Source organism: Talpa occidentalis, unplaced genomic scaffold, assembly GCF_014898055.3.
Source record: "Talpa occidentalis isolate TD23 unplaced genomic scaffold, MPIMG_talOcc4v2.1 talOcc4.2, whole genome shotgun sequence".
Classification (NCBI taxonomy): Eukaryota; Metazoa; Chordata; class Mammalia; order Eulipotyphla; family Talpidae; genus Talpa; species Talpa occidentalis.
In genome coordinates, this window is record NW_023602073.1 from 44,408,157 (window position 1) to 44,478,996 (window position 70,840).

At 47.2% G+C, this 70,840-nt stretch overlaps 2 protein-coding genes and 1 pseudogene across 6 annotated transcripts in view; all 3 read right to left on the reverse strand.

Annotated features, from left to right (window-relative positions):
* Positions 1-6,177: 6,177 nt before the first annotated feature.
* On the reverse strand, positions 6,178-10,697 carry LOC119251302 (HLA class I histocompatibility antigen, alpha chain F-like; annotated as a pseudogene).
* Positions 10,698-17,537: 6,840 nt separating this feature from the next.
* On the reverse strand, positions 17,538-28,892 carry LOC119252156 (patr class I histocompatibility antigen, A-126 alpha chain-like). Of its 5 annotated transcripts, XR_008553166.1 has the most exons (8): positions 28,804-28,892; positions 28,249-28,518; positions 27,731-28,006; positions 26,901-27,176; positions 26,665-26,784; positions 26,361-26,462; positions 25,131-25,311; positions 21,478-21,622 (listed from the first exon to the last, which is right to left on the reverse strand). XR_008553166.1 is itself a non-coding variant. In XM_054698593.1 (7 exons), the coding sequence occupies exons 1-7, from the start codon at positions 28,865-28,867 to the stop codon at positions 18,120-18,122; spliced, it is 1,170 nt and encodes a 389-aa protein (XP_054554568.1). In that variant the 5' UTR covers positions 28,868-28,892; the 3' UTR covers positions 17,538-18,119. The 5 variants fall into 5 exon arrangements, 4 of the variants coding, with proteins under 4 accessions (XP_054554568.1, XP_054554567.1, XP_054554566.1 ...); XM_054698593.1 differs by lacking the exons at positions 21,478-21,622; positions 25,131-25,311 and adding an exon at positions 17,538-18,181; XM_054698592.1 differs by lacking the exon at positions 21,478-21,622 and having other exon boundaries at positions 23,050-25,311.
* A 40,420-nt stretch (positions 28,893-69,312) lies between these two features.
* LOC119252157 (popy Class I histocompatibility antigen, A-1 alpha chain-like) overlaps positions 69,313-70,840 on the reverse strand; it is a 3,539-nt gene continuing 2,011 nt past the window's right edge. The window contains exons 4-8 of the mRNA XM_037519372.2: positions 70,649-70,840; positions 70,422-70,541; positions 69,972-70,004; positions 69,785-69,832; positions 69,313-69,628 (exon numbers count right to left, since the gene is read on the reverse strand). The exon at positions 70,649-70,840 is cut by the window's right edge and continues 84 nt beyond it. Of these exons, the coding sequence (XP_037375269.1) occupies positions 69,624-69,628; positions 69,785-69,832; positions 69,972-70,004; positions 70,422-70,541; positions 70,649-70,840 (398 nt within the window). The 3' untranslated portion in view covers positions 69,313-69,623. The remainder of the gene's footprint in view (positions 69,629-69,784; positions 69,833-69,971; positions 70,005-70,421; positions 70,542-70,648) is intronic.

Sequence of the window (70,840 nt, forward strand, 5' to 3'; positions counted from 1 at the left end):
TGGGACAGTGTGTTGTTGGGACTTGCCGGCATCTTGGGTGGGCTTCTCTGTTCCCCTCTGGTTCTTCCAGGAGTCATCTGTCAGTTTCAAGCAGCCTTTACTGGAGAAAGGTCCCTGTTCTAAAATGCCGATGTGGGGACACACTCCCCTGTGCGCCTGGTCTGCCCCGGCGGTGGGTTCCTGCTCCCCTCTGGGCTTGGACTGCAGGCCAGAGGGGGTTTGGCGTGGGCGAACCTCCCCTGCTCACCTCTGGCTCCTGAGGAAGCCTTCTGCAGGTAGTCTTTACTAAAGAAATGTCCCTGTTCTAAAATGGTGATGTGGGACACACTCCCTGCGCTTCTGGTCTCAGGCACACTCTTCTGCACGCCTGGTCTGCCCCGGCTGTGGGTGCTCGCTCTCCCTGTGGGCTCAGACTACTTGTTCAGAAGGGGCCCGGTGTGGGCTAACTCCCCAGCTGGCCACTAGCTCCTTCAGTAGCCTGTGCTGGGGTCAAGTCGCTAGGTGGCACCAGAGATCTCTCCTAGAGCCCTTGGGGAGCTGATTTTCCACCCCGTGGGACAGGGAGCAGAGCGGGGATGGTAGGGTACACCTCAACGGCTTTGGGGTGCTGTGTCTGCCTTGTGCCCCACCGTCGTGGGGAACCCACGCCCCTAATTTCGTGCCCCGGGTCTCAGTTCTAAAGCCCTCAGTTCCAGGACGCGGGCTGTAGCCCAGATCAGTGGCGCGGGAATGGCGCCTTTTGAATCCCGCTCCCCTGCCTGGGCGCCTTGTTCCTGCTCACTCAGGGAGGGCCTCCGCCCGGGTCTCAGTTCCAAAGCCCTCAGTTCCAGGACGCGGGCTGTAGCCCAGATCAGTGGCGCGGGAATGGCGCCTTTTGAATCCCGCTCCCCTGCCTGGGCACCTTGTTCCTGCTCACTCAGGGAGGGCCTCCGCCGTCTCCCCGCAAGCCTAGGTCGCAGGCGCAGGGGCCTGGGCAGCTGCAATCCGAGCGCCGCTTTCGCGCAAGCTTACCGGGCGGCCGGGGCTGTGTGCTGGTGCTGGTCTCCTCCTGGTGGGCGGGGCCCTCTTTAATGGCGTCTGGAGCTCACCTCCGCGGCGGATCCTGCAGGGTTCGCCTCAGCTCCCGTTCACGGGGTGTGGTGGCTGAAATAGTTCCTTTCCACTCACAGTCCCACTTGCTGCATCCGTTTTTCTTGTTGGGCGTTTTGGTTTGTTGTTTCCCTCCTCTCTGCCGGTCGGAGAGTGCCGCCTCTGTGGGCGGGGGAGGGGAGCAGGGTTCTGCGCTTCCCTCCCTTCTCGTCCTCTTTTATGGCAACTTTCTTCTTCGGGCAGTTTGCTGGAGTCACCCGTTTATCTTCCGTGTCCCAGTTCTCACTGGGACCTGCCACTTTTCCTCCCTATTAACTTTTTTTTAATGGGAGATCTTACTCGCAGCGTCTCCTCGCCGCCATGTTGCTGCCTTTTATTTTTTAATTTTAAAAATTGTAACCTCATTTATTCATAGAGAATTGTAATTTAAAGCTATTATTTTGATTAATCCCTTTAAAAACTGTGTGTGGTAAACAAATTAGACTCTATTGGCCCCATTTTATAAGTGAGAGTGGAAACATCCCCATGGTTAGCATAAGACAGATCTGGGACACTAACCCTGGGCTTCCACACTGCTAATGGTTCTTTCCCATGACTTTTTGATACATCACCTTAAAGTCATATGATTTCACAAGATTTACAACATAAGAGTACCATCTGTTACATCACTGCTGGCAGGATATGAGATGGCACAGTCACTAGGGAAGATATTTGAAAGTTTCTTTTAAAGTCAAACACTGACGGGCCATACAGTCCAGTGATGACTGTCCAAGCTCTTTACCCAAATCATTTTAAAACTTTTTTTTCCAAAAAAAAAAAGAAAAACCCTGCATGGAAGTAAATGTTTATAGCAAAATGCCCACTAAGTGTGATCTGCTCATGGTGACTTCCTTCCAAAGACAACAGTACTACTAAATAAAAGAAAATAAAATGGTGCATATTTGCACACTTGATGTGTTGATGGAGAACAGTACTTCGTCTCTGTGGTCTCTTTCCCCAAACCCATTGCCCCAATCAAAGGAACTCAAACTGAGGCTATTACTCCTGAGCAGCTCGCCCCACAGATGTGAGTGGCATCAAAATTAACGCAAGTTTGAGAAACTGTGAGCCAGAGGCGCCTTAAAGACACCAGGTGGGGACTTCCTGTGGCGTCCTGGATGGGCTGTCAGAGCATCAAAAGGACAATAAGAAAATTAATGAAACCTAAATAAAGTGTGGAGTTTATTGAAACTGCATCAGTATCGTTTCCTTAGCTTCACAAATCACTTAGTAGTCATGTGAGATGTTAACAATTTGGAAGCGATGTGGGTTATATAGGGACTCTACTACCTTTGCAACTTTTCTGTAAATCTAGCAGTATCTTTTAAAATACTGTTAACGAAGTTACAGGTTGTAGAAGGAAAAAAATGATCTACTTTTCAGATTTCCCAGGTTTTTCCATGAAGGGACTGGAGAGAGGGTCCCGGGAAAAGCTGGAAACCTCACACCCAGCGCAGGCTCTGGTCTCCTCTAAGCCCTGCCTTCTCTGACTCCTCACAGAGCATCTCACCCCAGACGCCGCCCTCCAGGACCCCCAACTCTGCCCACGTCAGCCCCAGCCCCGTCCTGGTGGCGCCACCAGAATCCGGAGCAGCGCGGCAGCGCCCCCGTGTGGCCACAGGGCTGAGCGCAGGAGCCCAGAGCTGCCCTTTCTCCTGCTCAGCCAAGGCCTCCCCAGGCTCCCTGGGCTCCCAGTGGCAGGAAAAGGTCCACTGTCAGGCTCCTTCAAGCTTCCTCCCTAGGGAGTGACTATGGACACAGGCCTCAAGGAAGAGCCACGTCTCCAGGTCATAATAGCTGGTTTCCAGGTTCTGGTAAATCCCTCATGTGTACAGTTTCCTTCAGTCTCTTTGGATGAAGCTTTGGACTCCAGGGTCCGATATTTGTTCCTGCTTCCAGGGATGAAGTGTCTTCTCCTGGGAATCAACCCTAATTTCTGCATCCCTAGGGCGAGGAGAGATGTTGAATAATAGAATCTCAGACTCGTTCTAGATGTTCTAATATCCAGGTGACTCTCCTGCTCACTGAAGTGAGAGCTCCCTGGTCTCTGTGCAGTTTCCACATGGTGTCGGACAGTGCAGCAGGCTCTAGGGATTTCTGCTGAGATTTCTCATCACTGGGGAGTCTGGGATTTAACCTGCTTCTTTCTTTTCCTTAGTCATCACTCCCTGAGGGAACTTTCCAAGCTCAAGACTTCAAACATCATTCCCATCCTATCACCTCCCAAGTCTGTTTCTTAGCTCAGATATTTCATCTCTACTCCAGACTTCTCTGTTCAATTGCCAACCTCACTTTCATTTCTACTATATCTCACCTTCAGCTTTCCTAAAGTGAGTGCCTGGGATGCCCACATATGGGTCTTCTTGGGTCTCCCCATGTCACTGAGGCTCTGCCTCTCTGCCAGCACAGTTTGAGACACTGAGTATCATCCTTGACCCCTTTGTCACAGTCCAGCAGTAGGAAACACTGTAAAGTCCATGTCTAAATACACGCAGATCCTATCACTGCCTATTATTTTCCTGCTCTCTCCTACCCCCCAACAAAGCCACCAACCTCTCTGTCCTGGAACCTGCACTGGTTTCCTGCATTTCTCTTCCCACTTCTCACCCCTCAATTGGCGCGGGCCATGCTACTCATGTCGTCTAACAAAGGTCCGGGCATGGGGCAGATTCCTGAAAAGTCAGGAATCTCGTTAGCTGACTCCTGCTAGATTCTTCTCATTTGTTTATGGCTGATTCTTCTGAATATGGCAATTGTTAATACACGTATTTGAAAAGTAAAACTGCAGGGCCTCCCCGGTGGCGCAGCGGTTGAGCGCTGGGTTGCGAAGCCGCCCGCGGCCTCTGCGGCGCCGGTTCATCTCCGGCCACCGGAGGAGGTTCCCACATGGCGCGCAGACCTCTCCTGCCACCCGCTGCTCCCCTCAGCAGTGTACTTCGGTCCTTCTGCCTGCTCTGCTCCCCGCTCTGGCTCTGGTGAATTCTCTCACCCTCCCGTGCTTCTAACTATACTCAGTGCATCTATAAACAAACAAATAAATAAATAATTTTTAAAAAAAAGTAAAACTGCAAATGTTGCATGACCAAATACTAAATAACTAATTTGACAACAACAGCACTGCATGATATAAACAGTACATTTTGAAATAATTAGTATTTTCTGCTTGGAAGCAGGGATTTAAATTTTGGTTTTACAACAACAAGTGATATGTCACACTTAAAAACTTCTGGGAACTTAAGGCTGTGAACAGTCCCGGCCAAGTCTTTGACATAGATTTGTGGTCTTTTAAGGCAGAGACCGTATGGGGAGGTTAGAGATACCAGTTAAAGACAGCAGTTAATTGATAGTTGAAGTCAGAGATAGCTGAAGCTAATAGATAGTTGAAGTTAGAATAACAATTAGTTGACAAGATAAAGAAGCATTTTATGGAGAGGAGCCTTGAAGTTAGAGATAGCAGTTGGGTGACTGGCGTGAGCCATGCTCCAAGTATGGGGAAATTCCTGAAAAGTCAGGAAGCTTCATAGCTGGCTCCTGCTGGGTTTTTCTTATTTGTTTACAGCTGATTCCCTGGATATGACAATTGTCATGGCAGTTGTTAAAGTATGCATTCAATAATAAGTCAATAACAATTTTGTGACTGATTGAGCTGAAAGCCATGGCAGCACAAATAGTGCACTTGGAAATAGTCAATGTTACAACAACTGATATGTCACATATTAACTATTCTGGGGACCCAAAGCTATAATCATCTCTGGCCCTGCCTCCGATGAAGTATTTGTAGTTCCTTGAAACAACAATCAGCAATCTTATAGGAAAAGGAATTTTCCCTTGATCTTAAAATTAGATACGGAGGGCCTCCCCGGTGGCGCAGCGGTTGAGCGCTGGGTTGCGAAGCTGCCCGCAGCCTCTGCCACGCAGATTCGATCCCGTGCTGCTCCCCGGCCACCAGAGGAGGGTCCCATATGGCGCGCAGACCTCTCCTGCCACCCGCTGCTCCCCTCAGCAGTGTACTTCGGTCCTTCTGCCTGCTCTGCTCCCGGCTCTGGCTCTCGTGAATTCTCTCACCCTCCTGCGCTTCTGACTGTACCCAGTGCTTGTATAAACAAACAAACAAACAAATAAATAAATAAATAAAACATGCCTCTATTTAAAAAAAAAAAAATCAGATACGGAAACTAGGCTGACAAGATAAGTATAGGGGTAATAGGGAGAAAAACTCTTTTGTTAGATTAGGAGAATTCCTCCCTTAAGTGAGAGCTTGGGTTTAGGGAAAAGTCAGTGCGGCTTGCCCAGCATTAACGTCCTCCAGGCCCTTGGTTCCTTAATATTGAATCAATATTTTATTAAAACAATATATTATTAGATGATGATTTCTATATGAAAGTCTTTTGTTTTTGCTTTGATCATATGGTTATATGTTAGTCTTAAGTTTATAGGTTAGAAAAAACCCCTTTGTCTTCCTTCCCCCAGATAACTTCCCATCCCTTGATTCCCCTGGCCCTTAGTTAATCCTTCAGTATGGTAAATATAGGGATGTTAGCCTCAGTCACGTAAGGTTTTTTTTTTTTTTTGCTAGCAATAAGATTATTGGTTGTTTAAGGTAAATGACTACTGTAAGAACACTTTTGTTCAGCAACTGTGCCTTCTTCAAAACAAATAATAATAAATGTCACAACCTGCAAATAGACCCCTGGCTGTTCTTGAGAAAGATGTGGTGATTGTTATCTCCCTGCTTTAATGCATATACTTATGTACTCCCACGGTATTCTTGTAATGTATAAATAAGGAGCTGCTGAGACCCTTGGCAGGATGATATTTGCACCGCTGATCAAGTGTCAGTGTCTCCTCATTCCCCCGTTCCTTTTCCCTCAAGTCGCCAGCGCAGTCTTTTCCTACAGGGACCCTGACACAACAATTTGCTGGAGCTGGCTTCCAGCATTTTGTCTAAGATTTTCTTGTCAACATGGATTTGGTTTTCCCAAGTCTCTATAAATTTTTTTTAAGATAGATTTATTTATTTATTTATTTATTTATTTATTTATACAAGCACTGGGTACAGTCAGAAGTGCCAGAGGGTGAGAGAATTCACCAGAGCCAGAGCAGGGAACAGAACAGGCAGACCGACGAAACACACTGCTGAGGGGAGCAGAGGGCGCGGTGGGAGAGATCTGAGCGCCATGTGGGACCCTCGCCAGTGGTTGGGGATCAAGGCTGCAGAGGCTGCGGGCGGCTTCGCAACCCAGCGCTCAACCGCTGTGCCACCAGGGGAAGCCCTCTGTAAATTTTTTTTGAAAGTTTTGCAGGTACTCAGAGGTGTGTACCTGCTCGTGCGGGGCAACAGCAGCAGTAGCTGCAGCAGTGATGATGCTGGCAAGGCTAGCAATGCCTGCAGTCACCCACCCTATGCAGCTTTGGTGGCGTGTGATGCAGCAACTCCTGCATGAATGCCATAGAAGAGGCTTCTTGCCACGGTTCCTGGAGTTCAACTGGAACTCCAGTGACTACTGGCCTTTGTTTTAACTACTTCACAACTGCCCACAGGATGACTTACACAATTCACCCTGGTTTGGCAATTCTTGAATGGGTTCATTTGAATAGCCAACCACTCCTGGAACACCTTAAGCAGAGCAAACAGGTGCTCTCAGAAAACTCCAGCTCCTCTAGGGCAGCAGGCTCCCAACCCACATGACAAGGTAAGAAAAATAATTTCATATCTGATTATTTTCAATAGGCAAGTACACATTATCCTTCAGGAAATACAAAGTACAGGCAGGGGTGGAGCCAGCCCCACCTCTGCTGGAGCAGGAAAGTCATCAGGGAGAGATCACAGGTCAGTGTGGGGAGGGTCCTGGTGGGCAGGGCTGGGCCAGTCTCCCCACCACTTCACATTATCAATTAAAAGATAGAATCATCCATATGCCTTTTGTAACAAGAAAAAACAGTGGATGTTGAAGTCACAAAATCACAACGAAGAAATCCTCCATCACTCAGTCCTCAAAAAGCAGCTGGCTCACACTGTGAAGGAAAAGGATCATGAACAAAGTCAGGGAAGTGTCGACATTCTCCATAGTCCACCGCATCCTCAGAATGTCCCCCTTACAGCTTCCCCATAACCTGGTCCCATCCTCTCTGCCCCAGCCCTTCCCACCGCAGGTCCCAGGGTCTCACCTTTAGGGGCTATCAGAGAATCATCAGAATCCAGGGAACTGTCGCTGCCTGGGGGAGAACAAAACAGAACTTGGTCAGAGCCACAGAGAGATGAGACCACACGAGGGACTGATGGGGATGACTCCTGCATGGGCTCCATCCACACTGTCCCCGGGGCTCAGGGACCAAACCCCTGATGCACACTTATCTGTAGCCTGAGTGTAGCTTCCTCCTTTTCCACCTGTGGGAAGAAACATCCTGTAAGACCACAAAGGAATAGGGTCATGAAGTCTTAAATGAATCCCCTAGTCTGGGCCATAAGGATGTTTACAAAACTGTGCCTGAGGACCCAGGACAGGATCAGGAAATATGAAGAAAGGCGGTAAAGGGTGACTGGAGTAACCACCTCCTTGAGTCGGTCCTCAGCAGGGACCTTCCCCTCTGACATTTGCTGGAATTAGGGTCCCATCAACAAAATTATCAGGTAAACAGGTGGTGATTCATTTTCATAAGTGCTTTACAAAAGAGTGAGTGTTAGCAATCAGCTCCAGACTAGACAACACAGTGTGTAGATGGTACTTCCCATTACCAGGCAGGCCAAGTTTTCCCTGGCACTTGAAAGCCCCCAGTGGACAAGATCCCCCACTCCCTTCCCTACCTGAGCGCTTCTTTCTCCATATCACAGCTGCAGCCACCACAGCTCCAGAGAGCACAGCTCCAAGGAGAACTAGGCCAGCAATGATGCCGAGGGTGGGGATGGAGGACTGAGGGGGCACTGGAAAGGAAGGGAAGGGAAGATCAGATCCTGTCACCCAGGCCTCCATCCAGAGCCAGGTGAGGTTCTCCAGAAGGCCTCCTGATTCCTCTGTACCCACGTTCCCTCCTTACCCCATCTCAGAACTTGGGGCTCCAATAGCCCCTCATGCTGTACATCGCATGTGCATCTCTGCTCCTCTCCAGAAGGCACCTCCACAGTCGCCCACTTCTGGAAGGTTCCATCCCCCCCAGGCCTGGTGTCCACCAGCTCCATGTCCTGGGTCAGGTTTTCCCCATCTCGCTGCCAGGTGAGGGTGATGTCCGCAGGGTAGAAGTCCAGGGCCCAGCACCTCAAGGTGACCTTCTGGACAGAGGTGGGGTGGTGGGTGACGTGTGTCTTTGGGGCATCTGAGGAGAAGGGTGAGAACATTCACATTTTGGGTTTTTCCTTCACGGAGACTGAAAAGCCTCATGTCACCATCCTCAGAATGGACAGGGTTTGAAAAGGAAGCACAAAACCTATAAACCAGCCTGATCTGGGGAGTCTGGATAGGAAGAAGCAAGATAGGAAGAAGCAGGTCTCTAAGGAGGAGAACACAGACTTATGCTTCTGACCTGGGGACTCAAAAAAGCAAGAGTCAGATCTGAAAAATGTTAATTAGACCAAAAACAAGACATAGTGAAAAGTTGGTGGTCCCCAAGATGGTCACCAGGTCAAAAGGATCCAATGAAGGGTGATTTCAGGGACGGCTCCCCTCCAGCTCAGGAGAGACTGGATTCCTTAACTGTCCTTCAGAAAAAGTAGGGCCCTGTGGGCGAGTCTTTCTAGCACAGAAGAAGAAACCCATGAGGCCTCCCTCTCTGACCAGAAAAGGTTTGTTTGTTTGTTTGTTGTTTTTTAAAGATTTATGTATTTATGCACACAAGACCCTGGGTACAGGCCAGAGGTGGGGAGGGGGGTGGTGGTGGTGAGAGGACTCACCAGAGACAGAGCAGGGAACAGAACAGGCTGATTGACTGCTTTACACTGTTGACAGGAACAGTGGGCATGACAGGAGAGGTCTGCTGGGCCATGTGGGTCACCTCCCTGGGGGGCCCAGTGCTGTGCTTAACCCCTTAGGCCGCCAGGGAGGCCCCAGAAAGAGGTCTGTGTTCTGACCATTACTCCACTTTCCCCTGGGGTGTCAGCCTGAGGGAGAGCTGAAGCCTTGGAGGCTTTGCAAGGTCCCTCTTACTTGAAAGCTGCAGCTTCTCTCTTCCGTTTTCCAGGTATCTGAGCAGCAAGGCCACGCACTCCTGGCATAGGAAGCACCTGCAGCACGCAGCCTCTCTGTCCGCCTCCCACTTGCGCCAGGTAATCTGAGAGGCCATGTCCGCCGCGGTCCAGGAGCGCAGGTCCATGTTCAGCGCTATGTAATCTGCGCCGTCGTAGGCGACCTGATGGTACCCGCGGAGGAGGCGCCCGTCGGGCCCCACGTCACAGCCGTACATCTCCTGGAGGGTGTGAGAGTCTGTCCCCGCCCGCGTCAGCCTCACCGTGGCCGTCGCCGCGCCCGCCCCCCGCGGGGAATAACCTCAACTGAAAACGACCTCAGGGAGCCACGTCCCGCGGGCTCGTCCCCGGTCGAGGGTCGGGCGGGTCCACCAGCCTCACGGCGTCGCTCCGACACGGGGTCTGGGGTTACTCCCCAGTACTTGGGGGTGTGGGTGTCCCCTCGGGCCGCGCCGCTCACCCGCCTCGCTCAAGTTGTAGTGGCCGCTCAGGTGGATCAAGCTCGCTGGCAAAGTCTGTGCGTTGCCTTCACTCTCCGCGTCTCCCACGCCCAGTAACCCGGCCCCACCTGCCCCGCCCAGGGCGCCCGCGGCTCCATCCTTGGCCCCGGGGAGTCGCTGTCGAACCGCGCGAACTGGGTGTCGTCCACGGAGCCCACGGCGATGAAGCGGGGTTCCTCGAGGCCGGGCCGGGACATCCCGGTGGAGAAATACCTCAGGGAGTGGGAGCCTGGGGGCGGGAGGGAGACCCGGGCTGGGGAGACGGGGCGGCAGGGGAGGGGCGAGGGGGCTCCCCAGAGAGTTAAGTGGCGGCGGGACTAGAAGGGCCGGGAATCAGGGAGCCAGAGGAGGAGGGGGCTGGAAGGGACTGAAAGGGGCCAGGAGGCCTCCCTGGTGGCGCAAGGGGTTAAGCACTGCACTATGAAGCAATCGCAGCCTCTGCAGTTTGATCCCCCGCCGACCAGAGAGAAACCCCCATGGCCAAGCCGACCTCTCCTGCCTCCCCCGCTGCTCCCCTCAGCAGCTTATTTCAGTCAGTCTGCCTGTTCTGTTCCCCTCTCTGTCTCTGGTGGATCCGCTCACCCTCCCGCATCTCTGGCCTGTACCCCAACTCTTGTATGCATAAAAAAAAATAATCTTTAAAAAAAAGAAAAGAAAGGGGCCAGGGCGGGATTGAGGGGGGACAAGGGGCGGCGATGGCGGAAACGAGCCTCTACCGGGTCCAGCGGTGCCGCTGCTGTCACCCGGGGCCCCTCGCTCCTCAGCGGCGGTTTCCCTCCTGACCCGCACTCACCTGCCCAGGTCTCCCCGGGGCCAGGGCCCCCAAGAGCAGCAGCAGGAGGGGTGGGGACCCCATGGCCCTCACCTACCCTACCCGGCCAGAGACGCCAGGAGTCCAGCAGGTGGTGCAGACCGTGGAGCCGCGGGGCTGCTGATTGGCTGCTCTGGAGACCCCCAGGCAATGGGGAGAGAGAATTCGGGTGAGTCACCAGTATCCAGGCTGGAGCGCTCGACACAGATTTTTGAGAAGGGAGAAGTCAGACTTTGGAGAAAAGGGAAGTGCCCGACTGTAACCTTCTGACCCGAGACACCACCAGCTGACCGAGAGTGGAAAGAGTTGAAAGCCTTACCCGGGACCTGAGAATTTGCTTCGCCCCCCTCCCCGTCCTCTTCCTCTTCCTTCTCAGTCCCCGGGTCTGGGTCACTGATTCTCATTTTCGTTTCAGGATCTCTGCGCGCACAGTCTTACAAATTCCCAGGGACCGCCAAGTATAATTTTGTGCGGCTAAAACTTAATCTTTACCATACAAGGAATAACATATTTTAAACATGGTTTATTTCATTTAGAATATTAATAATCCATTGCATAAAAACTGTTTTAGAGAAAAACAGCTTTCTGAAAATAATCATGGTAGTGAGAAGTGGACTTTTTACAGTCCATGGTTTTGCAAGAGTCCTCTCTGTCTCATTAGAAGTTGAATTTTCATAGTTTCTTCTGTATTTAGTCTGTTGTTTTGGTTGGTCAAAGAAAAAAAAATACAGCCTTAAAGAAATATATAGGAATAGCATCGTATATTTGTTTAGGATAATTGTGAGTATTCAACTTTGTCACAACTTTGATAATAAATTGAAACTATACAAGTGGTAGTTTTTCACATGTTCTTTGCAAGAGACACCTCATACACTCACTGAATGTTTCCTGTTCTGTTACATTAATTCCATAGGCCTTTCTTGGATATTAATAAATTTTGAACTAATATATGATTTTTGAAAGTAAAGTATTGTTTCACTAGGTTATATGATCATCGTGTTTATTATTCTAGAATCACTTTTTTTAAAAATATTTTTTAAAGATTTATTTATTTATGCATACAGGAACTGGGGTGTAAGCCAGAGGTGTGGGGGTGGGTGGTGAAAGCATTCACCAGAGACAGAGTGGGGAGCAGAACAGGCAGATCTACTGAAATACACTGCTGAGGGGAGCAGCGGGCATAACAGGAGAGGTCCGCCGCGCAATGTGGGTAGCTCCCTGGGCAGAGATCCAACTCAGCCATGACGGTGTCCCTTCCAGGTGTCTCCTTCCATGTCTCTAAGTTCCAGGTTCAAGTCCAAAGCCAAGAAGCAAGGCGGCTTCTCCACACATCTCTGTCCTGTGTGTCTCCTGGTGCTCTCTGCAAAACGTCCATCAGAACAGCCCATCACAGCTGATACTCCTGGTGTCCGTCATGTTTAGCCATGGAACTTGCCGTTAGCCTCTGGATTATCCTGACCCTGGTACATCAGAGGGTGTCAGTGTTTGGCACTCTTTGGGGTATCATCGGGGCAGGAATCTCAGTTTAAATCTCTGTTCAAAGAAAACAGATCATTAGTCATGTAGCGTGTACGTGCCGTCTGTGTGTGTGCAGATTCCTGTACTAGGTATGGTCCCTTCCTCCCTGGTACCCTCTCAGAAGGACAGAGCTAAGGCAGAGGACAGGACACTGTCTGTGGGTTCTCACCCGTGTGCTCAGTTGCAACCACTCAGGCTCAGAGAACAGCAATGAGGTTTCTTTAACAAACAGGAGAGCAGGAAAATAAAGAGTTTCTAAGGCCTCAGTGGCCGGCTATGTCACCACAAATAGTGTCCGCAGTGTCCAATAGTCCCAAATTAGGGCTGCCTGTGTAAGGTGGTAAATCACATCAGGGAGGGCCTGGAGCTGGTGGCACAGGGGTCAGGATCCAACTCATAGTGGCAGTGGGAGAAGCTCCCAGGAGGTGCTCCCAGGGGGGTGCTTACCTCTGAAGAGACACCCCAGCAGGCACAGCCACAGCCTGAACACAGAGCCGGACGGGAAGGAGGCAATAGCACCAGGAGGTGGTGCTGGACAGTCAGCAGCTATGACAGGTCTCAAAGAGGACCTTGCAGCTGTAGCCCCAGTGGGCTGCATGCCCTGGGGCAGTGTGTGGGGGACAGAGAGCCTCTGCTGCCAGATTGGCTGCCACCTTTGTCCATGACACTGACGGTGGCTGCTGGTAAAGTGCCCACATACTGTCATCTACTGCCACTCCCACTGCTGGTTGCAATGGGCACAGCTGTCAGGGTTGCCTGGGCCCTGTCCTCAAGCAGCAGCCTCCTGGAGCCAGCCAGGGCAAGTGGGGGTCCATTCAAACCCAGCTGATGCCCCCCAGCTTTCATCCCTAGGCCAGCGAGGTGGCCTCAGCGAAGCTGTCCTGTGGCACCCACTGCATGGCGGCCTTGGGGCTACCCAGAAGCAGCTCTTCCGGGGGGCAAGAGAGGGAGAGCCTAAGCCCTAGGGATTCCTTTGCTTAAACCCGGCTTGCTCTGGGGGAGGGGACTTCTGAAGGCTATCTGCCCCCTGGCAGGAAACCTCCCTCTGCCAGCACCTCAAGAGCTGAGCCTACAAGCTCCCACCTGCACACGCAGGTGCCAGGGCAGGAAACCACCACTGCTGCTGCCAGTCCTTTCAGACTCCTGCTCCCACTGGCCTCTGGCTGTGCCCACTGGGGCAGCCGCACTAGCAAAGCCCACATGTCCCACCACGAAGGCGGCAGGAAAGAGCTGGGTAAGCCCTGGGGATCTGGAGTCAGTGTCACACACTATACTATTATATATAAACGTACACACATTCATATGTATCTATTAATGCCTTTAGTAAATTTTACTTGAAAAATTTGTGTTGTAAATTTGTATCAAATGAGTGAGAAATCCATCCAGGGACAGTGACAGATTTTCTTTATGCTGAACCACTTCCTCATGTCCACCTGGATATGCCTCCTGGGAGAGAAAGCAAAGCAGATGCCCCAGCACATGTCTTGTCTTTTCCTCCAACGTCCTCACAGCTCCCTGATCACTGACATCAGGGGGCCCAATCTGGCTGAGCCCCAGGATGCATGTGGGCCTATCACAAATACTCAGGTCTCTCCCAGACCCAGCAGCTCAGAGTGATGAGCAGGGAACTGGGAATCACTTCCTCAACACGCCCTGCAGGTGAGGCTGATGCACAGCCAAGAATCTGCTAAAAGTGTGGTCAGCACCAATGTTGTTATAAACACACTCTCAGACTCTGTTCTAGACCTTCTGAAGTCTTCATGAGTGTCCTGGTTACTCCAGGTGGCTCCCTGGTCTCTGTGCCTTCTCCACATGGTATCAGAATATGCAGTTGGCTCTGGGGAGTGGTCTGAACACAGGGGGTGTCAGGGTTCAGTCCTGCTCCTTTTTCTTCCTTAGTCAGCACTCCCTGGAGACCCATCATGCCCAAGAATTCAAATATCATGTACATCACATCACCTCCCAGATCTACTTCTCAGTGCACATTTTGCACCTATGCTCCTGGATTGTCTGTCTGCTGCATACAGAGGATGGGAAGTTCTCAGCTATTAACGAGGACTCAGAGTCTAAATGAATTTGCAGCAGGGGGAGGCTGGGGAGAGCAACTTTGCCTCTTAGTTTCCTAGCCGAAGCATTTATTAACAAGAGGAACAAACAGACAAGAAACTAGCATGCAGAGGCTCCCTGGTGGCGCAAGGGGCTAAGTCTTAGCACTATGAAGCTACTGGCTGCCACTGATGCCTCAGTTTGATCCCTGGCCAAGGAGCTGACCCACATGGCACAGCAGACCTCTCCTGTCTTGCATGCTGCTCGCTTCAGCAGTGTATTTCAGTTAATCCACCTGTTCTGCTCCCTTTCTCTTTCTGGTGAATCTTCTCGCCCCCCACACCTTTGGCCTACTCCCCAGCTGTTGTATGCATAATTAAAATAAATCTTTTTTTTTTTTTTAAAGAAAACAGCATGCAATTGTGTTTATGCTTATACAAATGAATAAGTTACTGCTGGAACAAGCTTTCCTGGTCAGTAGGGAACATGCCCACAAGCCAGTATATCCTCAGTGAACAGGAATCAATTGTGGGAAGTTCTGTTTGCAGCACTTCTAACCTCCTGGAACTCCATGTGCAGAGTGAACAGGTGCTCTCAGAAAGACTCCGGCTCCCTTTAGGGCGGCAGGCTGCCAACATCTGTCCAACTGCCACCATCACTGCATTTCCAATAACCCTCAGCTTCAACTCTCCTAATTGTTAGGGGGAAAGGATGTCCTGAGCTAAATCCATACAGGCTTTGTGAATTCCACCCCCACATCAGACCAAAGCCAAAAGACATTGGGAAAGACAAATCCCATCACCACCAAAGGGAAGGTTGCTGGAACCTGAGGTTAGGGTTAAGCAGCCAGGTTTGGTAATAAACTAGACACATGGGCTTTGGGGGGCCCCCTTTTCTGGCTCTCCACCAGCTCTCTGGGCTTGGCCAGCTCTTTGAGTGCTTTTGGGTTTCCAGGTCGGCGGATCGGGTAGGACACATTAAAGACCTTATTTCCCTATTTTCTCCCTGAGTTGTGCATTTTCCTTATTTCCCTTTCCCTTGTAAATAAACCTTTTATTAACCTTTTGTGTGTGCCTGTAGTGGAGTATTCATAAGTCCCTTTTAAGCACGCGGGTGAGGACCCACAGCCAGGCAACGCGTTTTATATCGGGGCTGCTCTGTAACATAATGAATACCTCGGATGTCATTTCCACAAATGTACTTCTGAAACCTGCCCATGTCACTGCAGGCTCCACATCTCTACCTCACAGTCTGAGATGTGGGGTAGCCTTCTTGTTAGGGGAAAAGTATGTCCTAAAGCTAATTCCATACAGGCTTTGTGGACTCCACCCCCACTCCAGACCAAAGCCAAAAGACACTGGGAACTCCAAATCCCATCACCACAAAAGGGAAGGTTGCTGGGACCTGAGGGTGGGGTTAAGCAGCCAGGTTTGGTATAAAGCCAGACATGTGGGCTTTGGAGAGGATCCCCCATTTTTGGCTCTCCACCAGCTCGCAACGTTCAGCCAGCTCTGAGAGTGCCTTTGAGTTTCCAGGTCGGCGGATTGGGTAGGATGCATAAAAGACTTTATTTCCATATTTTCTCCATGAGTTGTACATTTCCTTAATTCCCTTTCCCTTGTAAATAAACCTTTTATTAACCTTTTGTGTGTGCCTGTAGTGGAGTATTAATAAGTCCCTTTGAAGCGCGTGGGTGAGGACCCACAGCCAGGCAACCTGGTTTATATGGGGGCTGCTCTGTAACAAAACAATAGGTAACTTTTTTAAAAAATCATATAACTATACAAGATCCATTAATATACAAGAGAGGCCTATGGAGTTAATATAACAAAATAGGAAATATTCAATGACATTGTTTCAGGTTTTACTTTGCAAATAATCTTTGAGAAAATATTACTTAGTTATAATTTAATATTAAAGTTGTAACAAAGTCAAATATTCATAATCTGAAAAGGTTATTAAAATACTATTCCTACATATTTCCATGAGATTGCATATTTTTCATAGATTTCAAACAAAACATTAAATGTAGAAGAAACTATGAAAATTAAAAGATCTGCTAATGAGACCAAAACGACACTTACAAAAACAAAATGTAGGTCCTCCCTGGTGGCACAGGCAGTTGAGCCCCACACTGTGAAGCTATCCACAGCCTCTGCAGGGCAGGTTTGATCCTGGCCAGCGAGAGTCCCATATGGCGCAGCAGACTTCTCCTGTCTAGCCTGCTGTTCCCCCCAGCAGTGTATTTCATCAATCTGCTGCTGCAGGGGGCCTTGTTGCCCCAGCCAGGTAAGACACTGGCAAACAGCTAAGAAAAAGGGCCTCACACCGTGGGGCTGAAGATTAAACATCCCTTTGTATTTTGTTCTTGGTCATATAAGAAAAAAATTCTCAGAAAATACATTGGGCAATAAAGTATATGTATAAGAATATTATAAGCACATGGCACGGAGAAATACCTCCTGAAAAATTAAACATTGTAAATTTGGCCTGACTGACAATGGGAAAGAGTTTGTTATACATGAACATGCCTGACAAGCAACCCAGGACAACAATTATAGTAGGTCCTTCTTTTGCTTTTTTAGAAGTTTCCTTTTTTAAAAAGAAGTTTCTTAGGAAAGTTTTTAAATGAAGTTAACTGTGTTAAGAAGTTTCTAGGTAGAAAAATTCTGATAGTTGAGAAGCAGCTGTTCTCCGGCTGAAGGCCATATGAATAGAAGAGTCTTTTGATGCTTAGGCTTTAGCTGATAGGGGTGTACTGGCGGCTATCGGCTGTCTTAGGTAATTGTCTAGCTGAAATAATGAGTTTTAGTGTAAGGCTTAGTTTTTTATGTATTAACCTTGAAGGCTACCGTCTAGCCGAGACCCCAGGACCCAGTAGTCCATGGGAATAGAATACTCTGATTGTCTCTGTTTTATGTATGATGACATAATTTTTCTGCTTGCAAAAAATGAATAAATAAAGACTTGCTGAGCCCCTCAGCAGGAGATACTTGCACCAAAAAGAAGAGTGCATATCTGCCTCACTCCCTTCCTTTCAGCCCTTAACATGTCGCCTAGGCTGTCTCATCCTTTCAGGAACCCCTGACACGACATTTTGCCAAGGCTGGTCCTCGGCAATCTGCCTGTTCTGTTCCCTGGCTCTGTCTCCGGTGAATCCTCTCACCCTCCCGCATTTCTGGCCTGTACCCGGGTTCTTGTGTAAAAATAAATAAATCTTTAAAAAAAACCATAAAATGTAAAAGTTTCCCTCTTTTAATTATCCTTATATTTACAGAAAGTTATTTTCTTAAAAATGCTTTGTTAGCACACATTGTTATTATCATTCTAAAGTAAAGAAGTAATAACATCTTCTAAAAAGGTTTTATTTCAGTAAAGTAAATATTTAAAGCTATAACCCACATAACGAAATTATACATGGGATCCTTAATAATTTGTGAGAGTGTACAGACATCCTGAAAGGAAAATGTTTGAGAATTGCTGACCCAGTTCCTGGGCCTGGACTCAGGGCTGGAAAGGGGCAGCATCTGGGACACTGTGAGGGGAAAGTCTGTGTGGGTGACACAGTCTCTGGCTGGGGCTGGGGGAGTCTCTGTCTCACCTGGTGGGACTGCAGAGGGGTTGGCTCCATACATGACCAGGAAACTACTTACATTTGGGGCCTTTTTCTGTCCTTTCAGGGCTGGTATATCCCAAACACACACACACACGCTCACAGAGGATCATGGGGAGGAGAGTTGAGAGAGGTCAGGGGGTTAAGGGGCCCTTTTCCAGAGCTAGAACATCCCCTCTCAATTCCTCAATGCTGGTGTGTCAAGGAGATTCAGGGGCCTATGAGGAGGGCATAGCAAGGCCTGTGCTGCCCTGGAGGATGAGCCCTCAGGGCTGATTCCGGGGCTCCAGTTCCCACTCCCTGCAGGTGGGGCAGAGTCAGCCCCACTCACAGCTCCAGGCTGCTGGACAGACTTTGTAGCATGCCCAGCAGACACCGTTCTTGGGATACTATAAAGAAAACAAAAGAAAACAGCAAAATTAAATAGGAATCTAAAAACAGTAGAAATAATTTTTTACATCACATATTTTGAAGGACACTTCAGGGGACATGGAATCCTTGTCTGACAGCACATTGCTATCAGGACCTTGACTGTCACGTGAGTTACTCTAGTGCACCTGATTCTTGTGAGAAAACAGACACTGATCACTTTATCATCTCAATTTTTTACTGGTTTGTACCGAATCACTTCAAACTTAGCAGATAAACCACAAACTTGGCAGAGTCTCTGGGGGGAGGCTGCAGGAGGGGCCTCACTCAGAGGCTCCAGGTCTGGGTCCCACAGGGCTGCACTGGGGACGAAATGTTGGCAGATGTGAATGGCTGTGATCAGCATGGAAGGACCTGCCTCAGAGCTCATGCATGTGACTCCTGGAGAAAACCTTCAGTTCCTTGTCCTGTGGGCGTCCCCTTAGCTGAGGGTCCACCGTGTGCAGGGAGTCACCCTAGAGAGGGACCAGGAGGGGCGACTGGGCGGTAAGTCCCAGCCCCTGTGAGCCTGACTCTGTGATGTGGCACATCCCTTCTGCTTCATTCTCCTCACGAGGAAGCGCCAGCAAGTCAGACACACTCACGGGGGGGAACTGTCTCCCCTCCTGTGTATCACAGAATTTGTAGATAATTGAAAACACAGATCACCATGTGGACACTAATTATTCTCATTCTACCACCTGAAAAATAAGTTGCCTCTCTCCCAAAACCCTTAAAAGTCTCTTCCATAACAGAAGCAGCGTGATGTCAGCATCTCATCATGTGACAGAACCATGCAGAGGAAGATCCGTGAGAGCATCTGTGCAGTGAAGCCATCTGTGCTCAGCTCCTTGTGGGCTGAGGTAGTTTCCTGCCCCACAAGCCTTGGATGTGGATACAATAGAGGACAGACATAGGGCAACTTGTAGACCCATTTTTATTTTATTTTATTTTTTTAAAGATTTATTTATTTATTTATTTATTTATACAAGAACTTATGCTGTAGTAGCTGCAGATAGCTTCCAGATTGAGTCTTAACCCTTGTGCCACCAGGGAGGCCCAAATTGTGATTTTAAAATACAACTGCTGATGGGAAGAAGTAAACCCCTTTCTCCAACATGCAATCCAGTAAAGTTTATGTTGACAACGTTAAGATGAGGGGTTCACAAGGAAAGCATCTTCGATAAATGGTGACGGGGACACTGGACAGCCACATGCAAAAAAAATGAAACTAGGGCCTCCATGGTGGCACAGGCGGTTGAGCGCCCACTGTGAAGCTGTCTGTAGTCTCTGCAGCAGGGGTTCAATCCCAGCCGGCTGGCAAGAATCCCACATGGAAAGCAGAACTCTCTTGTCTCATCTGCTGCTCCCCTCAGCAGTGTATTTCGTCAGTCTGCCTGTTCTGTTCCCTGCTCTGTCTCTAGACCCACTCTGAAACTAGACCACTGTCTCACACCTCACACAAAAATCAACTCAAAATGGACAATAGGCTGGGATGTAAGGCCAGAAGCCATAAAATACATGGAAGAAAACAAGGACAGAATGTGCCATGACATACATTTCAGTGATATCTTTGTGGATCTGTCCCCTGCAGCAAGGAAAACAAAAGGGGATATAAAGTAAAAGGGACAGACAGCAAATATCTACAACTGTTGGTGGGATAGGCCTGGGTGCTGCTGCCTGTCACACCACAAAGCCATAAGCAGAGCCAGGAATTGGATCTATAAGCACTTTCACTTCTTAGATCACTGAACAATGATCTGCAAGAATAGGGGGCATCGCACACTGAAGGGCCTGTTCCCCATTTTCATCTCCATCTGGGTTTGCTGTAATCAGTTACAAACAGTCACAGCAAACATGCAAGAATAGCCCATCACATTTGCTGCTCCTGGTAGCCATCAAAGTTCAGCCCCCAGAACTTGTTATCAGCCCCTGGCCTCACCCACACACTACACCGCCACAGTCAGTTTGCATGAATTCAACAGGAACAGAAATTATTATGCAAACCTTTTAATTTTGCTTTGTTTGAATTTCATATAAGAACCCTCAGACTGAGAGCTCCTAAAAGACAGAAGTCAGGGCTCAGGACCATGCCAAGGTCTCACCATCAGACTTGGCCTATGGTACCTGTATCTTCAGAGAAAATCCTCTCAAGGCTCCCAAGACATCTGGGGTTTCTGGATCTACCAAGGGGTTTCCTTCTTTACCCTCATGACAGACCCTTGTAGTCCCAAAACAGGTGCCAAGTTATTGTTTCTTTACTGGCTTTGAGGTCAGTCTGGTTTCTGAAAACACAACATTCCAGACAAAGCCTTGGTACTCTGAAGGCTGCCTGCCCCCTATCAGGAAAGCCCCCACTGCCACCACCTCTAGAGCTGTGCCCACCAGCTCCCACCTGCACACGCAGGTGCCAGGGCAGGAAACCACCACTGCTGCTGCCAGTCCTTTCAGACTCCTGCTCCCACTGGCCTCTGGTTGTGCCCACTGGGGCAGCCGCACCAACAAAGCCTGCATGTCCCACCACTCAGGGGGCAGGAAAGAGCTGGGCAAGCCACAGGGATCTATAGTCAGTGTCACACACTATACTATTATATACAAACATACACATTCACATGTATCTATTAATACATTTGGTAAATTTTACTTGAAAAATTTGTGTTGTAAATTTGTATCAAATAAGTGAGAAATCCATCCAGGGACAGTGACAGATTTTCTTTATGCTGAACCACTTCCTCATGTCCACCTGGATATGACTCCCAGGAGAAAAAGAAAAGCAGACGCCCCAGCACATGTCTTGTCTTTTCCCCCTAGGTCCTCACAGCTCCCTGTTCACTGACATCAGGGGCCCCAATCTGGCTGAGCCCCAGGATGCATGTGGGTTTGTTACAAATACTCAGGTCTATCCCAGACCCAGCAGCTCAGATTGATGAGCAGGGACCCAGGAATCACTTCCTCAACATGCTCTGTAGGTGAGGCTGACTCACAGCCAGGAATCTGGTCTCGTTCTTCTGCTAAAAGTGTGATCAGCACAAATGTGGTTATAAACACAGACTCTCAGACTCTGTTCTAGACCTTCTGAGGTTTTTTTTTAATTAATTTATTTATTTATACAAGCATTGGGTACAGTCAAAGTGTGGGAGGGTGAGAGAATTCACAAAAGCCAGAAGCAGAACAGGCAGACTGACGAAGTACACTGCTGAGGGGAGCAGCGGGCGGCAGCAGAGGTCTGAGTGCTATGTGGGATCCTCGCCCGGCGGCCGGGATCAAACCGGTGCTGCAGAGGCCCAGCGCTCAACCGCTGCGCCACCAGGGAGGCCCACCTTCTGAGTCTTCATGAGTGTCCTGGTGACTCCTGGTGGCTCCCTGCTCTCTGTGCCTTCTCCGCATGGTGTCAGAATATGCAGTTGGCTCTGGGGGGTGGCCTTAACACAGGGGGTTTCAGGGTTCAGTCCAACTCCTTTCTTTTCCTTAGTCATCAGTCCCTGGGAGACCCATTATGCTCAACTTCAAATATCATGTACATCACATCACCTCCCAGATCTATTTCTCAGTGCACATATTGCACCTGTGCTCCTGGCTTGTCTGTCTGCTGCAGACAGACCATGAGAAGTTCTCATCTCTTAACAAAGACTCAGAGTCTAAATGAATTTGCAGCAGTCGGGAGCGACCACGGCGGGGGCCTGCAAACAGGCTCCTCATTCCGCCTTCGGGGGTGCCTGTCTGGAAGGAGCGGGTTTCTGCTGTGTCTGTAGTGATGTGCTCAGTGGTGCTGCTCACCTGTGGCCCAAGGGGTTAAGTCTCAGCACTATGAAGCTACTGGCTGCCACTGAGGCCTCAGTTCAATCCCTGGCCAGGGAGCTGACCCACATGGTGCAGCAGACCTCTCCTGTCTTGCTTGCTGCTCGCTTCAGCAGTGTATTTCAGTTAATCCACCTGTTCTGCTCCCCGTTCTCTTTCTGATGAATCTTCTCACCCCCCACACCTCTGGTGAATCTTCTCACCCCCAGCACCTCTGGCCTACTCCCCAGCTGTTGTATGCATAAATAAAATAAATCTTTTTTTAAAATAAGAAAATAGCATGCAATTGTGTTTATGCTTATACAGATTAATAAGTTACTGCTGGAACAAGCTTTCCTGGTTAGTAGGGAACATGCCCACAAGCCGGTATGTCCTCAGAGAACAGGAATCAGTTCTGGGAAATTCTGTTTGCAGCACTTCTAACCTCCTGGAACTCCATGTGCACAGTGAACAGGTGCTCTCAGAGAGCTCTGGATCCCTTTAGGACAGCAGGCTGCCAACATCTGTCCAACTGCCACCATCACTGCATTTCCAATAACTCCCAGCTTCAACTCTCCCAATGAACACCTCGGATGCCATTTCCACAAATGCGCTACTTCTGAAGCCTACCCCTGTCACACACCCCCTCCACATCTCTACTTCACAGTCTGAAATGTTGGGTGGCATCCTGACCCCTCTTTCTCACAACCCAGATGTTACATTAGGAAATGCTGTAAAGTCCATCTCTAAATATATCTTGGTCCAAACACTTCCTATTATTTTCCTGATCACACCCCATAAAGCTACTAAATTTTCCATCCTAGAATCTATTCTAGTTTCCTACATTAATCACCTTCACCTCTTGATTCTGCACAGCAGCCAGACTGAGGCTTCTAAAGGTATTGCACCATGTCACCCTCTGTCCAGAAAGGTCTGTTAATCCCACAAGAGAGCTGAGTGTCTCAGACCTCAGAGTGCGCGCAGCTGGGGGTGGGGAGTGGGGTGTGGCTTGCGCTGAGACCGCAGCCCAGAGAGGCCAACCAGATGCCCCTGCACTGGATGGCAGAGGCCGCCCAGACTGAGTGGTGGTTCCCCTGCAGGGAGCGGGGCTGTGGGGAGCAGTCGGGAGCAACCATGGCGGGGGCCTGCAAACGGGCTCCTCATTCCGCCTTCGGGGGTGCCCTGTCTGGAAGGAGCGGGTTTCTGCCGTTCACCTGTGTGGGTCACGGCTGCAGGGGTTCCGTGGCCAAGAGAAACCAGGTGGGGACTGTCCAGACACAGCAAGTGGCGGGGTGGAAGGAGGGGTAAAGGAAGATTGCTTCCTTTTGGGGTTTGCGCCAAACGACTTGTGGCAAACCTGCATTTGGGAAAACTGGGGGCCTTTGGGAGTGTGGGCTTTGCGTCCGGCTGCCTGAGGGTGAGCACCCAGGGGAAGGGGTGGGCGTGCTTACGCGGCACACCTGACCTGGGGGGCTGAGCAAATAAAGGCTGCGGTAGAGAGCAAGGAGTGAAGAGGAACAACCAGAGCATCGCCGCTGGAAATAAGGTACCGGGAAGCGCGTAGGGAGTCCAGGAGGGTATTGAGGGTCCAGGGGGTTTCTGGCGAGGGTAAGGGGTGTTCTTTCATAATGTTCTTTGATGGAATGAGTGTGGAAATTATTGCCTTGGGGTCAGAATGGGTGAGTCTCCTAAGTTTCATAATCCTCTCTGCCCCCACCTCTGGCTGATCATCTTTTCTGACCCCACCTTAGATTGCTGGAACCTTCCATAATTGGGGTAATAAAGATTTATAAATTGTCCTTATGATACCTCCCTCAGTTAAAAAAAACAATCAAGGTGACCTTGACATTAACTGATATGAGACTGCTCTGCCCACCCCTGCTTTACTATCAGGAAGGCCATATGTACACCCTTAGAAATTTTTCTGTAACTGCAACAGAATTTTTAAGGCTTTCTTTACAAAAATTCTGTAGTTACTTCTCACTTGCCAAGGAGCAGGGGGTAATTGCACCAATGATTGCACTAATTTTTAAATTTGCTTTGGTTGACTGATTCTGAAACTGAAAGGGAGTTGTGTACATTGTAGAATATTTGAACATTAGAATAAAATAAAATGAGGAACAGTGAACTGTGATTTTTTCCTCAAAAGATAAATACTTTTAGGGTCTACCTAGTGGTGCAGGAGTTAAAGTCTCAACGTTGTCAAGCTATTGCCAGCCACTGTGGCCTGAGTTTGATCCCCAGGCAGGGAGCTGACCCACATGGTGCAGCGGACCTCTCCTGTTTACCCACTGCTCCCCTCAGCAGTGGGTTTCAGTAGAGCCACCTGTTCTGCTCCCCACTCTGTCTCTGGTGAATCCTCTCACCTCCTGCACCTTTGCCCTAGACCCCAGTTCTTGTCTGCATAAAAATAAATACATCTTTTTAAAATAGATAATTTTAAGAATTAGCTTACTTTCTTCCTCATAATTTCCAGTATATTTGGAACTGTGAACTATAACACCCATGTGTAAGGGCAGAGACTATACAGGTGAAAAATTAGAATTAAAAAATGAACTCCCATAAACTGGGTGAAGAATCCTAAGACCACACTATATCATAATCTTCCTCCCCAAGTAAGCAGGAATATGTGGCTGTCATTATAATTATTTCCCTTGCTCTTCATGACAGTTCATCACCTAAGGGGATATCACTAAATGCATACATAACACATGATTTCCATTTTGTCTGGTATTTAAAATTTAAATCAATCCTATTATGTTCATTTTATATCTGGAATAATGCTATGCCTACAATCTTCTATCTTTCCTCCTTCATTTAACATCATAACACAAGTATTTTCCAAGTCATTTAAAACTATTCAGAATGATTATGCCTAATTGCTACATTTGTTTCACGTACATAGTGTACTATATTTCACTGTTTCCTGAAGTTTTGACTTAGATTGTTGCTAGTATTTGTAAGTATGAGAAAATGCTGGTTAGTATTTTTACAAATAAAGGGGTGTGTGTGTGTGTGCATGTGTGTGTGTCAAAGCGTTTCCTTAGGTCATGTCTCAAAAATTGAATTACTATTTCTTTTAATACAGACACACACACACACATATATAACATCCCAAATGCTAACAGCTGAATTCAGAAGGGCGGTACCAACTTGTTCTCTTTCCCAATGAGCGAGAATCCTTATTTCAGCAGGTTTTTGACCCCACGTCATTCTATCTCCCCATCTTCAGGGCTCTGACGTCACATAGTATACCATCTCCGTCCCCTTCTGGGCCGCCGGCGCCTCTGCCCACCAGTATCCAGCCCGGGCCGCGCAGGCCACTGCTCCGTCCCTAAAAAATAAATAAATAAATAAATAAATAAATAGTCCCACATCTGGATTGAATCATGGTAGTATGGATACTTTTTAGAAATTCCAGTTTTTTATTGATTAGTAACAAGGGTTAGTTTTCAAGTTTGGTTTAATGTGGCCCTTCATTTGCTTTCTCTACATCCATTTATAATTATTTCTCTTTTTCCTTTTGACTTATCCCTCTTCCATCCATGTTGCCACAGTGGCATGAGTTATGTTTTTGATGGTGGATGCTATTTCATTATACAGGGACATATATCACCCATACATGTACATATATGAATACGTGTAATCCCAGTTTCTACATGATGTGTCACCTGCTTGAGGCATTTAGGTGGTGTCCATAGCTTGGCTACTGTAAATAGCTGCAGTGGTGATGGGAGTGCAGGTCCTTCACAGGAGAGTATTTATCCTCTGTGAGTAGAGCCTCAGTGTAGCATTGCTGAGTCCAATGGCACAACCACATTTGATTTTTTAGAAATCAAAAAGGGCTGGCTTGGTCTATATGCAAAAACAATGTAGGACTGTCCCCTTTTTTCCATATCCTTGCCAGCACTGGCTGTTTCTGGTCTTTTTGACATGGGCCATTCTCGCAGGTCTGGAGTAGTTTAAACCAGGGGATTATAAAGCCACAAAATGTGGGCAAAAATACATCCTGTAACACCCAGGCCAACAAGGCTGTCTCTCACCATGAAAGAAAATAATCACGATGAAATTCAGGTGAATTACCTGAGTGTTAGCACTATCAACGGTCCACTGCATTCTCAAGATGCCCTTCTGAAAGCATCCCCATCACTTAGTGCCTGCCTCTCTGCCTCAACCCCCAGCCCCTTCTGAAGTCCTCCAGGGTCTCACCTTTAGGGGCTGAGATACACTTCAGAGCCCCGGGCACTGCTGCTGCCCAGGGGAGAACACAACAAACTTAGTCAGAGATAAGACCACAGGAGGGACTGATGAGGGTGACTCCCCATGGGCTCCATCTACACTGTCCCCAGGGGCTCAGGCATCAAACTCCTGATCCACACTTACCTGGAGCCTGAGTGTAGCTTCCTCCTTTTCCATCTGTGAGAAAAGACATCACGTGAGACCAGGTAGCAGTCAGGTCAGAAGTTCTAAATGAATCTTCTAATCCTGCAGAACAGGGAAGTTTCCAGAACTGTGACTAAAGACCCAGGTCAGGCCTGGGAAAAAATAAAGGAGGTGAGGGGGGACTGGACCAAATGCCCCCCTGGTAAACACATGTGTGTGGATGGTATTTCCCATTAACCAGGTAGGGCAAGTTCCCCCTGACTTGCAAGCCCCGGTGGACAAGATCCCCTACTCCCTTCCCTACCTGAGTGCTTCTTCCTCCACATCTCAGATGCAGCCACTACAGCTCCAATGAGCACAGCAACAAGGAGAACCAGGCCAGCAATGATGACAATGGTGGGGATGGAGAACTGAGGAGGGGGCACTGGAAGGGAAGGTGAGACCCTGAACCCCAGGCCTCATCTTGACCCTCTGAAGTTCTCCAGAAGGGCTCCTGATACCCCTGAGCAGAGTCTTTGTGCTCACAACGCTCCTCCTTACCCCATATCAGGACTCGGGGCTCCAGCAGCCCCTCATGCTGCACACGGCACATGTATCTCTGCTCCTCTCCAGAAGGCACCACCATAGCTGCCCACTTCTGGAAGGTTCCATCCCCCCCAGGCCTGGTGTCCACCAGCTCCACGTCCTGGTTCAGGTCCTCCCCATCTCGCTGCCAAGTCAGGGTGATATTGGCAGGGTAGAAGCCCAGGGCCCAGCACCTCAAGGTGACCTTCTGGTCAGAGGTGGGGTGGTGGGTCAAGTGTGTCTTTGGGGGATCTGAGGAGAAGGACAAAAAATTCACACTTTGGGTTTTTCCTTCCTGGACACTGAAGCAGCCTCACTGACCATCCTCAGAATGGACATGACAATTGGTTTGGAGGCAGGAAGCACAAAGCCCAGAAACCAGCCTAGTCTGGGGAATCTGGGATAATCAGGTGAGAGCCCAGGGTAGGAGGATGCAGGTCTCTAAGGAGAACACAGACTTTTGCTCCTGACCTGGGTGGAGGGTGAATGACACAGAAAGGCAGGAGTCAGATCCAGAAATGTTCTCAGACTGAAAACAAGAACTTGAAAGAGAAACTCAGGGTTCCCAGGATGGCTGTTGGGTCAAAAGCATCCAGGGAAGAGTTTTTCAGGATGGCCTCCCTCCCTCAGGAGAGACTGTCAAGAAAAGTGGTGTCTTCTGGGCAAGTCTGTCTCTAGCACAGAACATGAAACCCAGGGGGACTCTCCCTCTCTGCCCAGAAAGCAGGTGCTGTTCTGCCCAATATTCCATGTTCCCTGTGGGGCGCCAGGAGAGGGGAGGTCCGAGGCCTTGTGGCCCCTCTTACCTGTGCGCTGCAGCACCTCCTTCCCCAAAATCAGGAATCTGAGGAGCCAAGGGAAGCACCTATTGTGCAGACTGTTCCTGACAGGCTCGGCCCTCTCCTGCACCTCCCACTTGCGCTGGGTGATCTGAGCCACCGAGTCCGCGGGGGTCCAGGAGTTCAGGTCCTCGCTCAGGGAGATGAAATCTGCGCCTTCATAGGCGAACTTTTCATACCCGCCGAGGAGCCTCAGGTGTGGGCCCACTTCACAGCCAAACATCGTCTGGAGGGTGTGAGAACCTGAGACCCATCCCTCTGGTCAGCCCTGAGGTCACCCCACAGTCACCCCGCCCTCCCACCCTGAATAAACCAAAAATTGAAAATGAAGGGCTGGCAGGAAAGTCTCACAGGCTCTTCCCGGGGGAGGGTCCTGGCAGACCCACCAGCCTTGAGGGGTCAGTGGATCCTGAGACTCGGGACACCCCGGCCTTAGGGTGGGAATGGGGGGTGACCTGACCCTGGCCCCGCTCCGCGAAGCTCACCGTCCTTGCTCTGCTTGTAGTGGCCGCGCAGGTCCCTCAGGAGCATTTTGAACCACTGAGCCTTGTCCCTTTGGATCTGAGTCTCCTCGTCCAGGTCCTCCTGCCCCTCCTGCTCCATCCAGGGCGCCCGCGGCTCTGCCCTCTGACCCGGGGAGTCGCTGTCGAACAGCAGGAACTGCGTGTCGTCCACGTAGCCCACAGCGATGAAGCGGGGCTCCCCGGGGCCGGGCCGGGCCATCGCGGTGGAGAAATACCTCAGGGAGTGGGAGCCTGGGGGCGGGAGGGAGACCCGGGCTGGGGAGACGGGGCGGGAGGGGAGGGGGCGAGGGGGCTCCTGAGATTGTTAAGGGGCGGCGGGACGAGAAGGGCCAGGAATCCGGGGCCTGAGGAGGCGGGGGCGGGGAGGGGCAGAAAGGGGCAAGGGCGGGGTTGAGGGGGACACCAGGGCAGGCTACAGCGGAAACGAGCCTCTACCGGGTCCAGCGCCGCCGCTGCCCCCCACCCACGGGGCCCCCCGGGCTCCTCAGCGCGGGTTCCCTCCCGACCCGCACTCACCTGCCCAGATCTCCCCCGGGGCCAGGGCCCCCAAGAGCAGCAGCAGGAGGGGCGGGGGGCCCATGGCCCTCACCTACCCGGCTACAGAAGCTGGGTGTCGGAGCAGGCCAGTGTAGACTTTGTAACAGGAGCTGCGGGGATGCTGATTGGCTGCTCTGGAAACCCTCCAGGCAATGGGGAGAACTGGGGGTGAGTCACGAGTCCAGGCTTGAGGACCCCACTCAGGTGAGAGGGAGGCGTGGAACTGCAGGGAGCTGGGGAATCCTCAACAGTAACCTTCATGCCTGAGACACCGCCCTTGAGTCCAAGACCTGAGAGCCACACCTGGGACCTGGGACTTTGCCCTGCACCCTCCCCTCTGCACCCAGACCACTGTCCTGGTCCTGGGACTGCCTCACCCATTCTCAAACATTTTCCTTTTAGTATTACAAATTCCCAAGGACCCCCAAGTATAATTTTATGCAGATAAAACTATCATTCTTCACCATACAAGGAATAAAATCATTTAAACATCTTTTTATTTCATATTAATACATTATTAATAATCCATTGCATGTTAACTATTTTAAAGACAAATAACTTTCTGAAAATCATCATGGTAGTGAGAAGTGGATCTTTTACAGTTATGGTTTTACAAGTGTCTTCTTTGTCTCATTAGAAGTTGGATTGTCATATTTTCTTTTGCATTTAGTCTTTTGTTTTGGTTGATCAATGCAAAAATATACAGCCTGAAAGAAATATGTAGGAATAACATTTTATAATCTTTTAAGATAATTGTGGGTATTCAACTTTGTTACAACTTTGATAATAAACTGATACTGTACGAGAAGTAGTGTTCCACATGTTATTTGCAAAGAGAAACCTGATATACTATCACTGAATATTTTCTATTCTATTACATTAATTCTGTGGATCTCTCTTGCATATTAATGGCTCTTAACTAATATGATTTTTAAAAGTAATGCATTATTTTACTAGGCTATATGATCACTTTATTACTGCAGAATCAAATTTTAAAAATCAAATATTTTATATTCCAAAGATCCCAAAGGAAAAAATAGTTGGTACAGGAAGTGGTCAAGCTTATAGTGATGGGACACAATTTTCGAATACCTGGTTTTCCCTTGGGTTTGCATTTCATCAAGGCAATTAATTACTATCAATTGTCAACTGTCAGTAGATTTTCTTTTTTTAAAGATTTATTTATGCAGACAAGTACTGGGGACCAGGCCAGAGGTATGGGGGGTATGTGTGAGAGGACTCCCCAGAGACAGAGTGGGGAGCAGAACAGGTAGATTGACCGAAATACACTGCTGAGGGCAGCAGCAGGCAAGACAGGAGAGTTCTGCTGCTCCATGTGGATCACCTCCCTGGCTGGGGATCAATCTCTGGCTGCAGTAGTTGCAGACAGCTTCATAGTGTTGATGCTTAACACCTTGTGCCACCAGAGAGGCCCCTGTCAGTGGGAGACAGATTCACATTCAATTTGTAGAAAGTGCCTACAAATTAACTAAATCTATATAATGTTTTGTCATTTGCTCCTTCAAATAAAGATGTTATTGCCTAGTACTTTAGGTTGTAGCAGAAGGGATTTATATGTACAGAGCTTACTTTTTTTCTCTCAGGCAAATTCTTTCTCTCAGGCTTGAGGAGATGCTCCCTGCTTTCCTGAGCCTCCCTGTCCAGGGCCCCTGTAGGGGCAGGATGGGCACAGAGCAGGTTCTCTATGATTGGAGCAGATGGGGTAAGGAGGAGTCCTGGAGCCCTTGGTGGCTTTTGAAGACTTTTATTGGGATTTACCAGGTACACAGCAGGCAGGGGTGCCAGGAGGCTGGCAGGCCTCCTAGCCCCCGGCAAATTCACTCTTTATGGGCTCTCTGTTGTCTCTCATGGCTTTTGCTTCTCTGCTCCTTTCACTCTGCTCTTCCCTGTGACACCGCCCTTTTGAGCCCAGTCTCTGAGCCCAGGTGTACCCACCCACACATGCCCACACCCTACTCCAGGTACCCACCATCAGGCATGCATTCAGGACCGCAGGGATTCATCATCAATCCTAATGGTGGGAGGGCAGAAAAGTTTGACACTTTTTCACTTACCCTACAATCCACCCTTCAGGGTTTTCTGCCAGACAGTCTATACAAATTATGTACACGTTTCTCTTGGCGACTATGAACACTGCAGCCATGGCCCATAAAATTAATAGTATACATCACAATATAACAAAAAATATAACAGAACACAAATAAGTCAAGGCAGGGCACCAACCTAATAGCAAAAGACAAGATTATTTGCACCAGCAGTTGCTCTACCACTTCTGTTGCCAAAGGCACTGCTCATACAAGGGAGAGGAACCACTCAGTCATCTGCTGTCACACGCCAGGAACCATCAGGCTTCCTGGCCTTCTCCGGCTGTGGTCTCGCTCATCTACCCTTAGGATGCTGTAGGGTCAGGACTGGACACGGTGCATGTTTTCTGATAGCCAGCAGACTGGGTAAAGGAGGAGTCAGAGTCCTCAGTGGTTTTGCAGGTTTTTATTGGGATTACCAGGTACACGGCAGGCAGGGGTGCTGCCAGCTGGTAGGCTGGCAGGCCTCCCAGCCCCCAGCAGGTCTTCACTCTGGGCTCTCCGGCCTTCTCTCGGCTTCTGCTTCTCTTGCTTCTCTCTCAGCTTCTCTTTAGGCTTCAGCTGACGTTCCATGATGCCACCCTTAAAAGCCCAGTCTCAGCCCAGGTGAATCCCATCTACCTATGCCCACACCCTATTCCAGATGCCCACCATCAGGCATGCATTCAGGACCGCAAGGATCCATCATCTATCCTGATGGCGGGAGGGCAGAAAAGCCTGACATTTTTCCTTACCCTACAGATGCTCTCACTCTTAGATTGGTGATTCTGTACTCTTTGGGGGTAATCGCCCAATCCTCAGGTTTTCTGTCTGCGGTCACTCCAACACTCGGCTTTCATAGCCACTAATGCGACACGCAGACCCCTGCACTCAGGCCAACCCACTGCACATGCATATGGGTTGGGGATCTGTGGATACAAGCTCCACATATGGCCTCTCTTGGGTCCGCTCTTTGGCTGTGGGCTCTACCACAAGCCACGTTCCCCACCTGTCCCCCAAGGAGGGGTTCCTCAGCTCCTCACCTTCACTCAACGAAAAACAGGGCATCACCCACAGGTGATTGTAAGAGACTCACTAGCCTTCTTTAACATATTTGGGCTGCTCAACAGCCACTCATGGCTTCCCAATCTCAGCACCAGCTTTTGCCTTTCTAAGTTGGCTTTACTCTGCCTGGCTGCAGAGAACTTGCTGAGGGCTTCCTCTTTCAGCCAACTGTGGGCTCTTTTACCAAGGCCCACCGGCCATGCCTTGATTTTCATCTCCTGGGGTTTACAAATGATACCAGCACTCCCAGGGTCCCCAAAGTCATAACATCAACTTGCCAAGGTTCCTCCGCCTTCTGGCGGGATTGTCAGTCCAAGTCCATTAGTCCAAGTCCATCCATTTTTTCCTTGCCTTAACACTGGTGAGCTCCAAATTGTGGTCCTTTCTTCCCTGACAATTTTGCTGCCTCAGGGTTTGTTGGCTGGTTCTCTTGCTGTCTCCTCATCCAGGCGAGGTCTCAGTCCCACTACTCCCGGACCTTGTCCACTTCCTGTGTTCCCACGACATCTCCAGTGTTGTCACAGGCTCAGTCTGCTACTCTCCAGTCCCTCCTGAGGTCTTCTGAGGGCTCCACACACATCTGCATTGAATCATCTTGCCGACTTACGCCAATTATAGTGACAGGAAGAGCCCAGAGGAGGTTCTCTATGATTCTATGCAAACCAGTGAAGGAGGAGCGAGTCCTGGAGCCCTCAGTGGCTTTTTTAGGCTTTTATTGGGATTTGCCAGGTACACAGCAGGCAAGGGTGCCGTGTACACAGTAAATCCAAATAAAAGTCTGCAAAAGTCACCGAGGGCTTCAGGACTCCCTCCTTCACCCATCCACAAGGATCATCGAAACCTGCTCAGTGTCCCCTCCTGCTGCTATACCCACAGAGCCCAGGAAGAGTGAAGATTCACCAGGGGCCAGGAAGCCTGCCAGCCTCCTGGCCGCTGGGCACCCCTGCTTGCCATGTACATGGTAAACTCAATAAAAACCTGAAAAAGCTACCAAGGGCTCCAGGACTCTCTCCTTTACCCCGTCAGCTGGGGTCATAGACAATCTGCTCCGTCCCTTCCTGTCCTACAGGAGGTTGACAATGACTGGTCATCACCAAACTTGTGGCCACATTTTAGTCAACACTTTGCTGTTTCTCATTGTTAACAACAGCTGACAATGTTTTTACTCTCTACTGGTCTGAAAATGCTTTCCTCCTCTGGCTCCAGAGAGCTATTATTGTTGGAGTTTATAGGGTTAAAATCTCTGTCACTTTGGCACCTGGTAGACAGGGCTAAGAACTTTTAAACAGACTTGGGAGCTGAAGGGTTACCATGGGAACCAAACTGTGAAAACCCTTGGCCAACACAGAACCACTTGATGATTGCTATACAGGGCCATAAAGCCCAAGTGGCCACTGGAGACAAATCTAAAGCAAATAAGAGCTAATTAGGGCGTGACACTCTAGCAGACAGCAGCTAGCTCAGGCCTGTGTCTTAAATCTTAGAGCGAGCCTACAGACTCAGAGCATAAAAAAGAACCAAACTTTTTTTTCAGTGGCCTAAGGAAATATTTCTCCTCTCACCCCAATTGTCCGCAGTTATTCAATAAATGCACCTTTTCAGCTTTCCATGCTGTCTCTGATGAATTCTTTCACCCCCATGACCCTGGTGTCTCTTCACTGTCCTGTGCTCCTCACCCATGGGAATTATATTTTTTGTTCAAATGATGGGACATTTTTGTAGTAGAAATTAAATTACAAGATGTTAAAAAAAATGCAAACACTGCACTGAGCTAATCAACATAATGTTACTATGTTGGGAGAACAAGGTTGTGTGAAAGAGGAGTCAATTCACTAAAGATGAGACACAAAACTCAACAGAGTCCTGGTAGATGGTATTTGGAGGCAGAAAAGTAACAAGCAGAAAATCAGCTAAAAGAAGTAAAACAGCTTATCTCTCAGATACAAGAAATGGAGAACATGGAAGATTGGGGACTACTGTCTTCATAACAAGCTTTGTACAAGTATTGGACTTTTAAAATTACATATGTTTATTTGGGGGGAAAACACATTTATAGTAATATACTGTATAAAAGTTATATGAGTGTGATCTCTCTCTCTAAATATCTCATCATACATAAAAGTTTTTGATGCGGGATGTGGGAAACTGAAACTTTGGAAAGTGAGGCAGCGGATAAGGGGGGGACACTGTGCACCAGGTAGGACCAGGATTAGGAACAACAGAGACCCTATTGGGTAAATGAGATAATCAGGATTTTTTTATGCCACTAACCTCTTTGGCTACCATCTGCGGCCCATACAAGGGGCACTTGGGACTATAGGGCAATTGAGCCTGATTGTGGACACCTGGGTCCAAAGAACATGGGTGTGCATATGAGTAAGTGTGCATGCCTGAGCCTAGAGGCTGGGCTACAAGCAGACAGGAGGAGGCCCACTCAGCAGCCATGTGACTGCAGAAGAGGCAAGGCCCCAAGACTGCAGGAGACTGAGATGCCAGAGAGAGTCCAGACAAAGAGCAGAAAGGGTCATGAGGGGCTGGGAGGCTTGGTTGCCTGCCTGCCTCCTAGCCTCCCAGCACCCCTCCACCCCTACTCTGGCCCTTGCCTGCTCCCTTGCATGCCATTCTCCTTGCCTAGTTCCTTGGAAGTGCATTAAAGCCTGTAAAATCCACTGAGGTCTCTGAGACTCTCTTTATTTGTCTACCCAAAGCCATAGTGAACCTGCCCTGCGTCTGCTTGCACGCAGACCCCCAGGCATTGCTGGCAGGAGTACAAATAGCATAGCCACTATGCAAGAGATTTGGCAGTTTCTTATAAGGCTAAACACCAACTTCCCTAAAACCTGCAGATCATTCTCCTGGATATTTACCCAACTCACTTGAAAACTTTTTTTACACAAAACCTGCACATCAATGTTTATAGCACAACACTCCTTAAATGTGGGCAGCACATTGTGACTTCCTTCTAAAGACTGGAAAGGGATATGGAAAAGAAAGATCTTCACAGGGAGAAAGTGGGAGACACGACCTTAACCCCAGCTGAAAGTGAACATTCTCTGTTAAGAACAGGTGCATTTTATTCGCCCTTCCTGTGTTGCTGAGAGTGGCATTTCATCCCTGTGATCTTCCCCAAACCCATCAGCCCAGACAACCAAACTCAAATTGAGGGGCCTTCTACAATACACATGAGCAGTGCTCCACTAAATGTGAAGACCATCAAAAACAAATAATGTCTGCAAGACTGACTCAGCCAGAGCAGCCTTAGGAGACATGATTAGGACTTAGTGTGGTATCACAAGGGATCCTAGAGCAGAAAAATAAACTAATGACATCCAAATCAAGCATGGATTTTAGTAATAACATATCAATATTCCTGGGCCTCCCTGGTGGCGCAGCGGTTGAGCGCTGGGCTGCGACGCTGCTTGCAGCCTCTGCAGCGCTGGTTAGATTCGCAGATGCTCCCCGGCCACCGGAGGAGGGTTCCACATGGCGCGCAGACCTCTCCTGCCGCCCGCTGCTCCCCTCAGCAGTGTACCTCGGTCCTTCTGCCTGCTCTGCTCCCCGCTCTGGCTCTGGTGAATTCTCTCACCCTCCCGCTCTTCTGTCTGTACCCAGTGCTTGTATAAATAAATAAATAAATCTAAAAAAAAAAACCCCATATCAATATTCCTTCATTGGCTGCACAAATAAAACAGTGATAAGAGGCTAACAATAGGAGATACAAATATGGGAATTATGGAAACTGAACAAGTGTCACAAGTTTTGCACAAATTACAAGCTATCCTAAAATAATGTTTGTTTAAAAAAAAAAACAGCCTTCAGGAATAGAGACTGTTCCAGGCCCCATGAAAAATAATATTGGGGTTTCTCAAAACATAAAAGTGGGGGCCTCCCCAGTGGTTCTTGGGTTGAGTGCCAGGCTGTGAAGCTCTACACAGCCTAAGCAGTGCGGGTTCGATTCTGGCTGGCCACATGGCACAGCAGACCTCTCCTGTCGTGCCCACTGCTCCCCTCAGCAGTGTATTTCTGTCATCTGCCTGTTCTGCTCCCTGCTCTGCTTCTGGTGAATCCTCTCACTCTCCCGCACCTCTGGCCTGTACCCCAGCTCTTGTATAAAAATAAATAAATCTTTAAAAAAGCAAATAAATAAAATTTACATTAAAAAAAAAAAAACATTAAAATGGGGCCTCCCTGGTGGCGCATGGGTTAAAGTCTCAGTGCTATCAAGCTATGGCAAGCCAGTGCGACAAGAGTTTGATCCTCAGCCAGGGGGAGATAACCAACACAATGCAGCAGAGCTCTCTTGTCTAGCCTCAGTGCTCCCCTCAGCAGTGTATTTCAGTAAATCTGCCTGTTCTGCTCCCTATTTTGTTTCTGGTGAATCCTCTCATACACCCCCTCCTACACCTCTGGCATTCACCCAACTCTTATATGCATAAATAAATAAAACAAATCTTAAAAAAAAAAAAGCTTTGTACACTGAAATCTACATAGAACTATGGAAAGTGCAGGAAAAGTAAATGGTGAGAAAGGCCATACTCAAGGCCTGGAATACTCCATACTGTTAAGGCATCAATTCTTTCAAAAATGATATTAGATTAAAAGCAAGTCAATCCTGAACCCTAAATACCAGTCAAAATGTTGGCAGGTATTTTTTGAAGACATTGACAAGCCATTTCCACAATGTTATGCAAAAGGCTTTAAAGAGTCAAATACCTTTTTTTTTCTTTTTCTAAACATTTATTTTATTTATTTATACGTACAAGAGTTGGGGTATAGGCCAGAAGTGATGGGGGTGAAAAACAGGAGGGAACAGGTAAGACAGGAGAGGTCAGCTGCACCATGTGGGTTAGCTCTCTGGCGGGGGCTTCACAGTGCTGAGACTCAACTCCTTGCACCACCAGGAAGGACCCAGATTTTAGTGTACAAATCATATAAACTTTCCTTAAATTGATGTCAAATATTTTATTTTGTTATTAAAGGTAGAATTAGAATATTTTCAAATATTTATATTACTGCCACATTGAAATACAGTTTACATGATGCCCTATAATTTTGGTATACTCACCTATTAATTCTAGAAATGTTCTTTGCCTAAGGATATTCTTGTTTTAAAAGAATTATTTTTATTTATTTATGCATACAAGAGCTGGGGTGTAGGCAAGAGGTGCCGGGGGTGAAAGGAATCACCAGAGGTAGAGTACGGAGTAGAACAGGTGGATCTACTGAAATACACTGATGAAGGGAGCAGGTAAGACAGGAGAGGTCTGCTGTACCATGTGGGTAGCTCTCTGACCACAGGGATGGATCTCATGCTGCAATGGCTGCTGATAGCTTCACAGTGCTGTGCTTAAGGCCTTGTGCCACCAGGGAGGCCTGGGGAATATTTTTAAATGTATTTAATTTCTAAGAAGGAAGGGATAATACCAAACATGTTCTATGAAGCCAACATTACACTAATACCAAAACCGAACAAGGACAACACAAAAAAAGAAAACTAGAGACCAATCTCTCTAATGAACACTAATGCAAAAATCCTCAATAAAATTTTAGCTATTAGAATCCACAATGTATCCATAAGATAATTCACCACCACCAAGTAGGATTTATTCCAGGGACAAAAGGATGGTTCAACATCCGAAAATCAATCAACGTTATCCAACACATCAACAAAAAGAAATATAAAAACCATATGATAATATCAATAGATGCTGAGAAAGCTTTCAACAAAGTACAACACCCATTCATGATAAAAGCCCTTGAAATTCTTGGGATACAAGGAACATACCTCAACATCATAAAGGCCACATATGACAAGCCAACAGCCAGTGTCATTCTCAATGGTGAAAAGCTGAAAGCATTTCCATTAAGATCTGGAACAAGATAAGGATGTCCACTCTCACCACTGCTTTTTAATATAATACTGGAAGTCCTAGCCAGAGCAATAAGACAAGAGAAAGACATACAAGGAATCCAAATAGGAAAAGAAGATTTAAACTATCACTATTTGCAGATGATATGATAATATACATGGAGTACCCCAAAAACTCCACACAAAAACTAATTCAACTAATCAATCAGTTTAGTAAAACAGCAGGATACAAAATCAACATGCAAAAATCAGTAGCCTTCCTACACACAAACAATAAATCTGAAGAAGAAGAAATGAAAAAAAAAATCCCTTTTACTATTGAAACAAAACAATCAAATATTTGGGAATAAATCTAACTAAAGAGGTAAAGGACCTATGCAAAGAAAACTATAAAACACTGTTAAAAGAAATAGAAAGACACAAAGAAATGGAAAGACATACCCTGTTCATGGATTGGAAGAATTAACATCATCAAAATGGCCATCCTACCAAAAGCAATTTACAGATTCAATGCTATTCCAATAAAAATTTCAATGACATTTTTCAAAGAAATAGAACAATTATTGATGAAATTCATATGGAATCACCAAATACCCTGAATAGCCAAAGCTCTTCTGAAAAAAAAAAAGAAGGGAATGGAGGCATCACATGCCCAGACTTCAAACTATACTCAAAGCCATAATCATCACCACCATCCTGTCTATCCCCTTGTTCCTCTCCCGCCCCTCCCTCTCAGCCTCAGAGCCCTCAAGGTGTTCGCTAAAGTCCACTAGTTTTTATAAGTGTGTTAATTTGTCAAATCATCTGCTATGTAATGTCCAGTATTTATTTGTATCATCTCACTTGTCTTCGTACACACAATTTTCTCAAACTCCCAATTTGTTGAAAATGGTTTATGGCTAAATAGTATTCCGTAGTGTGGACATGACACTTGTTCTTCATCCATCCTCCACCAGCATCTAGGTGACTTCAGCGTCCCAGCTTTTGTTACTGCTGCTGTGAACAGAGCAGAACATTCATTTTTCACATTGATGGTTTTGTATCTTTAGGTAGATACCCAAGGTTGAGATTGCTAGATTTGCATCTACAGTCTTTACGGATAAATTCAGACTATTTTCTGTACTAGCTGCCTTCATTTACATTGCCACCTGCAGTGTCATAGAGCTCCTTTTGCCCCACATCCTCTCAGAGCTGGGTGTTGGAGGGCTTTATAATATGCCATTTTCATGAGTGTGGATGGCATCTCATTATGGTTTTAAACTGCATTGCTCTTATTGAAAACAATGATGAACTTTTTTTAATAGCTATTGACCTTCTTGATCCCCTCTTTGGTAAATTCTATTCATATCTCTGCCCATTTATTAATTGCACATTTGTCCTTTTTATTGTTGAATTGTGTGTTTAAGTTATGATAATCTATGGGTTAGAAGTACATTGACTACTTTCCCAAAATTGGGAGAATTTTCACATAACTTTCTTCATGTTCTGGATTTCTGATTTAGTGTCACTGTGATAGAGAATATTCCCTATAATTAAAATCCCTTTAAATTTACTGAGACATGTGTTAGGACCAGCTCATGGTCTGTTATTGTGGATATTCTGCTTACACTTGAAAAAGTTGCTTATTCTGTTCATGATGGATGTGGTACTCACTATATGGACATTACATCAAGGTGGCTGATCTTATGGGTCAATCTTTTTTTTTCTTTTTTAAAGATTTATTTTATTTATTTATTTATGCATACAAGAGCTGGGGTGTTAAGTCAGAAGTGTGGGGTGGTGAGAAGAATCACCAGAGACAGAGTGGGGAGCAGAACAGGCAAATCTACTAAATACACAGCTGAGGGGAGCAGTGGTGCTCGAGATGGGTGCTCGAGATGGGTGAGACAGGAGAGACCTGCTGCACCATGTGGGTTAGCTCCCTGACCTGGGCTTGAACTCCTGCTGCACTGACTGGGGATAGCTTCATAGTGCTGGGACTTAACCCCTTGCACAACCACCAAGGAGGGTTAGTTCAATCTTCTTTTTCCGTATTTATTTTATGTTTCACTGTTCTGTTGGTGAGAGGAGGTATTGATCTGTCAATGTAATTGTTAATTTGTATATATTTTTAATATTAGCCACTTTATGCTTCATCTATTATGGAGCTCTGAAATTAGGCACTTATACCTTTGTTTCTTTTGTCTTTTTTTTATATTGATCTTTATTAAAAAGCCCTTTTTGTCTCAAGCAACACTTCTTGTCCTAAAGTCTAGTTTGCTTCATAATAATACAAGCTTTCCAGTTTTATAATCCTGTTGACTTGGCATATCCTTTCACCCTTTAACTTTCAACCTATTCATATTTGCTTTGAAAGTCTTTCTACCATACATAGAATACAAGTCTGCCTTGATAGTATCCAATCTGACAACCTCCCAATTTTGATTGGAATTTTAGTTAATTTATATTTAGTATGATTTTTGATATGGCCAGGTTTGAGTTTATCATTTTTATATTTATTTTTGAATTGTCTCACATCCTCTTTAATCTATTTCCTCTTTTTCTACCCTAATTTGACTCAAGCAAGTATTTTTCATGTGTAATTCTTCAAGTGACTTTTAGCTATATTTATTTTAATACTTGTATTGTGATAAAGATTTAAATCTTTATCTTCAGTTTTTCACAATTTACTTTATTGAACTGCATCCAGTTAAATGCAGGAAACCTGCAGCAATATAGTTCTATTTAACCAACTTTATGCTATTATTGTCATACATATTACATCAAAATACATTATAAGACCAATAAAACTGTATAATGCATACTATACTTTAAACAATCTTATATTTTAAATAAATTAAGACAAATCAACATTAACAGAGTATTATGTGTGTCTCTGTTGTGTGATCTATTGTGTCATTTCTCTTCAGCCTGGAAGACTCCTGTAAAATTCCTAAGGACAGGGCCTCCCTGGCAGCACAAAGGGTTAAGTCTTAGCACTGTCAAACTATTGCCAGCCACTGCAGCATGAGTTTGATCTCCAGCCAGGGAGTTACCCTCATGGCTCAGCAGACCTCTCCTGTCTCACCTGCTGCTCCCCTCAGCAGTGTATTTCAGTGGATCTGCCTGTTCTGTTCCCCACTCTGTCTCTTGTGAATCCTCTCCTACCCCTCCACCAACTCTGCCCTATATCCCAGTTCTTTTTATTTTTTTAAGATTTATTTATTTATGCATACAGGAACTGGGTTACAGGCCAGAGGTGCAGGGGGAGTGAGCTTCATAGTGCTGTGCTTAACCCCTTGCACCACCGGAGAGGCCCTACATCCCAGTTTTTGTATGCATAAATAGATAAAAATAAATCTTTTTTTTTTTTTTTTTTTTTTTTTTTTAAATAGAGGCATGTTTATTTATTTGTTTGTTTGTTTGTTTTTGTTTATTTATACATGCACTGGGTACAGTCAGAAGCGCGGGAGGGTGAGAGAATTCACCAATGCCAGAGCGGGGAGCAGAGCAGGCAGAAGGACCGAAGGACACTGCTGAGGGGAGCAGCGGGCGGCAGGAGAGGTCTGCGCGCCATGTGGGACCCTCCTCCCGTGGCCGGGGAGCAGCCGGGGATCGAACCGGCGCCGCAGAGGCCGCGGGCAGCTTCGCAACCCAGCGCTCAACCACTGCGCCACCGGGGAGGCCCGATAAAAATAAATCTTAAAAAAAAATTCCTTAGGACAGAGCTGCTAGCAATGAAGTCTCTGTTTTTAATTATCTAAAATGTCTTGGGGCCTCTCTGGTGGTGCAAGGAGTTAAGTTTCAGCACTATGAATATATCTGCAGCCACTGCTGCTCAAGTTCCATCCCTGGCCAGGGAGGTGACCCACATGGTGCAGCAGACCTCTCCTGACTCACCTGCTGCTCCCCTCAGCAGTGTATTTCAATCTGCCTGTTCTGCTCCCCACTCTGTCTCTGGTGAATCCTCTCACCCCCATATCTCTGGCCTGTACCCCAGTTCTTGTATGCATAAATAAATAAATCTTTAAAAAATTTTGCTTAATCCTTTTTTTTAAAGATTTATTTATGTATGCACACAAGAACTGGGGTATAGGCCAGAGGTTCAAGGAGTAAGAGGATTCACTAGAGAGAGAGTGGGGAGCAGAATAGGAGGATCTACTGAAATACACTGCTGGGGAGCGGAAGGGGAAACAGAAGAGGTCTGCTGCGCCTTGTGGGTTTTCTTCATGGCCAGGGATCAAACTCATGTTCCATGGCTTGCAAAGGCTTGATGGCGCTGTCTTTCAGCTCTGAGCCACCAGGGAGGCCCTGCTTAATCCTTTTAACTTTGTCTATGTGAGACAGACAAGCCAGACTCTATTAGCCTCATTTAAAAGGTGAGAGTGGAAACATTCCCATATTTAGCATAAGACAGATCTGGGACATGAATCCTGGGCTTCCATACTCATAGCTGTTGTTTCCCATGACTTTTTTTTTGTACTTTTCTTTTTTTTTTTTTTAATAAAGGCATGTTTTTATTTATTTATTTGTTTGTTTGTTTGCTTTGTTTATACATGCACTGGGTACAGTCAGAAGCACGGGAGGGTGAGAGAATTCACCAGAGCCAGAGCGGTGAACAGAGCAGGCAGAAGGACTGAAGTACACTGCTGAGGGGAGCAGCGGGCGGCAGGAGAGGTCTGCGCCTTGCGGGACCCTCCTCTGGTGGCCGGGGAGCAGCCGGGGATCGAACCCGCGCCGCAGAGGCTGCGGGCAGCTTCGCAACCCAGCGCTCAACCCAGCGCTCAACCGCTGCGCCACGGGGGAGGCCCTCCCATGACTTTTTGATAAATAATCTTAATCTGATCTCCCAATGCTTTAGTAGAAAAGAAACATCTGTAACATTTATTTCTGACAAATTTAACTCTTGAGCCAACTCACCTAATGAGTTAACTCATAACCTGGCACATCAAGGCACTGTTATACCTCTGACTCAATCCCAAAGCTGTGTCCGAGGGGCCTATCAGCCTAACCTGCAGCAAAGCTAACCTTAAGGAGCAGGACACACAATGGTTAAGCCTGTTCAAGTCTTTTCTGGGTCTGGCACACTCTGCCTACTGCTTATATGGCAAATTGAAGTATCTGCATGACAGAAGCAAAGGAAGGCCTGTGTAGGGTAGACACTGAGGATAAACACAGGCTGGATCGGGACACTTTCCTCAGCTCTGTCATCTCTCGCAGCCTTACTGTAGGTCTACTATGCCATTACCACCAGGACAGAGGGCAGTGCTTCTGGAGTCTAGAAATGCAACACCCAGGACCCTCACCACTGTCTCCTCCGGGTTACTCACCTCCCTGTCACTTCCTGCTCCCCCTGGGGCTCAGGTCACCTGTCACCCCTTGCAGGTAGGGTAAATGATTTTCAGGCTTTTCTGCTCTCCCCCATTAGGATTGCATGCCTGATGGCGGGTACCTGCATTTTGTTACATTGTTAGATTTAGTTGTATTGTTTACTTCAGTGGGCCATGGCTGCAGTATTGATATATTTGCCAAGAGAAGCAGAGGCAGGGGACACAAGAGGAGAGAGCTCAATAAAGAGTGAAGATTCACAGGCCAGCCCAGGCACCCCTGCCTGCCTTGTACCTGGTTGCTGCACTACATGTAAAAGCTCAATAAAAGCCTGAAAAAGCCACAGAGGGCTCCAGGACTCTCCTTTACCCGTCTGCTCAGATCATAAAGATACCAGCTCTGTGCCTTCCTGGCACTACACCTTCTCAGGGAGGAGGCCCAGAGGCTCGCAGATCAGGGGCCTCTTGCTCTGTGCTCCCTGGGCTCCTCTCCAGCGGGACTCTGAGTTACAGACACACAGAGTCCTGGGACTGCTCACTCTGTGCCCCAGTACCTGGCGGAGGTACCCCAAATATAATTAAGAAATGAACATTTGAGTTAAGAAATGAACTTGTAACAGGGTGGTCCCCAAGAAAGGGGGAAGTTCCAATTTTCCTGCCCCACCCAATGGAGGGTGGAGCTGAGCAGGAAGAAAAAGAAGCTGGAGAAGGGACAGAGGAGGAAGCAGGATGGAGCCAGAGGAGACCTGGAGGAGGCACATGGAGCAGAGAGACACGTGACGAAACTGCTCTTGCCTTTTGGTCTTGGACGGGGTGACACAAACGTGGGTGAGAGACTCATGGGGAGGTGACAATGGCAGCTTTTATCTTGGTTTTCATTTTGTTCTTTTCCTCCCAAACTTGTCTGGTTGTTTCTGATCCTTTTCGGTGGGTCCCCACTGACAGGTGCTTTAGACTTGGGGCAGGCTTGGGGCCTTGCTCTGGGCCAGTCCCCTTTGGGGACGGGTAACTTTGGGTGCTTGATTTAGAAACTATATTCCTTGTCTTTTCTGTATTGTTCCCTAATTGCATTAAAGTTCCTTTCCATTAAAGTCTTAGATGTTTTGTGTTGATACGGCCAATGGCAGAACCTATTTAGATCAGGCAGGTTTGGGAGGTCTGGGGTGCCCCACTCCCTGCCCTGTAACAAACTCAGTCCTACACAAAGCAGTCAGTGAGGACTTTTTTGTTGTTAATATGGACTAGAACCTTCCTACCAACCCACATACTGAAGACAACCATGTATTTTGCTGTGCTTTACCCTGACTATGAACACAGAGATTTCAAATATTTGAGGGCCCATTTATGTGAAAAGTATCCTTATTGTTTGAACATCAATTAAAATTGGTCTTTCTGTAGAAGTTTCAGGTCCAGCCTCCATTATTACTTCTCCTCTCTCTCCCCTCCTCATCTCCCTCCATCATGGGAGCAACATCAGGAGGAATTCTTAAAATTGACTTACCAATAGAAGGGCTGCCTGGGCAGGTAGTGGGTGCCGATCAATAGGAGGACCTAAGTTTCCATAATGAACTTGTAACAGGGTGGTCCCCAAGAAAGGGGGAAGTTCCAATTTTCCTGCCCCCTCTCCCAGTTTTTTCCAAATTGTACACTTTGTTGCAACAGGAGCTTTGTTGCTGCTTTGCAGCAGGAACACTCTGAGGGACACAGCAGTCCTGGAGCAGGTTTGCAAGGCAAGACTCTGCTGCTTGAGCAGAAGTTTTGTATCATTTATTGAAAGCACACAGGCTAGTAAAAGCTGGTCGTGCCACAATGATATGAGGAGTAAGGTCCAGAGGGTGGGAAAGGAATGGGGGACAAAGTTTTCCGAGGGACAGGGAAGGGGACATCGTGACCACACATCAAGAGACATTTGCCGCAACAAAGTATTTGATGTTATCACGGGCAGAGTGATCCCGAGACCACCGTGGAGAGAGTCACACAATCAGGTCAACAGCAGCCTAGGCGTCCTCAGGGCTGCCTCATGGTATGGGCTGTGCTCCCTAGGTAGTCAAGAGATGCCCTGCTGTGATTTGCACAGAGCAAATAGGTCACAGTTGCCCAGGAGTGGCCAGCTAGTAGCCAGCTCAAAGGAACCCACACAGCATCATTATAGCAACAACAACAAAAAAAGAAAAATTTCAGTAAAAAACCTTACCTACAATCCTGCTAGCAAAGACATTAATAACAATTATCTTTCTGTGTTCTCTTCCAGTGTGGCCATGAACGCAAGGAGATTCATCCTGAGCACTATAGTGGGGAGGGAAGTGGGGGAACCAGTCTGGGTTTATCTGAGATCCTCTCCCTGCTGCACATGGAGGGTTATCCTGGTGGGGGATGGGAGAGCCCCAAAACAAGAAAGAAACAACAATGTCATCCACCCTGACATTACACCTTCCTCCAGGAGCTGAGGTAGACCCTGCTCCACCTCTCCCTCCCTCCCTGGACTGTAGACAAAGGCTCAGCTCAGAAACTGGGGTGTCCTGGGCTAATCCTGCCCCTGGGCCAGGCCAGCAGGGCACACACTCCTCCCTCCCTCTGTGTGACTCCTCCCAGCTCTGGACTAGAGAGAAAGTAGCTGCAGCCCAAGGAGGTAGTGACCCCCTGGGAAACAGAGGGGCTGTCAGGCTGGAGCTCCCTGATTCTGAGGCCTGTGGGTTTTCTAGAGAGACCCCAAAGGAGATGAGCTTGAAGTGAACGTTGGAGACTGTGGGAGGGAGCTGTCAGGTGCAACCACATCCTAGCAGGAGCTTTGAGGGGGTCCTACCCAGCTCCTTCAGCTCAGTCCGACCATGAGACTAATTCTACACCTCCTCCTTCTCTCCAGTTCCTCTGCTTCAAGTCCTGCTCAAAAATAGCTTCTTCATGGAACTTTTCTTTTTCAGGTGTTGTACTGACATGCCTCACTTTGTGTGTAATTTGAATTCAATTATTCTGGAGCTTAATGTGTAATTGTCCTCCCACTCTCATATATTGTGTGTCCTGTCTCTCCTGTCACACACACACACACACACACACAGACACACACATACACACTCCCCTCTCCTTGGGAACCAGACCCTCACTCAGCACTGGGGGTTACTCTGACCCTCTGTCTCTGGTTCCCCTCAGAGCTGCCCTCTCGGCTGTGTCTCTACTCAGTGGTGTCTGAGCAACCCCAGGAATCCCTGCCTCTGACCTTGTGAGAAACCAGCCCCTCACCCTGCATGACAGTGAGGAGGTGAAGGCCAAGTCTTGAGATCAGTGATTGATGAAGGAGACAATTCTTCTTTCTCTTGCTCAAAATAGTTTCCTTTTCCTCTCATCATTGTGTATTTCTATTGAGGTAACATCAGTTCATAACACTGGATATGATTCAGGGTCACATCTCTTCAGATGTTTGTTACTACTTCACACCCACCCTAAGGACACCCATAGTCCCCACCACAGTCCTTTGGGCCCTCTTCCCACTTTATTTCCTGCTCTCACCCTGCCATCCCTCCAGGGGTCAATTCTGCTGTCATAGTTCTAGAGTTTGTTATGGTTTAATTTCATCTGTCCCTGCTTTGTTTCTTTATATCCCACATATGAATGAAATCATCCAGTATTTGCCTTTCCCCTTCTAACATATTTCACTTAGCATCATCACCTCCACATCCATCCACGATATTACAAATTCAAGATTTCAACTTTTCACAGCTGCACAGTATTCCATCGTATCTAGATACTTTTTCTTCACCCACGCATCTCTCATTGGGCACTTAGGTTGTTTCCATAGCTTGGTTATTGTACACGGTGCTGCAGTGAACAAAGCAGACACATATCCCTGGGAATTAGTGTTTTTACCTTCTCCGGATAAACACCAAGGAGTGGGATGCTTGACCATGTGTCAGGTGCATTTTGAATATTTTGAGGAATCTTCACTTTGCTTTGCACAGGGGGCAGGACTGTAACAGTGTGATATCCATAGAAAAGGGAGGTTCTGCTACCAGGTAGGGTGAGGGGAAACCCAGTGATATTGAGCGCCGGCCTCAGTTTCCCTCAGCCAATAAAAGGAAACAGAGTTTGGTAAGAAAGAAAGTGGTTTGATTTGTCTACAAACTGAGGAGGGCAGCAGACTCGTGTCTGAAAGACCACCGTCCTGCTCTTTGGCAGAGGGTAGGGGTATTTATACAAAGGAGTAAAACAAAAGGGAGATGGAAAGGGTCAGCATATTCTGTTGATGCAGGCACACAGAGATTTCAGGAGGGTGCCAGCTTGCTCTGTTAACACCTGATTAATTTCCTTAGATGTTTAACTTCCTTATTATCATCTTAGGGGTGTCCTTACTTTTCCTTGGAATGCAAGAAGACAAGCTGTTAAATGCAACAGACAGGAATGCTTACCATATGGGGCAGGAAGAGACACCTGTCCTGTTTCACTGCATCACCAGAACACCCAAACCTCCCCACTCTATGTGGGTTCTACCATCACTGCATCAAAATGAAACATAAGACCTTTAATTGAAGGAAACTTTGGTACAATTAGTGTGTAATAAGAAGAAGAGAAGGGAAAGAATAAAGAATGTGGTTTCCAAATCAAACACCCAAAGTTATCCATCCCTTTTTGCGTGATTGCCCGGCCTAACAGGGTTGGTCCAAAGCAGGGACACTTAGGCCCAACAACCTGCCACAAGTCTAAGGCACCTTCTGGTGGGGACCAATGGAAAAGGGGTAGAAGGGGCCAGACAAGTCTGGGAGGAAATTATTAGCGTTTCCATTGTTAACCTCCCACAGGTCTCTCACCCACATTTGTTTCAAGTGTCTCTTCCATGTCCCCGGGCTCTGGCACCAGTCCAGGCTGAGAGCAGGCACAGCTTCTTCACGTGTCTCTCTGCTCCACATGCCTCCCCCAGGTCTTCCTGTTCTCTGTCCTCTGCCTTCCTTCTTCTCTCTTCTCTCCAGCTTTTCCCCTACCTGCTCAGCTGCACCTTTTTCCCTTGGTGGGGCAGGGAATCTGGAACTTCCCCTCTCCCTGGGGACCAACTGTTACAGTTCCAGATTTCATGTCCCACTCAAGGAAAGTTGGAGCTGAGCACAAACGAGAGCCTGAAGAAGTGGAGGAAGAAGTGGAGAGAGATGGGGAAGAAAACTGGAGGAGGCACATGGAGCAGAAACTCACGTGAAGAAGCCATGCGTGCTTATTGGCCTTGGACTTGTGCCAGGGACTTGGAGGACACAGAAAGAGATACTTGAAAGAGATAGACACATGGGTGACAGACCCAAGGGGAAGCTGACAATGGCAGCCTTTAACTTGACTTGTTTTTTTTTAAAGACTTATTTATTTATGCACACAAGAACTGGGGGACAGGCCACAGGTGTGGGAGGTGAGAGGATTCACCAGAGACAGGCAGATGTACTGAAACACACTGCTGAGGGGAGCAGTGGGCGAGGCAGGAGAGGTCTGCTGTGCCATGTGGGTAGCTCCATGGCCCAGGATTGAACTCAACTGCAGAGCTTCATAGGTTGTGTCTTAACCCCTTCTGCCACCAAGAGGCCCTTGACTTGTCTTTTTGAAACATGGGCTGAAGCCAAAGGCTGTTACAGGTGGCACCCCCAGAGGGGAATGCAGGTAAGGATGAATATCCCCAGGTAAAATTCAGACAAAATATCCGAGCAGGTGGGGACTCTGATAGGAAATATAAGGGACAGCAAAGCAGGGCCGGAGAGTCAGCATCTTCAGGGATTATTCATCATTTTCAGGATTTCACCATTGTCCAGAATTTAATATTCTGGGGCCATGATCCTGTCCACACCACATCGGTCATCCAGAAGGCAGTTGCAGACCTCCAAAGAAATTGGAGAGGCTTCCAGCAGCCACCTTCAAAGAACAATAGTTCAGAGGCTTTGCAGGTGGCCCCATGACTGAAACTGTCCCCAGCTTTGCTGCTGTTAGAGCAAAGGTGAGGGCAAAGACCCAGAGCTGGGACTAAGTTGCGTGAGTGTGGGCGCTTTGTTGGGTCCTTCAGATGCTGCTGCTGCTGTTTCCCATGTAGCTTGTCTGGTGCTGCGCTGGGGCATCTCGGCAGCTCCAGTGAGCATCTCCTGTTGTGTCTTCTGCTGTCCTCCTGAGTTGGATCCTGGCCTAGTGTCTGGCTGCCACAGGCTCCAGGCCCTCGGTGGCGGGAAGATGCTCTTTTGGGAGCGATGCATTTTTTTCAGGATAGGTGTTCAACATCTTCAGGGGCAGGTGGACGCCATCTTACACGCCTTTTGTTTAGGACTCAAAACACTGGACACTGATTGGGGAGAGATAAACGGCCACTTGTGACTTCAGTGACTCTTGGTTTTCCCCCATTTGTTAAATAAATCCCATTATTGTTGTTCTCTGAACCTGAGTTGTCTTGAAATTGTGCCCGTGGGTGAAGAAGTCAGACAGTGGCCTGTAAACTCTTTGGGCCTTGTCCATGGCCAGTTGTAGTGCCCCTCTTGCCCGGTATCATTTTGATTTTGTTCTTTTCCTTCCAGACTTGCCTGACCCCTTCTGCCCCTTTCGATGGGTCTCCACCAGAAGGTGCCTTAAATTCATGGCAGGCTTTTGGGCCTCAGTGATCCTGCTCTGGGTCTATCCTGTTTGGCTGGGCATTTAAACCCAAGAGGATAGTAACAGAACTAGTCTCCATTCCCACCCACAATGTACCAGAGTTCCTTTTCTCCACACCCTTGAGATGCTTTTTGTTTCTGGTCTTTTTAGCACAGGTCATTGTCATAGGTGTGAGATGTTATCTCATTGTGGTTTTAATTGGCATTTTCCTGATGATACATAATGATACGAACGGAGGCTAAGAGTAGATAATTTGGAAAGGAGGTATCACAAAACCAGAAACTGGCTCACTCAGGGCCAAAATCTGGAGGTGGGGGTTAAAAGTGATTAAAGTAGTTGGTAAACTACTTGCAGAAAATGTCCAGAGCACAGATTGGCAGAAGGGGTATAAAAATGGGGTGCCATTGTAAAAAAAAATCACTGGTCTTTTTGAATCCACCTAGTCAAGCCAATTAAAGAAATTTTTTTTTTTAACGTATCAATGCATAAAAGATTTACGTATCAATGCATAGAAGAACTGGAGTGAGAGGATTCACCAGAGACAGAGTGAGGAGCAGAACAGCAGATCCACTGCTGAGGGGAGCAGTGGGCGAGACAGGAGAGGTCTGCTGCGCCGTGTCGGTCAGCACTCTAGCTAGGGATCCAAAAACTGCTGACCCATACAAGAGGAACAGCCTGTCCAGACGCCCTACCCCTTGGCCTCCGTATGCCTCCTCCAAATACTAACCAGGGTTGGTAGTTAACTCAGGGAGTTAACTCAGGGACTAGTGTTAGGGAAACCATATTCCAGGCCCATTAGGTAGGGTAATCGCTCAGTCCTACTCCAGCAGGTAGCAGCAACAGAAAATGGATCGACTCCCTTCAACTCCTCCAAAAGAGTTTGGGCCACGGATATGGTCGGGGGGAATGATAGAAGATAAGGGTAGGAAAACTGGAAAGGAGGTGCCATAAGATCAGAAACCTGGCTCCCACAATGCCAAGAGCAGGAGGTGGGGGTTGAAGTGATTAATATAGCCATTAACCCAGCTAGAGGAACTAAGCCCTCAAGCACCAAGGCCCTGACCCAAGCAAAGTGTCAGATGCTGTTAATGTCTTAGGGTGCAGACCAGAGGCAAAGCCATGGAGATTGAGGACCATCATAGAATCTCCTGTCCCTTTTAAATTCTACATAGTTATCCGAAATCAGCAGCAAACAAACCACTCCATGAAGGAGTTACCCCCCAGCAAAGAGAAGAAGACTAGATCAGTGCAGTCTCTGAACTGGCAGGGGCAGCACTCCCTCTGCCCACCTGTACCTATGCAGGTGCTTCTTTTCACCAACTCTCTGTCCTTCTGCAGGGCAGCAGCCTGCTGCCTGCCCGTGACCTGTACCATGCATGAGCATTTCCTCACCGACCTCCCTCAGCGGATGCCGCTCTCCTCAAGGCCACCCGCTTGCAACCATGCAGGCCTCTCTCAGCAAACCTGTCCCTTTTAGGGAGACCCTTTCTGCCCACTTGTGTCTATGCAACTGTCTTTCATTTTTCTGTCCCTTTTTCTAATAAACCTGCTCTTTTTTTTTTTAAGATTTGTTTATTTATGCATACAAGAACTGGGGTACAGGCCAGAGTTGTCAGGGGTGAGAGGATTCACCAGAGACAGAGCGGGGAACAGAACAGGTGGATTGACTGAAATACGCTGCTAAGAGGAGCAGCAGGAGAGAGAGGAGAGGTCTGCTGTGCCATGTGGGTAGCTCCCTGGCCAACCAGGGTTCATACTTCTGCTGCAGAGGCTGTAGATAGCTTCATAGTGCTGTGCTCAACCTCTTGCGCCACCAGGGAGGCCCCTAAACCTGTTCTTTTAAACATAGCTAACGTCTCTGTCTTGTGGAGAAACTCGCCTGGGAAACATGCCATGTGCCGCTGAAAGGGGAGCTCTGGTGAAACCTTTCCCAGACTGAACCCAAACCCCGCTCTCTAAACCCATCAACTCAAAAACTACGTCATTAAGACATCTCATATCTTTTTACTGATCAAAAACTTTACAATTTCTGAAATTTGATAGCCACAAAATTTTGTCACAGGCATAAACATAAACGGATTTTTATAAAACACTAAATTACCCAGAGTGACAACTAGAGGTTTTTAAAAATAGATCTTTTTTTTTTTTTTTTTTTTTTTTTTTTTTACAATGCTCAACAATGCTGACAGTGTTGGGGGGAAAGGATGCCCTGCACGAACTCCACAAACACAGGTTTTGTGGTCTCCACCCTCACTCCAGACCAAGGAGATTCAAGACACCAAGAACTATATATCGCATAATGTTCTCATCACAGAAGGGAGGGCTGCTGGGCACTGAGGGTGGTATTAAGCAGCCAGGTCTGGTATATAATCAGACATGTGGGCCTTGGGGGTTTCCTGGCTTTTGGCTTTGGGCTCTTGGCTTTTCGCCAGCTCTCAGAGTGCCTTTGGGATTCCAGGTCAGTGGAACTGGTAGGATGCACTCACCAATTTGTCTCCCTCCCTTTCATCCTGAGTCATTCATTTCTTCATTTCCCCTCTTTTGTAAATAAACCCTTTATTAACCTTTTTGTGTGTGCCTGCCGTTGAGTCTCACTATAAGTCCCTTTCAAGCGCATGGTTGAGGACCCACAGTCAGGCAACCCATTTCCTATAGGGGTTGCCCTGTAGCAACAGGACTATATCTTTTCAGTTAAACAAGCTTAAGGGTAAAAGAGAACCAAGATTTTAAACAGTCTTTAATTTGTCATCAAAAACTAGTAATCGGTTTAAGAATGCCTGAGTCCTTATTGTAGGCGAAAAATTATACTTTGGGGTTTTTTTGTTTGTTTTTTTTTAATTTACTTTTTATTTACTTATGCATACAAGAACGGGGGTGTAGGCCAGAGGTAGGGGGGGATTACAAGAGGATTCACCAGAGAGAGTGGGGAGCAGATCAGGCAGATCCACTGAAATATGCTGCTGAGGGGAGTCTGAAGGGAGCAGCAGCTGGACAAGAGAGGTCTGCTGAGCCATATGGGTTAACTCCTTGACCTGGGATCAAACTCAAGCTTCAGTGGCTGAATATAGCTTGATAGAGATGAGACTTAACCCTGCACCACCAGGGAGGCCCTAGAGATTGGTTTTACATTAGTACACTATTGATATTAAACTAAAATATTTCTTTTTTTTTTTTCTTTTTTCAATGGCCATTATTTTTATATTTTTAAATTTATTTTTTATATCATTGTTCATTTTTAAACAATGTTTGCCTTCCCCCTCACCTCAGATGTAGTCCCCATAGAATTTCCTTCACCAGTGCACTTGTGCACCATCACCACAGTCCCCTCTACTCCTTCCTCCCTCTGATCCCTCTCCCTCCTCCTCCCCTGAAGAATGTCTCTGATTTATAATTGCCTGTTTTTGTTTTGTTGTGTTTTGTATTGTTATTATTTTTTACACTATATTGTTTTTTTTTTACACTGGTCCCCCTATATTCCGCCTATAAGTGATACCATCTAATATTTTTCTTTTTCTTTCTGATTTATTTCACTGAGCATAATTCCTTTTAGCTCCATCCACATTGCTGTGAATGGCGTGGTTTATTTTTTTTGATTGCTGAATAGTATTCCACTGTGTATACAAACCACATCCTCTTGATCTAGTCATCTATTTTGGGGCATTTGGGTTGCTTCCAGGTTTTACCTATTATAAATAGTGCTCCAATAAATATAGGGGTATACAGGTGTTCTTTTGAATCAATATTTTTCTGTCCTGAGGAGTGGAATTGCTGGGTCATATGGTAGCTCCATATTTGGTAGAGTGAGGAACCTCCAGACAGCTTTGCATGGTGGTTGGACCAGTTTGCACTCCCACCAGCAATGTAGGAGATTTCCTTTTTCACCACATCCTCACCAACATTTGTTGTGGCTTGTTTTTTTAATATGTGCCATTCTCACTGGTGTAAGGTGGAATCTCATGGTGGTTGTGATTTGCATTTCCCTGATAATAAGGAATGTTGAACATTTTTTTCAGGACATCCTTGTCTTGTTCCTGATCTTAAAGGAAAGGCCTTCAGCTTTTCAACATTGTAAACTCAAATATTTCTATAGCAAGTCATTTGAGGACCTAATATTTCTTTTCCTAAGATACTTTTCTTATACTGTTAGGGGAAAAGGATGTGCTGAGCTAATTCCATACAGGCTTTGTGGACTCCACTCCCACTCCAGACCAAAGACATCAAGACACTGGGAATGACTAATCCCATCATCACTAGAGGGAGGGTTGCTGGGACCTGAGGGCGGAGTTAAGGTGCCAGGTTTGTTATAAAACCCGACATGTGAGTCTTGGGGTCTCACTCTTGGCTTTCTGGCTCTTTGCCAGCTCTCAAGAGTGCCATTGGGATTCCAGGTCAGTGGAATGGGTAGCACGCATTCATGGGCTTATCTCCCTCTTTTTCTCCCTCAGTTATTCATTTCTTCATTTTCCTTTTCTTTTGTAAATAAACCTTTTATTAACCTTTTGTGTGTGCTTGCAGTTGAATATTAATAAGTCCCTTTAAGCACGTGGGTCAGGCAACCCATTTTATATCGGGGTTGCCTTGTAACAATACCATCAATACTTTTGCTTTACTATTTTTATACCATTTTGATTCAAAGATACCAATTTTATTTTGACACTAATTTTCCCCAAGACCTTCAACATATCCATTTCAAATACATTCATTAACATACCTCACTTTATTAGCATTTAGGGTTATGACGTCCTAGTTTTTAATTTTAGATTATAAGACATTGTAAGAGCTGTTATGCTATCATTCCTTCAAACTGGATAACTCATACATAAACACAGGTTTTAATTTTTCTATTAGGTGACATGATGTTAAATTTTAGTTTCCTGACGATAAGAAGCAAAAAGTAAACCCAAAAGCTTGTTAGGTAGTCAACAAATTTTCATTATTTAACTCAGTAGATCCTTAGTTTTATAGGAGAAATACACCACCATTTAAATAATGATAAAAAGAACAGATTTAAGATAGAGATACCAATTATAGCTTTAGTTTTTCTTAAGACAAGGAATTCAAATTATAGAGTATAAATGAAACAATTCCATACACCAGGGTTCTTTTTAGGCAAGCACTAGATAGCCTGATAAAATCAAGAAAAATGAGAGAAACTTAATACCATATGCATTTCCTGTATAATTGTGAGAGTTTCAGTAACTCCTCCACATGGCTTTAGATGCCCTTTGAATTTTTTTGGCTAGGACTAGGGAGGAAAAAGTCAATTAAGGTGCTTACCTGGGGAATAAAGATACTTCTTCAAAGGAAAGAGGTAATGGATTAATCTTTTTAGAAAAGAATTTTATCAAAAGAAGTTTAGGTATAGGGCCTCCCTGGTGGCACAGTGGGTTAAGCACAGGGCTGTGAAGCTGTCCACAGCCTCTGCAGCGTGGGCTCTATTGCGGCCAGGGAAAAAAACAAATGACACGGCAGACCTCACAGCAGTGTCTTCGGTCCGTCTGCCTGTTCTGCACCTGGCTCTGTCTCTGGTGAATTCTTTCACCCTCCTGCACCTCTGACCTGTACCCCGGTTCTTCTTTAAATAAATCTAAAAAAAAAAAAATAGAAGTTTAGGTATAAACAAAACCATATTTATCTCTATTAACATAGACCAGGTCAATTACTATTTTCAACTACCAGGAGCTTCTTTTTCAACTTAAACACATTGAAACATACAATAAAAGTTTTAACACCCAACATTATAAATTTAAGGCATGAATGCTTTAATTAAACCATTACATTTTGAAATAGATTTTGTTACCAAAAATTCTAGATAGATATCTCAAAATTTGGATTTTTCTCTATCATTTGCACAGCTTTTAGAGTAGTTATTTTACCAATATTTGTGACAACTCTAAGAACAATTATTATTAATTCAATTTTTAAATATTCCTTTATAACTAATGTTAAGAGCAGGGAGAGGGGCACCCCAGACCCCGCAAACCTGCCTGCTTAAATAGGTTCTGCCATCTGCCACATCAACACAAAACATATAAGACTTTATTTTTTTTTTTTTTTATAAGTTTTATTGTTATATTCCCCATACAATTGCAGCCCCCCCATTCTGACCCCAATCCCTCCCCTCCCGCCCCCGCCCCCCTAAAAGTGTCTCTGGTTCATAGTTTTTTGTTGATTTTGATTTTCGCTTTCTTATACTTATTCATTTTCCTGGTCCCTTATTTAAGTTTTCTAGATTCCTGCTATGAGTGAGACCATCCGGTATTTTCTTTTTCTTTTTGGCTTATTTCGCTGAGCATGATCCCTTCCAGCGCCATCCATGTTGCTGCAAATTGCATGTGTTTATCTTTTTTGAATGCTGAGTAATATTCCATGGTATATATGTACCACATCTTCTTGATCCAGTCATCTATTTTTGGGCATTTGGGTTGTTTCCAAAGCTTAGCTATTGTAAACAGTGCTGCTATAAACATAGGGGTACAGGTGTTCTTTGGAATTGATGTTTCTGTGTCCTTTGGGTAAATACCTAGGAGTGGAATTGCTGGATCATATGGAAGCTCTATGTTTAGTAGGTCCAGAAATCTCCACACAGCTTTCCACAGTGGTTGGACCAGTTTGCACTCCCACCAACAGTGCAGAAGAGTTCCTTATTCTCCACACCCTCGCCAACATTTGTTGTTGCTAGTTTTTTTAATATGTGCCATTCTCACTGGTGTAAGATGGTATCTCATGGTAGTTTTGATTTGCATTTCCCTGATGACAAGTGATGTTGAACATTTTTTCATATGCCTGTTGGCCATTTGCATTTCCTCTTCAGAGAAGTTTCTTTCAAGCTCTTCTGCCCATTTTTTGACTGGATTATTTTCTTTGTTGTTGTTGAGTCTCATCAGCTCTATGCAGATTTTTGTGATCAGTCCTTTATCATTAGCGTTGGGTGCAAAAATGTTCTCCCAGTTGGTGGGGTTTCTCTTTGTTTTTGTTATTGTCTCTTTTGCTGTGCAAAAGCTCTTTAATTTGATGTAGTCCCAGCTGTTTATCTTTGCCTTCACTATCACTGCTTTGGGTGATGTGTCTGTAAAGATGTCTTTGATAAAAACATATAAGACTTTAATGGAAGGGAACTTTAATACAATTAGGAAACAATACAGGAAAGGCAAAGAGTATAGTTTCTAAATCAAGCACCCAAGGTTACCCAGCCCTCATGGGTAAAAGTCCACCCAAGCAGGACTGACCCAGAGCAGGGCCCCAAAGCCTGCCACAGGTCTAAAGCTCCTTCCAGCAGGGACCCACAGAAAAGGATCAGAAACAACCAGACAAGAGAGAAAGAGCAAATAGAGAAAAAGAGCAAAACCAAAATCAAGATAAAAGCTGCCATTGTCACCTCCCCACGGGTCTCTCACCCACCTCTGTGTCACCCAGTCCACGACCAAAAGGCAAGAGCAGTTTCTGCAGGTGTCTCTCTGCTCCATGCGCCTCCTCCAGGTCTCCTTGTTCCCCATCCTGCTTCCTTCCTTCTCCAGTCTCCTCTCCAGCTTCCTCTCCTCCCTGCTCAGCTCCACCTCCACCTTGGGTGGGGCAGGGAACCTGGAACTTGGACACCACCCTTTTCTTGGACACCACCCTGTTACACTAACTCCTTTAGATAAGAAAACACTTTTCAAGTATATATTCTAGGAATGCTCCATAGGTTCTAAAGAAAGTGGGACAGAAAATTCCCTATCCCTTTCCAGTTTTCTTATTCTTATCTTCCATCACTAGGAAGAGGCCTAATCTGTGAGGTCTAACAGAAACCAGGTCTTCTAAGGCCACATTTTACCTTAAATTTCTAGCAAAGATTTTAGATGGGTGGACATTTTCACCAAAATTATATCCTTTTTTAAGACAAAGATAGCTTAATTCCTCAAACCGTTACAGGGCAACCCCGATATAAAACGGGTTGCCTGGCTGTGGGTCCCCACCCGCGCGCTAAAAGGGACTTATTTATACTCCACTGCAGGCACACACAAAAGGTTAATAAAAAGCTTATTTACACAGGAAGGGGAAATGAGGAAATGTACAACTCTGGGAGAAAAGAGGGAAATAAAGTCTTAAATGCATCGTACCCGTTCCACCGAACTGGAATCCCAGTGGCTTCTGAGAGTTGGTGGAGAGCCAAGAGCCATGAAGCCAAGAGAGAGTCCCAAGGCCCATGTGTCTGTATTTACACCAAACCTGGCTGCTTAACTCTGTCCGGAGCCGCCTGGAGCATGCGCCATGTTGCACATGTGCTCGATGAATTAGGTTTCGATTTACTGTTTCGCCTTCGGAGAAACCCCTGCGTTCTCCTGTAAATCACGCGAGACTGAGAGGTACGATGGGAGGAGCAACCGGGGTATAAGAAGGGAACCATGAGAGAGAGAGAAAGAGAGAAAGAGGGAGAGAGAGAGACTGACTGACTGACTGACTGACTGACTGACTGTGAGGAGACTGTGAGAAGGAGATATGGTGAGGGGTACTGCGAGAGGAGCAGAGAGAAGGCCAGGGAAGTAAGAAAGTCAGGGAAAAGAAAGACATGTAAAAGTAGGAAAAGGATAAAGGAACAATAAAGAAGCAAACGCTAGCGTCAAGTTGTCAAGCCCCTCATTTCAATCCTCAGCCCTTCTCTTTTCGTGCCTCCGAATCCCGCAGGTCGGGACAGGTGGCGCCCAATGTGGGGCACGAAAAAGAACGAAGGAACCGCTGAAGGACCAGCTGTGGTGAGCCGGCAAGTATAGTAAAGTAAGGTAAGGTAGCTGGGATCATGGGCAATTCAATGTCCAAGGGGCAGTTAGTTATTTCCCTGGAAGCTCTCCTAAAAGAGTTTGGGGTTCCTCTCAGTAGAAAAATTCTTAAAGGATTTATAGAGACCCTTAGTATCACTAGTAAATGGTTTCTGAAGCAGGATCAGGTCGATAGTGACAATTGGAATAAGGTGAAAGGAGATATTGTCTTGCATCAGCAATTATATGGCCTTGAGTCTCTTCCTGGTACTACTTTGACGGTCTGGGGAGTGGTGGGAGATGCTCTTAATGCCAGTGGCACTGCTGCCGCTCAGTTAGCCACTGAGGCCGTCAGGACAGCGAGACAAACGGAGGAAGAAGATAGAAGTTCCATTAAGAGTTCTACATCGGTAAGTCCCCCTTCCTCTACTCAAAAAATAACAACAGCCCCTTCTCCAGATGATTCTACTGATGAGTTGGGAGGAGAGGAGGAACAGGATGAGAAAGGCCTCGGTTGTTATAAGCCATGGAAGCGTAAAAGGAGATGGAAAACATCTGGGGAGCCACCTCCTAGAACACTCGACAGGGTTGATCTTCCGTTAATGGAAAGACTGTGCTCTATGATGGAAAGAGTTCTGGCTTCCCAGGCTCCTAATTATGCTTATCCGGTCGTGGAAGGGACAGATCCTCAAGGGGTGCGTACTAGAGTATATGTCTCCACATCTTTTAAAGATTTGAAGGCTTTGAAGGAATCAGTTACTCAGTATGGCCTCCAGAGCGCTTTTACGCATACCTTATTGGATAGCTGGATCGGCACGAATCCGACTCCTAATGATTGGAAGGCGCTAGTCAGAGCGGTGACTTCCCCAGGGGATTATTTGGTATGGAAAGGTATATTTTTAGAGAACTGCACCTATACAGCTAAACTCAATGCTGATGCTGGATTTCCTGTTAGAAACAAGGATATGTTAGCAGGAGAAGGGCAATATGATAGTAATGACCGACAAAAGGATTATGATCCGGCTGTATTTGCCCAAGTTGCAGCAGCTGGACGGTCAGCCTGGAAGGCAATAGGCGATAGAGGAGGAGCCGACATTCAATTAACAAAGGTCATTCAAGGGTCAACAGAACCTTATGCGGAGTTCCTAGCAAGATTGATGACTGCAGCTGGCAGAATTCTAGGTAACACTGATGCCTCCCTACCAATAGTTAAACAGCTTGCATTTGAAAATGCTAATAAATGGTGTCAGGAAGCTATTAGACCCTGGAAAGCTAGGGCTAGTTTGGATGATTATGTCAGACTTTGTAAAGATATTTGTGAAGCGCAAGTTACCGGTGCAGTGATCGCTCAGGCCTTGTGTGGTCCAGTCACTGGACCCTGAAACCATGTCTGTTTCGCTTGTGGTCAGCAAGGGCATATAAAGGCCTCCTGCCCGTCTCTGGGGCGGAGCGGGGGTGCTACGGCACCACGAACTGCTAACCCTCAAAGGAAACCAGGAGTTTGTCCACGGTGCCAAAAGGGTAGTCATTGGGCAAACGAGTGTCGGTCTAAGACAGATTATCAGGGAAATCCGCTGACCCCCGTATGGGAGGACAGCTGGGAAACTCGTGGGGGAGGGCGCAGCCCTGGCGACCCTCTCAGCCAATTATAGGGGCAGTTCAGAGCAATCCTCAAATAAGGCAAAGTTTTTCTCTGACCTCTTCCGCACCTCTCCAGGAAGTGGCGGATTTGATTTGAGTGTATCCGCATATACTGTTCTTACTGCTAACATGGGAGTGCAATGTTTACCTACGGGCCAGTATGGTCCTCTCCCCGATGGAATTGTGGGGCTAATAATTGGCCGCAGCTCCAGTGCCCTTAAAGGCCTTCAGGTCATCCCAGGCCTCGTTGATACTGATTACACTGGAGAAATTAAGATTCTTGCGTCTGTTGCTCGTGGAGTTATCTCTATATCCCCTGGTGACAGAATAGCTCAAATTATACCATTACCAAGATTAGCCAGTGATGGAAAAGTCCAGCGTGTAACTTGCGGTGCTGAAGGTTTTGGCTCTTCAGGTAACCCTCTTGTGAATTTGGCTCTGACATTAGATAAGAGGCCTCTAATTGAATTGATAATTAATGGCAGAACATTTAAGGGCCTTTTGGATACTGGGGCAGACACTTCCATTATATCCAAGGAGCATTGGCCTTCACAGTGGCCCGTGGCTACTGCTTACACCTCCTTGCGGGGTCTGGGAATATCCCAAAATCCTTCCAGGAGTACTACTGTGCTCCGCTGGAGGGACAATGAGGGCCATAAGTGGACAATTTCAACCTTATGTCCTCCCTGGAATCCCCATGAACCTCTGGGGACGAGATGTTCTGGTGGAAAAGGGGACTTCATTAGTCACGGATAGTCCAGCTGGCCAAATGATGGTTAATCAGGGCCACGTGCCTGGACAAGGTTTGGGTAAAAAACAGCAAAGGTATCCCTCTTTTAATCTACAGGAAGTGACGAGGGAAGCAGGGGATAAACGAGGGCTCAGTTACCCTTTTTTCTAGGGGCTGCTGTGATTAGGCCTCCACCCATGCCCATTCCTATCACCTGGAAATCTGACACACCTGTGTGGGTACCACAGTGGCCCCTGCCAAAAGAGAAGTTAGAGGCCGCAAGAATGTTAGTAGAAGAACAGCTACAGGTCGGACACATAGTCCTGTCTACCTCCCCCTGGAATACTCCCATCTTTGTTATCAAAAAGAAGTCTGGAAAATGGAGACTATTACTGGACCTTAGGGCAGTGAATGCAACTATGGAGATTATGGGACCAGTGCAACCTGGCATTCCCTCTCCAAGTGCCATTCCGCGAGATCATTATATCTTGATCCTAGATCTTAAGGATTGTTTTTTCACCATTCCAGTACATGATCAAGATTCCAAACGCTTTGCATTTTCTATCCCGGCCATTAATGCTGCTGCTCTACATGACAGATATCAATGGGTGTACCTTCCTCAGGGTATGGCAAACAGTCCCACCATCTGTCAAATTTATGTCTCCAGAGTCATTGCTCCTGTTAGAGTCAAACATTCACAAGTGCATGTATATCATTATATGGATGATTTGTTACTGGCAGCTCCCACGTCTGACCTGCTGTATGCCTGTTTCCAGGACCTGGAGAATCATTTACTGATGTCAGGTCTAAAGATTGCTCCTGAGAAGTTACAAATGGCTGAGCCTTTTCAGTATTTAGGATACCATTTGAGTAAAGGCAGTTATGCTCCGGCAGTACCAAAATTGGCAGTAGCTCACCTTCACACCTTGCATGATTTCCAACGCCTATGCGGCGATCTAGCATGGATACGCTCTTCGCTCTCTGTTACATCGGGAGAGCTGAAGCCTCTTTTTGACATGCTGAAAGGAGAAGCAGACCCTGCCTCTCCTAGAGTCATTACGAAGGAAGCTCGTGAAGCGATCACTAGAGTCGAAAAGGCTCTAGCCCAGGTGACCTTAAATAGGTTGTCTGTCTCTCGCCCTTTTGATGTCTTGGTATTTTGTAATAACCTTACTCCCACAGCACTTATATGGCAAGATGGTCCCATTTATTGGATCCATCTTAACATCTGTCCAAAACGAGTCTTAGAGCCTTATTTTCATTGGGTTGCCAGAATTGTGCAAACGGCTCTGGACTCTAGCCTACATCTTTCAGGTACTCACCCGCGAGCGGTGATTCTCCCCTATAACAAAGAACAAATTCAGTGGTTAATATGCCACGATGAAACATGGAGTATCCTTTATTTTACCACTTCAGTACTTTTTGATTCGCATTATCCCAGCAACCCTCTATGCAAAGTTTTACAAAATCATCCAGTCTGTTTCCCCAGGATCCTCGTTACTGAACCTATTGCGGGGGCGCGGACAGTGTTTACAGATGGCTCCAGTAATGGTACAGCCTCTTTTGTCTCTGAAGGGGATCAGAAGGTGGTCTCGGTGCCCAGTGGTTCGGCCCAAGTCGTTGAGGCGACCGCCGTCCTCTCGGCTCTCGAGACCTACTCACAAGAACCTATCAATTTGTATTCTGACAGCAAATATTTGGTACATGCTTTAAATGTTTTGGAAACTGTTGCTCATATTTCTGTTCATAGCCCCATTGCACCCCTCCTTCATCAGTTGCAAACTCTGATTCGTAAGAGAACTCATCACCTTTTTGTGGGTCACATCAGAGGTCATCTTCCATTGCCAGGACCTTTAGCAGCTGGCAATGCCGCAGCTGATTCTCTTACTAGGGGACATCTAATTTGTCCAGCACTTCAGAGTGCAATGGAAGAACATGCAGTCTTGCACACCAACGCCACGTCACTTAAGGGTCGTTATGGGTTGACTCGTCATCAAGCTCGTGACATTGTTCGTGCCTGTCACAAGTGTGCACCTTTTGCTCCAGCTGCTGTGCCTCCCCCAGGAGTTAACCCCCAGGGCATCCTCCCTAACCATATTTGGCAAACGGATGTGACTCATGTACCCTCTTTTGGACGACAGAGCCTGGTCCATGTCTCCATTGACACATTCTCTGGTTTTCTTTTCACCTCCCCACATTGTGGTGAAAAGACTTCTGATGTCCATTCACATTTGCTACAAGCGTTTGCGGTAATGGGCCGCCCACGTGTCATTAAGACAGATAACGGTCCTGGTTATACCAGTAAGGCTTTTGCCTCCTTTTGTGCGGTCCATCGCATTGTGCACAAAACGGGAATTCCATACAACCCGCAGGGGCAGGGTATAGTTGAACGTGCCCATGGTTCTCTGAAAACTATGCTTTTAAAACAAACAGGGGGAGAACACTCCCCCAGGGACCGTTTGACTACAGCTCTCTTTACCCTTAATTTTTTGACCCTAGATACCCAGGGGCGGTCAGCTGCTGATCGGCACTGGTCGCCAGACCCTCAGCAGGTCACGATGCTGCAAGCGAGATGGAAGGATCAGGTCAATAATGAGTGGCAACCACCCGCGCCAGTATTAATACAGCTGCCAGGCAGCATTTGTCTTTTCCCACAGGATGCAGAAGCACCCCGATGGGTTCCTGCTCGATTGGTTCGGTTTGTCAATATACCTGACCCTGCTAACCTTGATGACAGAAGTGTCCCAGATGTTACGATGGGCGATTGTGCATCAGCTGCCTTTTTTGCTCCTCATTGATCGTCATGATTCCACTTTTCCGCAAGTATTTGCCACTAATCTTACTATTGGTCTGGCTTCCAAGCCATTGGATAGTGCCCTGTTGGGCCAGGGTGAGGTGAAATTATTTAATGGCATTTATTCTGCAAACATTAGTTCTACCGTTGAACAATCTGTTAGTATTCAGAATAATAGGTTATAGAGTATGTCTGCTGCTGTCTGTCTGTCCCCTCCTTTCTTTTTTGTCCTCCCCAATAATGCAGGAAATGCCACTGTGTTGAACTGTTCAGCGGAGACCTGCGCCATCTCTGCCTGCTGGGCCTGGAGTGCGGAGAGGGCAGTGGTCGTTTGTCTACCTTCTATTTTAGTCATGCCTGTGGATGTTTCTGCACACCTTTCCCCTGTTCTACCTAGGAGGAGACGTGATTTTAGCATCACTGCAGCTATTGTTGCCTTTTCAATAGCGGTGGCCGCAGCTGCGGCTGCTGCCGCCGTTGCTGTCACTCAAGCTGCTGTAAATACGGACACTATGGACAATTTAGCTGCCGGTGTTGCTTCTGCATTGTCAACACAGTAATATATGAATGGACATTTGCAGAATGGAGTTTTTATGCTTAGTCAGCAGTTAGCTCATGTAAGAAGAGGTAGACACACTTTTGTTAACCGCTCACATACCTTGTAACCCTCTGTACAGTTTTATTTGTGTTAACCCCTGTTACGGGTGAGGGTCTCATTGCCTGGTTTAAAGGACTCCTCCCAGAGTTGCAAGCTTGGGGCAGGGTGGTAGCCTTCGCTCTTGGCTGTTTGTGCCTTCAGTGTATGGTTTCTCTGTCGGCTACGGAGGCGAAACAAAGAGCTATTGTGCTATGGCGGTCAGGCAAGTACTTGGCGCCATGGTACTTGACCAGGACTCCCCAGTGGCACCCGGATGGGTCAACTTAGCCCTAGAGAACCTGAAAGCCAAAGACGGGTAAGAGCGTAGCCCGTCCAGACCAACCTAAGACAGCGGTCCGGACCAAGTGCGCCGGATTAGCGATGACGGGTAAGGCTGGTTATGGGATGCGCCAACCTAAGACAGGCCAGGTGTCTCATTTAAAAGAAAAAAGGGGGAGATGTCCGGAGCCGCCTGGAGCATGCGCCATGTTGCACATGTGCTCGATGAATTAGGTTTCGATTTACTGTTTCGCCTTCGGAGAAACCCCTGCGTTCTCCTGTAAATCACGCGAGACTGAGAGGTACGATGGGAGGAGCAACCGGGGTATAAGAAGGGAAGAGAGAGAGAGAGAGAGAGAGAGAGAGAGAGAGAGAGAGAGAGAGAGAGAGAGAAAGAGAGAAGAGAGACTGTGAGGAGACTGTGAGGAGACTGTGAGGAGACTGTGAGGAGACTGTGAGAAGGAGATATGGCGAGGGGTACTGCGAGAGGAGCAGAGAGAAGGCCAGGGAAGTAAGAAAGACAGGGAAAAGTAAAAGAAAGGTAAAGGAACAATAAAGAAGCAAACGCTAGCGTCAAGTTGTCTCAAGCCCCTCATTTCGATCCTCAGCCCTTCTCTTTTCGTGCCTCCGAATCCCGCGGGTCAGGACAAACTCCACCCTCAGGTCCCAGCAACCCTCCCTTTGGTGATGATGGGATTTGTCTTCCTCAATGTCTTGATGGCTTTGGTCTGGAGTGGGGGTGGAGTCCACAAAGCCTGTATGGAATTAGCTCAGGACATCCTTTCCCCCTAACAAAACAATTTAAGTTTTCTAAGTTAAGTTTGATATATCAATTTATCAAAGTTCTTTTCTAATACACTTTTATATAAGGATGTTTCCAATATGAATGGAAACTCAAATCCTTAAATGTTAGAGTAAATGGCCATTTTAATCATTTTTAAAACCTCCAGGCCCCAAGACTGGAACCATTTTAAAGACAAGCATAGAAAATTCAAATTATTTCACAAAGACCTGGTTTCTGTTAGACCTCACAGATTAGGCCTCTTCCTAGTGATGGAAGATAAGAATAAGAAAACTGGAAAGGAGACACAGGGTCGAGAACCCAACTCACACAAGGAGGGGATTAGAGTAAGCCATTAACCCAGTTATAGAAACCAAGACCCTTAGGGGCCTCCCTGGTGGTACAGCGGTTGAGCGCTGGGCTGCAAAGCTGCCCGCAGCCTCTGCAGTGCCATTGGAGCGCAGACCTCTCCTGCCACGCCTGCTGCTCCCCTCAGCAGTGTACCTGGGTCCTTCTGCCTGTTCTGCTCCTCGCTCTGCCTCTTGTGAATTCTCTCACCCTCCCGCGTGCTTCTGACTGTACCCACTGCTTGTATAAATAAATAAATATATCTTTAAAAAAAAAAAAACCAAGACCCTTAGGCATCAACACCCAGGTCAGGATGCACAACACCCAGAAACTATGAGACTGCCATAGGGAGTGTCAGGGGCACAGACCATCTACCCACAAAGATGAGCCCCTCCCTGAAGATGATAAAACCTAATGCTGCCCCCACCACAGGGCAGCAGTTTCTCTGCCCACCTGTAACTATGCAGGTGCTTCCTTTCACCCATTCTTCCTCTGCATGGGAGCAGCCTCCTTGCCTGCCCGTGACCTGTACCAGCCGGAACTTCTCCTCACTGACCTCCCTCAGCGGAGGCCGCTCTCCTCAAGGCTGCCCGCCTGCAACCATGAATTCCTCTCTCAGCAAACCTGTCCCTTCTGGGGCAGCTCTTCCTGCCCGCTTGTGTCTATGCAAGTGTCCTTTACTCTTCTGTCCCTTTTCTAATAAACCTGCTCTTTATTTTTCTTTAACATTATTTTTTTATTTTTTACATCATTGTTCATTTTTAAACAATATTTGCTTCCCCCTCCCTCAGGTTGAGTTCCCATAGAATTACCTTCCCCAATGCACCCGTGCACCATCACCTCAGTCCCCTGTGCTCCTCCCTCCTCCCCTCCTTCTCCCCTGAAGGATGCCTCTGATTTATGATTGTCTGTTTTTGCTTTGCTGTGTTTTGTACTGTTATTTTTTTTACACTGATGTCTTACTGGGTTCCCCTAAATTCCTATTATAAGTGAAACCATATGGTATTTTTCTTTTTCCTTCTGGCTTATTTCACTGATTTCACTGGCTTTATTTCACTGGCTTATTTCACTTATTTCACTCAACTAATTCCTTCTAGCTCCATCCACGTTACTGCAATTGGCATGAGTTTATCTTTTTTTGATTACTGAATAATACTGTGTATATATGCCACATCTTGTTTTTGGGCATTTGTGTTGTTTCCAGGTTTTACCCATTGTAAATAGTGCTGCAATAAACATAAAAGGGTACAGGTGTTCTTTTGAATCAATGTTTTTGTGTCCTTTGGGTAGATCCCTAGGAGTGTAAAACTGCTCTTTAAATGTAACTAATGTCTCTGTCTCCTGGAGAAACTCACCTGGAAACTCGCCAAGTGCTGCTGAAAGGGGAGCTCTGGTGAATCTTTCCCAGAGTGAACCCAAGGACCCTGCACTCCAAACTCACTGACTCCAAAAACGACATCATCAGGAAAGGCAAAAGGTGCCTTATACATGGGCCATGAGGAGGACAGGAGAAGAGATCGATTAAGATCTTACTTTGTAGTTTGCCTGTTCTTGGACTTTTATCAGTAATCTGATAATGAATATTGTTCACAGAAACCTACTATGTAGTTTTCCCTTACTAAATTGATTTAAATAAGAAATTTACATTTTTAAAGACACCTCGTTTATTCATTTATTTACCAAACCATTGTGTAGATTTATTGCACCTTTAAGTCAAAATATTTATCATCTGTGACCCAGAAAATTCCTCCTATTTTTCTAGGAGGTAGGAAGAGGAAAAAAACACAACCAAACAGAGGTTAGACTTTGAAGTGTTAGAGCCCAGAGCCCAGAGACTCTCTATGCAGACACTCGGCTCATGTTTGCTGTTCAGGAAGACTCTGGTCTAAAGGCTATTTTTCTGGGCTAGATTTTCCATTTCAGGATCAGGTAGAGAGGGCAGTCCTGGGATCCAAGGGTGGTGGTTTAGGATTAGGCCCACTTCTTGGTGACATTGGGATGACTGAGCTGGTCTCCCACCAGTCCATGTGGGGGAAACTTGGAAGTGCTGGCGCTTTGATGGCCATGCTCCTGCTCAGCAGGGAGGTAAGCCAGCAGTGGTTCTCTGCCTCCATCTCCAGGTGCTGGATCATGTCCTGCTTCGCCATAAAAGACATGGTGCGTGCGCTGCTGCCCTTGCTTCCCGATCCACTGGCGCCCAAAATGATTGCAGCAGGGGAGGGGGGTTAGGAGCCTGGCGCCCATTGCCAGCCCCAGCTGCCCCAAGTGTCTGTACTCTCGGAGACACCACGCTCAGGAAAGCACCTGTCTCATGAAACCTCCCCTCCCTCGCCAACCTTTGATTTTCTACTGACCAATAAGCAGCTTAGAAATTTTCCCAACCAACCAGTAAGCTTCCTTTATAGCTGTCAGTCCAAAGTAATTTTGGCAAAACCCATGGAGTCTGATCCCAGAAGTCTCAACTGAAAAGTGAGATTAGGAGAAGAGGCCAGCAAATTTAGAGGAGGAAGGAAAGGCCTCCTTGAAGTGGAGAACAATCTCTACAGCTTATTCCACGGCCCATTTTTATAGTGCCTGGTAGATGCTGAATTAGTTGTCTGATTAAACACATAAAAAGAAGAAAACACCAAAATCTAAATTACCCACGACCTGATTCCAGATATTTGCTGGAATTCCTTACACAGATGCAAAGATCAGATCCACAAAGCTATTTGCACAGTGAAGGAAAAATACAGAGAACAGGGCCTCCCTTGTGGTACAGGGGTTAAAGTCTCAACACTTTGAAGCTACCCCAGCCACTACAGCCTGAGTTAGATCCCAGCCCAGGGAATTACCCACATGGCACTGCAGGTCTCTCCTGTCTTACCTGCTGCTCCTGCAGGGAAAGTGATGGGAGCTTCTTCCTAGACATAGGTTTGTAGCTAGAGGTCCACCACTCAGTGGTGCTTTCAGAAGAAACAAATATGGCACCTCCCATAATTTTTTGAACCAAATCCCTGGCTTCCAAAAATAAATGGGAAACTCAAATACCAAATACAGATACCAAATGTTTCCCAATTCCCACTCAACCGAGCTTAACACACCAACAGCCTCCCAAATTGAGGGAGACTCAGATCCCTCCCAAATGTGTGAAGGCGAAGGTCTTAGCGTGCACGCTGGGGGAATTTACACCAAATGCCAGGGGACCACAGTTTTCCATCCAGTTTCCTTCTCAAAGGTGAATCCATGGGTCTGAGCCAAGTTGTGCCTCTCCCAAGGAGGGCATGGGAAGTTCCCAAGAGGAAAAAGTCGGCAGCTACAGGTACTCTCCCTCATCCTCCTGGAAGAAGGGTGCTCCCTTTCAGCAGGAAGGTCAGGATGCCACCCAGGATGCCCACGCCTCTCTCTGACAGCTGGACTGGTAAGCCCAGGCATGCTGCCATGGCAACTACTCGATCCGTTGGAAGTCAGAGTTGGGATTGGGAAAGCCAGGGTGGTGTCCAGCGCCTGGCTCTGCCGCGCCAAATTGATACTCAACACTGGTCTCAGTTTCTCTCAGCCAATAAAAGGAAACCATTTGAGGAAAAGGAAAATAAACAAACTTGTTAAATGCAGGAGATAAGGATGCCCATGTGGTGCCAGCAGGAACAGAGAACTGTCCTACGGTCACCTGTCCTATAGCATCATTATTCCTCAGGAAAACACAAAGTCCAGGCAGGGGTGAAGTCAGCCCGGCCCCTGCTGGAGCAGACAAGTCATCAGGGAAAGACACAGGTCAGTGTGGGGAGGGTCCTGGTGGGCAGGGCTGGGCCAGTCTCCCACCTCCTCATATTATGCTAATAGGAGCACAGACACACAAGGATGCTCTTTGCAACAAAAGAAACCAGGGGATCTTGAAGTCATGATGGGTAGATGAGAAATCCTGTATCACTCCGTCTGCAGAGGGCAGTTATTTCACACTGTAAAAGAAAATATCACAAATTCTGGAATCTCATATGTGTCGACACTGTCAATGTTCTACCGCATCCTCAGAATGTCCCCCTCACATCTTCCCCATAACCTGGTCCCATCCTCTCTGCCCCAGCCCCTCACACCGCAGGCCTCCAGGGTCTCACCTTCAGCAGATGTGAGAGACACATCAGAGCCCTGGGAACTGTCGCTGCCTGGGGTAGAACAAAACAGAACCTAGTTAGAGCCACGGAGAGATGAGACCACAGGAGGGACTGATGGGGGTGACTCCCCCATGGGCTCCATCTACACTGTCCCCAGGGCTCAGGGACCAAACCCTTGATGCACACTTACCTGCAGCCTGAGTGTAGCTTCCTCCTTTTCCACCTGTGGGAAGAAACATCCTGTAAGAGCACAAAGGAGTAGGGCTATGAAGTCTTAAATGAATCCCCTAGTCTGGGCCACAAGGAAGTTTACAAAACTGTGCCTAAGGACCCAGGACAGGATCAGGAAATATGAAGAAAGGTGATAAAGGGAGACTGGAGTAACCACCTCCTGGAGTCTGTCCTCAGCAGGGACCTTCCTCTCTGACATTTGCTGGAGTCAGGGCCCTTCACCAGAATTGTCAAGGTGAACAGGTGGTGATTAATTTTCATAAGTGCTTTACAAAAGAGTGAGGGTTAGCAAACAGCTCCAGACTGCGCAATACAGTATGTGGAAGGTACTTCCCATTACTAGACAGGCCAAGTTCTCCCTGGTACTTGATAGCCCCCGGTGGACAAGATCCCCCACTCCCTTCCCTACCTGAGCGCTTCTTCCTCCACATCACAGCTGTAGCCACTGCAGCTCCAGTGAGCACAGGTCCAAGGAGAACCAGGCCAGCAATGATGCCCACGGTGGGGATGGAGGACTGAGGAGGGGGCACTGGAAGGGAAGGGAGAGTGAGGCTTGTCACCCAGGCCTCCATCCAGAGCCAGGTGAGGTTCTTCAGAAGGGCTCCTGATTCCTCTGTGCCCACATTCCCTCCTTACCCCATGTCAGAACTCGGGGCTCCAGTAGCCCCTCATGCTGCACTTGGCACGTGTATCTCTGCTCCTCTCCCGAAGGCACCACCACAGCCACCCACTTCTGGAAGGTTCCATTCCCTCCAGGTCTGGTCTCCACCAGCATCATGTCCTGGGTCAGGTCCTCCTCATCTCGCTGCCAGGTCAGGGTGATGTCCG

Excerpts from the sequence above, each read along its gene's own strand:
- LOC119252156 (XM_054698590.1), bottom strand. The coding sequence starts at position 28,867 with ATGGGCCCCCCGCCCCTCCTGCTGCTGCTCTTGGGGGCCCTGGCCCCG. Across the intron at positions 27,177-27,730 it reads GGAGGTGCTGCAGCGCACAG|ATCCCCCAAAGACACACTTG; the intron begins GTAAGAGGGGCC and ends CCTTCTCCTCAG. Across the intron at positions 26,785-26,900 it reads GCCCCGAGTCCTGATATGGG|TGCCCCCTCCTCAGTTCTCC; the intron begins GTAAGGAGGAGC and ends CTTCCCTTCCAG.